Here is a 72089-nt window from a genome sequence, read left to right as displayed (position 1 = left end):
CTTTCAAAAAAATATAGTGTATAAATTCAAGAAGCAGGGGTGTTCCAAGATCCCAAATAGAGAAGATAGATGTGAAGACATTTTCAAAATTGAAAAAAAAAAAGCTTGTCAGGTAAGTTCCTAATCCTTGAAATAGGATGTCTTTTGGTATCAGGGTTGATTTATAAGACCTTTGGGCATAATCTCCTGAAATTCTTTCAAATAAAACTTTCAACTTCTTTGGACATGATTGTCAAGGAGCAATTTACTTTTCAAAGTCGTGGTGCCTCTGTTTAGAGGAGCAATTTACTTTCCAAAGTCGTGGTACCTCTGTTTAGAGGAGCAATTTACTTTCACAAAGTCGTGGTGCCTCTGTTAGAGGAGCAATTTACTTTTCCAAAGTCATGGTGCCTCAATTTAGAGGAGCAATTTACTTTTCAAAGTCGTGGTGCCTCTGTTTAGATGAGCAATTTATTTTTCCAAAGTCGTTGAGCCTCTGATTAGAGGAGCCATTTATGTTTCTCAAAGTCGTTGAGCCTCTGCTTATAGGAGCTTTGGTAAAAAAAAATAAAAAATAAAAATGTCGAGTTGAGTCTTGATTGGGTGTCTACGTCTTTGCACAATTTCTGTTTCACAGAAAATGTGCAAAGAGGGACAGCTGTAGACATCCAATTTGATCCAGGCTCAGATCAATTGGGCCTGGTCCAAATGGGTAAGCCCAATTTGACTTTTATTTTGTATTTTATATTATTTTTATTTTATTTTTTCCCTTTGTATTTTATGTATTTATTATTTATTTATTTATTATTACTATGTATTAATATATGTATATCTTTTTTTTTCTGTTAATATTTATATATATTTTTTATTTATCTAGTTATATATTTATTATTATATTATAATTTATTATTATTTTTTATTTATCTTGTAATATTTTTTATTTATCTTATTTTTATTTTTAATTATCTGTTAATTTTTTTATTTTTTATTCGTTTATCTGATTTCTTTTTTTTTTTTTTTGGGTTCAGATTGAAGGTTGAAGAATCCTACCGTGAATGAAGATTCAATTAGAATCCAGATTGGATTCAAAGATTGAATCCCCATCCAAAAAGGAATAGGGATTGATCAGAAACTCTTCTGATCAATCCCTATAAATAGGTACAGAACACAGAAGTAAAACACAGAGAAAAACAGTGAGCAAAAAGCTACTGATTGAGAGAAAAAGGCGTATAGAAGATTTTTGAAGGCTAAAAGAATGTTGAGAAGTGTTAGAATATCTGAGGGAATCGAAAAAAAAATTTTGGAGATTTTTGGCGAAAATTTTTTTTGGAAATTTCTGAAAAATTTTCTGATTTCGGTGATTTTTTTTACGAAGGTTGAATTTTTCGACAACAATTTCAGCCAACTTTGAAGTTTTTGATCAGCTGCCCAGCTTTCGGTGAAGAATCTCAGAAATCGACCAACTTTTCGACGAACTTCCAGCCAAAAAACCCAGATTTTAGCGAAAAATTTCAAAATTCGATGAATATTCAACCGGAGTTCTTCGATCATTTTAGAGAGAAGCGAGAGAAAAAAGAAGAAGAGAGAGAGAGAGGTAAGAAGGTTTCTGCTAAAAAATGAAGGGAAGAGCCTTATATACCCTCTCAAAATGACGCCATTTTTGCGTTAAATAACCCAGAGGATCCGCGCGTTTTGTCGAGATCCGACCCGACCCGAGCGTCAACCCGCATGTGTTCCACCTCTCTGAGCCGAACTAAGCCGAGCCGACGTCTCGAGCCGCTTTTTCGAGCCATTTTTCTTTCTTGAGCCGAGTCGAGCCGAGTCATTTTTTGAACCGCTCCAAGTTTTTTTTTTAATTAATTAATTAATTTTTATTTATTAGATTAGGTTTATTTAATGTTCTTTTATCTCTATTTTATTTTTACTTTTGTTTTACTTTATTTATTTATTATTTATTTATTTCTCACTTTTATTTTGTTTTATTATTTTATTTTCTTTAAACAAAATCCAAAAAAAATATTTTTGAGGAAAAGTTGAAAGTATCAATTTTTCTTAAAAATAAATTTTCAAAAAAAAGATTTTTGAGGAAAAGTTGAAAGTATCAATTTTTCTTGAAAATCAAAGTTTTCAAAAAATATTTTTGGAAAAAAGTTGAAAATATCAATTTTTCTTAAAAATAAATTTTCAAAAAAGGTTTTTGAGGAAAAGTTGAAAGTATCAATTTTCCTTAAAAAATAAATTTTCAAAAAAAAAAATTTTTTGAGGAAAAGTTAAAAGTATCAATTTTCCTTGAAAATAAAAGTTTCCAAAAAATATTTTTGAGAAAAAGTTGAAAGTATCAATTTTCCTTAAAAAATAAATTTTCAAAAAAATCAATTTTTGAGGAAAAGTTGAAAGTTTCAATTTTCCTCGAAATTAAAGTTTCAAAAGAATATTTTTAGGAAAAAGTTGAAAGTATCAATTTTTCTTGCACAAGAACAATCATTCTTTAAATAATCATTCTTTAAATAATCCGACGATGAAGCCTCTGTAAGTGAAACAATAGTTTTCTTGCATACTCTTGAGGTGAAGGAATTTTCTCAATTTTCTGCTAAAAGTATTAGAGTCAATTGAGAATAATTTTTAATAATTAATCACTTGGTAAATTTTTAAGGCTCATTGGATAACACAAATTTAAGTTGGTACCATCTTTTGATGGGCGTTGTGAGGGTGCTATAACCTTCCTCACACGTAATCGAACTCTCGAACCTTGTTCTGGTTAGTATACCTGAACCTATTCTTTTAGGAACCCTTAAATTTAGGTGTCCCCTGAAAGGATAGATTCCTTAGGTGGTTAATCGCACCTAGATAAAAAAGATTTGTGACGACTCCCTCAAGTCAATGTCTAGCGATAGATCCCCGGATTTAGACGTTATGACATATACCTATTGAAAATGACTTTGTTTTGACATTACTATTCCCAGAGGATCTGCACGTTTTAAATTGGGCGACTCGACCCGAGTGCCAACTCGGGTTTGACTAGCGTGTGACCTGAGTGCAAGCTATTTTCGAAGTCGAACCGAGCCCGAGCCGTCAAGCCGAGCTGTTCCAAGATTTTTTTTCTTTTTTCATTTATTTATTATTCTTTATTTATTTATTTATAATTATTATTATTATTTATTGATTAGATTATAATTATTTAGTATTTTTTATTTTATTTTATTTTATTTTATTTTATTTTCTTTAAATAAAATTTCAAAAAAAATATTTTTAAGAAAAAGTTGAAAGTATCAATTTTCCCTATGAATAAGTCTTCAAAAAAAATATTTTTGAGGAAAAGTTGAAAATAACAATTTTTCTTGAAAATAAGTTTTCTAAAAAATATTTTTGAGAAAAAGTTGAAAGTATCAATTTTTTTAAAAAATAATTTTTTAAAAAAAGGTTTTTTTGAGGAAAAGTTGAAAGTATGAATTTTTCTTGTACGAAAGCAATGAGTTTTTTTGAAGAGAAAAAGATTTATACCTAAAGCTGAATTTTTTTTCTTTTTTTTGTTTTATTTCTTTTCCTTTTTGTTTTCTTGAATTTTTTTAATATTAAATAATCCGACGATAGAGCATTTGCAAGTGAAACAATAATCTCCTTGCATACTCTTGAGGTGAGAGAATTTTTTTAATTTTTTGCTAAAAGTATTAGAGTCAATTGAGAATGATTTTTAATAGTTAATTACTTGGTAAATTTTTAAGGCTTATTGGATAACACAAAAATTAAGCTGGTATCATCTTTCGATGGGCGTTGTGAAAGTGCTATAACCTTTCTCACACGTAACCGAACTCTCGAGCCTTATTTTGGTTAGTAGACCTGAACATATTCTTTTAGGGACTCTTAAGCTTATGTGTTCTTTAAAAGGATAGATTTCGTAGGTGGTCAATCGCACCTAGATAAAAAAGATTGGTGATGACTCCTTAAGTCAATGTCTAACGATAGATCCCCGAATCTAGACGTTATGATAGTTTGGTGACTTTGCTAAGGAAGTCTGAGAGTCAGGCTGGCAAATAAATTTGTGTTATCTGAAAGCCTAATAAAATTGAACCTTTTTGTATATATATTTTTTATTCATTCATGTTTATTTACTTTATTAATTATGTCATTCATATACATATGTATAATATGAGCTCTATACCCAAGCCACATCCCTCTAGGAGGGAGTAAAGTACCTATTGCTTTCGTGAGGTTTAATGCCTCCGTAATGACTAGCGAAATACTCTCACTCAAATTGAAACTTTTTCGCTTGTAGCCTGTAATGGGTGAAGATTATGGTGCCTTACTAGTCTTGAGGGACAATGATGTAAGAAGCAATTTAAGAATCTTTAGACTTTAACCTCAAATCACATATAGTGAACCTTAAGAGTGCCTAACCTATAGATAGAGCCATCATCTTTCCCTTTTAGAATTGACTAGAAGCATAGGGTTCATTTCTCTTATTCTATGTGATGTTTTAATTTACTTAGTTATTTATTTATTCTTTTTTTTTCCTGGGCATACTAACATTTTCTCTCATTCTTTTGCATTGGTTCATGCTCATGTCATAAAGTTTCATAAAGAACATTTGCTTGAGAGATGGTCTTCAACAAAAATTTTCATGGACTCCACAAAATGACTAGTTTGTTCTTTATTTGTATTAACACCTTGCGAGTCACTCAACGAAGTAAGGGTCCAGTAAAAAAAGATTCAATTGAAGATGAGGGATTGTTTACCAATCTGATATGATTCTACCTTATCTCAAGAAACATCTATCCTCCTCAAACAAAATAATTTAGAAGATTTGGTTGATATATAGAAGAAGATGAGTCCGTCAAGACAAGAGTAGTTTTGCTAGAGACACGGGCACATAGCACACCTTCTTGCAGTAGTTATCGATGATCAACTAATTAGAGCTGCAGCGTAATTTTAGGATCCTACATACAAGTGTTTCATCTTCAATGAAGTTAATATGACAACAACCATTGAAGAATAGTCAATCTTATTGGGTTTGCACCTCAAGTCAGAATTTCATAAGGATTTGGCTCAACTCATGGGGATAGACAAAAAAGTTGTGAATTCTCATACAAAAAGGAAACAAGAACAAGTTTGCGTACCGTGGAAGTTCTTTCATGAGTTTCTAGTGCAACATGCCAACGAAGAACAGGGGTTAGATGTATTTGCCTTAGCCATATACGAAATGGTGATATTTCTAAAAGTTTTGGGTTACATTGAAATAGCAGTGATTGACTTCTTCGAGAGTGTGATCAACGGTTGTAATCTTTCAACAGTAATATTAGTAGAGACTATCAGATTTTTGAGTTACTGTTGTTGGAATGGAAGGCACTTTATAGGTTGTATACAGTTATTGTACTTATGGATGAAAAGCCATTTTAAATGGAGAAAAAGGTGCTTTCTCGAAGCTTTATGTCAGTAATCGAGCTCTGATCAAGAAATTTTATGAAAGTGGGTGGTCAGAACAAAAGTCTAAAAATGAGTGGATAGCTTTCCTATAAAAATTGACCAGTACCGAAATAAGATGGTTGGCCTCGTGGATGAATCACGAGCCTATGTTGTATCAATGTGAGGATAATACTATGGTCCCACTTTTAGAGTTATGGGGAGCAACAAATTATGCACCACTCCTAGTGAAAAGACAGTTTGGGGTAGAACAGTTCATTCCTATGAATGAGCTTCATTAGTTAGATTTCTCTTACAGTGAGCCAAAAATATTTCAGAGGATGAATGAGATTATTAAAGCATGGAAAAATCCCCGAAGAGTAAGTCCTGGACCATTTACTGATAAAGCCACTCTAGGGTATTTACCTTGAAGAGCAAGACAACGACAGGAAATGATATTCACTTATGAAAGCTTTCAACCGCTAATAGGAGAAAAGCTTGAAGAGACACCATCAGAATTAGAGCTTGCGACAAAAGAGTTTGAGTATGAAAAGGATAAGTTAAAGCAAAAAATCCAGAAGCTTCGAGAAGAAAAAGATCAGTGTAAAGATAGAGCTAAAAGTCATGAAGCCAGAGTTTACAAGATTGCTAGAGAACGTGATACAGCTGTTGAAGACTTAGCAGAGCTACACCAAGAACATAAGAGGTTATGTATGAGAGAAAGGGCCAAAGAGATAACCATTGTTGAGCTGACTGAAGAGAATGCAAGATTGAAACAAGAATATACTGAATTGGAAAAAAAAAGTACCCAAGTACAGACAGAGAATAACATGTTGAATAGCTATCTAAGCATGTTGAGATAAAAGTTGCATGAACAAGAAGACCATATTACTGCATTAGCTAGAGAGCATAGAGATTTATCATACCAAGTCTGGTGTGGTAAAAGAGAGAACTTAGAAAGATAAAAATACATTGAGCACCTAGAGACCCAAATTTGTAAAGGGATATGTAAGGCAAGAAAGATGGTAGAAGAGGTAGAGGCATTGAAACAAGTGGTAGCTCTAATAAGAAAACATGGGTAGCGTCTATTAAACTTCATCTAAAAAGCCAAGACCTAGTATGAGCAGATCAAATAATTTTATGGTTATAACTCTAGGATGATAAACTCAATGTAAATAAAAATTTTTTGAAATAAATGAAATCTTTAGTTAAATACCGTCTTTAAGGTAAATGTTCTTTGCATACATGCATTTTCATTCATTGTATTCTCACTCATTACACTTAACAAAGTAACCATGAGATAGTCATATAAATTTACTAATTCTAAGATATGGTATTCAAGGTTCAATGATAGTTTCATCTAGCGAGAACCCTGTCCATCGATATAACACAAGAGCCAGAGCCAGACAAATGAAGCAAAAAAATTCTCATAGATTTAAAAAATTGGAGAAAGCATAGGAAAAGATTAAGAATGAGTTGAACAAGATTCTAGATGCTCTCAATAAGCTAAACAAGAGAAAAGGTATAGAAGAAAACACAAGCCAACAAGGCCCTCCATCATAAGAAGTGATCGATCCTTTGTATCTTCTAGGTTTTGGTCCACCTCAAGTCCAATCTACACAAGAGGTTCCATCACAACACTTCACATATCTTACATATCTTGAAATGCCATTAGCCTCTAATCCAGGATATTACCATAGCTATGTAAATCTTATCTTTACTGAAAAGGCAGTAAAATCGATTCCTAATCTAGATGACTTAAAAAATAAAGAGAAAGAAAAAGCAAAAGTGGTAGAGTCTCAGAAAGATCCAAAGATTAGTACGCTTGAACAAAGGCTACGGGCTATAGAAAAGATTGGATTTTATGGTTCTATTGATGCTATTGGGCTGTGTTTAGTCTCGGATGTAGTCATTTCACCAAAGTTTAAAGTACTAAAATTTGATAAATATGATGGTACGAAGTACCTCAAAACTCATATCACCATGTATTATCGAAAGATGACAGCCCATGCTCATAATGAAAAATTATTAATGCATGTTTTTCAAGATAACCTTACAGGTTCTGCTGCCAGGTGGTATGTCCAGCTGGATAGAACCTACATTCATTCTTGGAACGATATGGCTTATGACTTCATCAGTCAATAACGACATATTATCGATCTGGCTCCTAATCGTTTGTCTTTACAGAACCTAGAAAAAAAAGTAAATGAGTCTTTTAAAGAATATGCCTAGAGATAGAGAGATGTAGCTTCTTAGGTACAATCTCCTCTGACTGAGAAAGAGACTATAGTGCTATTTGTCAACACTTTGAAATCTCTCTATTATGAGAAGATGATAAGGAATGCAACCAAAAATTTTATTGATATGATAATTTCGAGAGAAATTATCGACAGTACCATCAAGAATGGTAAGTTGGAATGAGGTAAAGCATCCAACAAAAGAGTCTCAAAGAAAAAAGAGACTGAAGCTCAGGTTGTGAGCTTTGATAGATAGCAATTTGGAGGTTATCAATCCTACTCACCATAAAGATACCTTATATATTATCCTGCTGTAAATAACACTTCCCTTTACCCATACCAACCATTCGTATAGTCATCTTATCCCCAAACATATCAACCTCCTCTTAGGCCTCAGAATATCACATATAGTCCTAGCACTCAACCTACCTCAAGACCCCAAACTCGTCCAGCTAGCCCAATGGGTGGTTCACAGGAGCAATGAACTACTCACGAAAAACCTATATTTGACCCAATCCCATTGACCTATACAAAATTATATTGTGAGCTTTACAACAGTCATCTGATTGTTCCTAGTAAATTAGAGCCCCTCAAGCAATCTTACCCTAAGTGGTATGATCCCACAGCCCATTGTGACTATCACTATGGGATTGCTGGTGACTCTACTGAAAATTACACCATCTTGAAACATAAAGTGCAATGGTTGATCAAGGATAGAATGATTAATTTTGATACAGAATGGGTGACTACATCAAATGTTAGTGGCAATCCTTTGCCTAATCATAATGTGAATGCTTTGAGTGAAGAACATGAGTGTCATTTAAAGAAAGAAGTGGCAGATATTAAGACACCTCTCAGTCAATTATTTGATGTTTTATGAAAAGCTGACATGATATAACTAATGAGTCCACACAGCTATCATGGAGTATATATAGTCGGTACTAGTTATAAATATCATAGTGGAACAATGGGTCACTCTATCGAAACTTATGAGTAGTTTCACCAACAGATGCAAAAGCTCTTGGATTCATACCAGATGGAGGTCTACGAAAGGGAGAAGACTTAGAAAGTGTTGAAGTGTCCATGACTTATAAGCTTGCAAAGTTGTTTTCAAAGTCGGTGACAATTTATTATGGGAACAAGCTAAAGTCAATCATAGACAAACTCATTTCCAGGCCGATAACTTTTAAAGTTCTGACTCCCTTCTCATATAAGGATGATAAAGTTGTACCTTAAAAATATGACTGCAATACAGTAGTTCAGGGGCAAGAATGGGATGTCTCTAAAATGGACGCCTCTAATATAACTGGTGTAGGAGACATTACCTGAAGTGAAAGCTGCTACACCCCAAAAATATTGGAGAAAACTAAAAAAGAGAAAGCCAAGAAAAGAGAAGGATGAAATAACCTGAAGTAGAACCTGAAAAAGATCGCCCAAAGTTGGTGTCAAAAAAAAAGACTTGTGAATTCTTAAAATTGATAAAATATAGTGAGTATTCAGTTGTTGAATAGTTAAACAAAATATCAGTACGAATCTCATTACTATCACTGTTATTAAATTTAGAGCCACACCAAAATGTCCTGCTGAAAGTATTAAACCGGGCATATATGGCACATAATGTATCTATTGAATATGTGAACTACCTGGCTAGAAATCTAGTCATGTTGAATTACATTTCATTTAGCGATGATAAGATTCCTTGGAGGAAAAAGAAAATGCCAAGGCTTTGCATATCACGGTTAAGTGCAAGAGCCATATCATAGCCAAGGTCCTTATTGATAATAGTTTCACTATCAATATCATGCTTATATCAACTTTGGTGAGCTACCCATTGACTACTCCCATATGAAAGGTAGTCAAATGATCGTGAGAGCTTTTGATAGGACTAGAAGAGAAGTCATGAGAGATATCGAGATACCCTTACAAATTGGGCCATGCACTTTTAGTGTGAAGTTTCAAGTGATAGATATCTCTTTATCTTATAGTTGTCTACTGGGAAGGTCATGGATTCACATGACAGGTGTTGTGCCCTCTACCTTGCACCAAAATATCAAATTTAATGTAAAAGGTCAATTGGTAGTGGTAGTTGAGGAGGAAGACATGCTAGTGACCCAACATTGAATGCTCCGTATGTAGAGGCTGCCAAAGAAGTAGTAGAATGCTCTTATCGATCTTTTGAATTAGTTAATTTTGTAGGTGAAAGACTTAAAAATTAATCTTTTTCAAGAATAGTGATGAGTCAAGTCATCAATAAGAGTTGATATCCAATATTAAGGCTGGGCAAAAACTTACAAGGAATAAGAGAACCCCCGACAGTAGTAGACAATAGTGAAAGGCTAGGCCTAAGTTTTGAAGTAGTAGAATGAGAGATCAAGAGAAGGTTAGTAGAAAAAATAACAAGACTAATGGTTATTCCACACCTGTACGAGACTTTCAGACCTGGAAGACTCATATACCCAGATACAAAAAAAAGTATGAAAGTGCTTTTAACCAGTTAACCATTCATGCTATTGAAGATGAAGTGGAGTTTAATCAAGAAAGATGGGTCCGTCTTTATCTGTCAGATTATGAACTGAATAATTAGAGTGCCATTGAAGTGCCTTTGACCTTTGAAACTAATTCAATGTAATTGTAACATCCTAATAGCTGTTGCCTAAGGCATTGGGGTGATATTTCTTGTTTGAATCATTTATCTTTTATTATTCTAATAAAGATTAGGAAGGATGCATTTTCATTCATTTCTTCTTGTGTCTTCATTATTGCCATTTTTCCAAACACATCTTGCCAACATATCCCATTTCATCCAATTTTAGGTCTTTAAATGAACATGAAGATAATTTTGATAACAATCAAGAGGTTAGTTTTGAGAATTCAATTAACACTGATGAACTTGGTAATGAAGAGAATTCTGAGGAATATATTATGCCTTCAGACCTAATGAGATTGATTGAACAAGAAAATAAGCCAATTGAGCCTCATCAGAAGACAGTTGACTTAGTGAATCTATAAAATGAAGAGAATAAGAAAGATGTAAGAATTGGCACTTCACTTTCATCTAGAGATAGGTGACATTTGGTAGATTTACTTCGAGAATTCATAGATATGTTTGTTTGGTCTTACCAGGATATGTCAGGACTAAGCACGAAGATAGTAGAGCACAGATTACTCCTAAAGTCAGAATATAAGCCAGTCTAACAGAAACTGAGACGAATGAAGCCTGAAATGCTACTAAAGATCAAAGAAGAGGTGAAAAAATAGTTTGATGTAGGTTTTCTACAAGTAGTTAAGTATCCAGAGTGGGTAGCCAATATAGTACCAGTTCTTAAGAAAGATGAAAATGTATGAATGTGTGTAGACTATCGTGATTTGAATAGGATTAGTCTAAATGATAACTTTCTTTTGCCTCATATCAACACACTGATAGATAACACGATTAAACATTCAATTTTTTCTTTTATAGATGGGTTCTCAGGGTATAATCAGATAAAAATGGTTGTAAATGATATGAAAAAAATCACTTTCATGACCATATGAGGAACTTTTTTTACAAAGTCATGCCTTTTGGGTTAAAAAATACTTGGGTAACATATCAAAGGGCCATGGTAACACTCTTCTATGACATGATGCATAAAGAAATTGAGGTGTATGTAGACGATATGATTACAAAATCTTGTGAGAATGAAGATCATGTCATCAGCTTTAAAAAGTTATTTAAGAGATTGAGAAGATTTTAGCTCAAGTTAAACCCAGCCAAGGGCACTTTTGAGGTAAAGTTAAGAAAGTTACTAGGCTTTGTGGTTAGTGAAAGAGGAATTGAAGTCGATTCAGACAAGATATAGGCCATTCAAAATTTATCACCTCCTAGTACACCAAAAGAAGTTTGAAGTTTTCTGGAAAGATTGAATTACATTTCTCTGTTTATTTCTCAGCTTACCTACAAATGCGATCCCATATTTAAGCTTCTCCGTAAGAATAATCCTAGAAAATAGAATGAGGAATGTCAAGTGACTTTTGATAAAATTAAGCAATACTTGTCAAACCCTCAAGTGTTGGTATCACCTGTTCCAGGAAAATCTTTAATTCTAACTTGACAGTGTGTGAAAATTCAATGGAATGTGTGCTGACGTAATAAGACGAGTCTAGCCGAAAAGAGAGAGCTATTTACTATCTGAGTAAAAAGTTCATAAAATATGAATCCAATTATTTCTTATTGGAGAAAATGTGTTGTGCATTAGCGTGGACTGTCAAAAGACTTAGATAGTATATGCTCTATCATACCACATGACTCATAGCAAAATTGAATCCAGTTAAATACATATTCGAGAAGCCTTATTTGTCTGGAAGAATTGTTAGATGACAAGTAATGCTCTCGAAATATTATATTATATATGTAAGCCAAAATGTAATAAAAATGGGCATTTTAGCAGAGTCCTCGTAGATCGTGCTACTGAAGAATATGAACCAATGAGGTTAAAATTTTTTGATGAAGATCTAATGACTATTTTCCAACTGGAAAAAGGGGAGCATGGAGAAAAGTGTTAGAGAATGTATTTTGATAGAGCTGTCAATGCCTTAAGACATTGAATTGATATAATTTTGATCTCTTCAGAAGAATAATACTGCCTTGTAATAGTAAAGTTAAATTTTAATTGCACAAATAACATTGCTAAATATGAGGCATGTGTCATGGGCTTACAAGCTGCTATAGATAGAAGAGTGAAAGCATTAAAAGTATTTGGGGACTCAGCTTTAGTTATATATCAGTTGAAAGGAAAATGAGAGGTGAGAGATTCAAAACTCGTTCCATATCATAAGTATATTTTAGAATTGATAAAACAATTTGAAGATATCCAGTTTGACCATTTACCTCAAGAAGAGAATCTGATTGTCGATGCATTGGCTATTTTGGCTGTAATAATTCGAATTAATGACAATATTGACATTCAGCTTATCAGGTTAGATGTTAAGGATATGCCAGCTCATTGCTCCAATGTAAAAGAAGAAAAAGATGGAAAGCCCTGGTATTATGATATCTTACAGTATATTAAGGATCAATAATACCTAGTTCAAGCAACAAAAAATAATAAAAGGGTCATCTGAAGATTGGCTATGACTTTTTCTTGGATGGGGGTGTTCTATATAAAAGAAGTCGTGATCAAGTATTACTAAGATGCGTAAGTAAAGCTGAAGCAAGAAAAATTATTGAAAAGGTACATGATGAAATATATGAGACACATGCTAGTAGACATATGATGGTGAGACAGATCATGAGAGCAGAATACTACTGGTTAATAATAGAGAGTGATTGCATTGACTATGCTCATAAGTGCCATAAATGCCAGATATATGCTGATAAGATCTATGCTCCACCATCTGCTTTACATGTTATGGACCACCTTGGCCATTCTTAATGTGGGGCATGGATGTCATTGGTCCTATCACCCCAAAGGCTTCTAACGGGCATAGATTTATTTTTATGATGACAGATTACTTTATAAAATGGGTGAAGGCAGCATCATATGTAAATGTAACACGACCTGTGGTTTGTAAGTTCATAAAGAAAGAGATTATCTATAGATATGAACTTTCTGAGAGAATTATTTCAGATAATATCAAGAATCTAAATAGTAAGATGATGCAAGCTCAATACAAGATCAAGCATCATAACTCGGTACCATACCGTTCGAAAATAAATGGGATAGTTGAGGCAACCAACAAGAATATAAAAATAATTTTTGAGAAGATGATCGAAACTTATAAAGATTGACATGAAAAGTTACCATTTGCACTGTATGTATATCGAACGTCAGTGCGCACCTCTATTGGGGCAACCCTATTTTCTTTGGCTTATGGGATGGAAGCTGTACTACCAGTGAAAGTGAAGATCTCATCCTTGAGGGTTCTAAAAAAAGTTGGATTGAAAGAAGCTGAATGGATTAGAGAACACTATGAACAGTTAAATTTCATAAAAGAAAAGATATTGACTGTACTGTGTCATGGTCAGTTATATCAAAGAAGAATGATAAGGGCTCATGATAAAAAGATTCAACCCTGTTGCTTTCAAGAAGAAGAGTTGATCTTGAAGAGAATCCTCTCAACCCAGTACGACAATAGAAGAAAATGGACTCCGAATTGGAAAAGGTCGTATGTGGTGAAATGGGTTTTCTCGGATGAAGCACTGATACTGACTCAGATGGATGGAAATGATTTACCCCATCTTATAAATTCTGATGCTGTAAGAAATATTATGCTTGAAAAAAAAAGAAGAGAAATAATGAAATAATGAAAAAGAAAAAAATGAAAAAAAAAGGTGAAAAGAAAAAAAAAGAAAAAAAAGTGAATGAAAAAGGAGGACTCAAGGCGAAAACCCTAAAAGGGCAGTTTGAGTCATAAAGGGGTTTATCTAATTTGAAAACTTAAAAAGGCAGCTTAGATAATGAGAATACAGCATCAAATTTGAAAATTTGTTGGCATGAAGACTAGTAAATTCGGAGGAGCTCTAAGTTGTTGAATGCATCAGATGGTTGGATTTTTAGAAAAACCTTGAGATGTATTATCATGATTGTTTGATTGTTCACTTTTGGGCTTTGTCTCACCATACTTATCCTTGTAATTCTTTCTTAGCCAAAGTTTGCCAATATTTTACTAATAAAAGATATTCTATTTCACTTTTTGTGTACCTTTTTTATTGACTGTTTCCCAACCATTCTTATTCTTTTCTTCTTAATACCCTATAATGGAAGAAATGTGCAAATGTATTCTTACTTTTTGAGTTTGAAATAATGATTGATAAATGAATAATGGCATGAAAGATTTTTACATTACATTGAAGAAGTCAAGAGTGATAAAGGCAAAATCGAGATGTTCAGTTTTTGATAAGGACATTGAATTTAGAAAGAGATTTCTTACAGAAAAATGTGAGAATTGAGTGGAATAGATGATTGAGAGCTACACTGGCTCGATCTTAGAAGAGCAGCGTAATTTGATCTTTGAAGAATCAAGGGTTTGGGGTTCAAGAAAATAGCTTGAGAAACTTAAGTATCACAATTGAATAGGAATCAATTAGCCAACATTTGCATAGCATGCATTGAATTTCACATGCATTGCATAGTATATACTACATTCAAGAAAATATAGCGCATAAATTTAAAAAGTAGGGGTATTCCAACATCCCACATAGAGAAGAAAGATGTGAAAACATTTTCAAATTTGAGAAAAAGCTTATTAGGTAAGTTTCTAATCCTTGAAATAGGATATTTCTCGGTATCAGGGTTGCTTTGTAAGACCTTTGGGCATAATCTCCTGAAATGCCTTCAAACACGATTTTTAACTCATTTGGACTTGATCATCAATGAGCTTTATTTATTTTTTCAAAGTCATGATGCCTCTATTTAGAGGAACAATTTATTTTTCAAAAGTCGTGGTGCCTCTGCTTAGAAGACCTTTGTTTTTATTTTTCAAAGTTGTTGAGCCTCTGATTAGAGGAGCTTTGTTTATTGTTTCTTAAAATCGTTGAACCTCTGTTTAGAAGAATTTTGATCAAAATTTTAACATAAAAAAACGAAAAAGGAAAAGGCGAGTAGAGTCTTGAATGGGTATCTACGTCTTTGCACAATTTCTGTTTCACAGAAAATGTGCAAAGAGGGGCAGCTGTAGACACCTAATTTGATCCAAGACCGGATCAATTAGGCCTGGTCGCCCATTTGCAATTTTTTTTATTTTTTATTTTTTTCAAATTTTATTTATTTATTATTACTATTATTATTTATTAATATATAATTATTTTTATTATTATTTATCTATTAACATATGTTATTATTTATCTGTTAATATATATTTATTATTATTTATCTATTATTATTATTATTATTATTTATCTATTAATATATTATCTTTATTTTATTTCTTTTCTTTTCTTTCTTTCTTTTTCTGCTTACTTTTATCTATTAATATATTATCTTTATTTTTTTTTTCTTTCTTTCTTTTTTTGCTTACCCGATTGGAATTCTGACGTGAATTTAGGGTTGGCAGAGTTGGGATTGGATTTAAAGATTGAATTTAAATCCCCAAAGGAATTGGGATTGATCAGAAACTCTTCTGATCAATCCCTATAAATAGGTGCTGGAATAGAATAGGAAAGACACTGACAGAGAAAATAAACACTGAGAGAGAGGGAAAGCAGAAGAGAAGAAAAACAAAAGTGTTCAGAAAGGTCAAAAGCAATTTCAAGAATTTTTTAAAAATTTTGGAGAATTTCAGGTGATTTTTTTCTGTAAATTTTTGAAAAATTTTCAGATTTCGATTGAATTTTTCGACGAAGTTTGAATTTTTTGATGAATTTTTTGACACCAGTTGAATTTTTCGGCCAGCTACCTAGTTTTCGGTAACTATTTTTAGAAATCGATCAACTTTTCAATGAACTTTCAGTGAAAAACTTAGATTTCGATGACATTTTCTAGAATCCGACGAGATTCAACCGGAGTTCTTCGTTTGGGTAGAGAAAGGGAGGAGGTTTGGCATTACTATTCCCAGAGAATCCACGCGTTTTGAAATCGGGTGACCCGACCCGAGCACCAACCCACGTTTGACCCGCGTGTGACCTGAGTGCGAACCGTTTTCGAAGTCGAGCCGAGTCGCATCTCCGAGTCGTTTTCTTCCTCAAACCGAGCTAAGCCAAGCCGTTCCAAGGTTTTTTTTTTTTCATTTATTTATTTATTTATTATTATTATTTATTTATTATATTAGAATTATTTAGTATTTTTATTTTATTTTATTTTATTCTATTTTTATCTTTATTTTTATTTTTATTTTATTTTTTTATTTTCTTTAAATAAAATTTCAAAAAATATATTTTTAAGAAAAAGTTGAAAGTATCAATTTTTCTTGAAAATAAGTCTTCAAAAAAAATATTTTTAAGGAAAAGTTGAAAGTATCAATTTTCCTTAAAAATAAGTTTTTCTAAAAAATATTTTTGAGAAAAAGTTGAAAGTATCAAATTTTCTTGTACGAAAGCAATGAGTTTTTTTGAAGAGAAAAATATTTATACCTAAAGCTAAATCAATTTTTTTTCTTTTTTTTTTCGTTTTATTTCTTTTCTTTTTTGTTTTCTTGAATTTTTTTAATGCTAAATAATTCGATGATAGAGCCTCAGCAAGTGAAACAATAGTCTCCTTGCATACTCTTGAGGTGAGGGAATTTTTTTAATTTTTTGCTAAAAGTATTAGAATCAATTGAGAATAATTTTCAATAGTTAATTACTTGGTAAATTTTTAAGGCTTATTGGATAACACAAAAATTAAGCTAGTACCATCTTTCAATGGGTGTTGTGATGGTGCTATAACCTTTCTCACACGTAACCGAACTCTTGAACCCTGTTCTGATTAGTAAACTTGGACCTATTCTTTTATGGACTCTTAAGCTTAGGTGTTCTTTAAAAGGATAGATTCATTAGGTGGTCAATCGTACCTAGATAAAAAAGATTAGTGGTGACTCCTTAAGTCAATGTCTAGCGATAGATCTCCAGATCTAGACTTTATGACATACTGTTTTGATAAAATTCAGAACTATTGTGGCTGTTTGTGATTCCTGCCAAACTCATTGCAAGATAGTGGAGTAACTCTTCGTACAATGGCTATCGGCCACTCCCATTTGTCTTCTTCCTTATTTATTTATTTATTTATTTTTATTTTGTAATTTTTAATTAATTTAATTAATTCTAATAAATAATAAATAAAATAAAATAAAATTAAGCTTTAAAACTAAATTTAGGCCTAAAATTGAAATTTGGACTTGAAATATTGATTTGAATTTCTATTAAGCTTATAAGCCAAGTAATTGAATTTTGACATAAAATTGAATCAAATTGGACTTTAAGATTTGAGCTTTAAATTGGAATAGATTTTAATCCATATAAAATGATTCCAAAAATAATTAATTCAATATAAATCCAAATGAGTTAATACAATTAAAATGCCTAAATTTACCCAAATCAAATTATTCAAATCAAATATAAAAGCAAACCGACTAAAATAAACTTGAAAAAAATTAGGTGTATCTGCTTGAATGATAATCATGTTGATTAAAATCCAAAAAAAATAGTTCGACATGTGTAATTAATACATTTTCACAATTAGCGCCGCTGAATTTGATAGTTTTCATTTCCCTCTAATTATGGTTGCTTTGGTGGGCCAGAATTTTATGTGATTTTACTTTTTATCGTTTGAAAATTGGTAAAGAAAGTTTTAGGCAACAAAGAGTGGAGGTAATGAATTGATCATAAAAAACAAAAGGTCCACAACTTTTAAAATTTTGTTAATTGTTGCATGATTTACATATTTTGCATGTGCTATTCTTTACAAAATTTTGACAATTACCACGTTCTACCTTTTTTTTTAGAAGAGAAATTTCAAATTGAACTTTTTAATTAAGCATTTGTATTTATCGATGAATCAAATATTCAAATATTAACATACATTATCTTTTTTATTAGAGTTTGAATTAAAATTTTAAATTTATTAAATGAATTATTTAGACTAAATCTTTAGTTTAACATACACTATGTTTAGACATTCACTTAAGTTAAATTATCTATCCATTTAAGCTTTTATTTTTTGCACATTGATTGATGTAGATATTTCTTGAATACAAATAGATTCGTGCACAAGTCACGCTACTCATAAACTTAATTTAATTTGAGTTAAGCTTTGAATAAAATTATTTAAATTTAAATTCAATTTAAGATAATATTTAATTAATAAAAATATTTTTTTAATTATAATTTAAAATATATTTATAATACTTTTAAAAAATAGTGTTTGAGTTTATTTAGATCCAATCAAATTGGATTTTAACAAAAAATTTCAAATGTCAATCAACTTATTTGACCCGACTTGATTTATAAATAATTCTAAATACAAACATGTACCGTTAATTAATCAAAACTCAAAAACAAGTTTGAGATTTGATGTAATAAAGTAATTAAAAAAAAACAATACAATGAGTAAAATATGTGAGAGGAAAAATAGTCAAAATCATTAAGGCATGCAAATTCATTCCCTTTGGAGCGACGTGGTGTCACTTTTTTTCTAATAAGAACAATTTTATTAAATTTTTATTGAAGAATATTATAAAAATCTTTAAGTTAGAAAATTATTTTAAAATTCGACAACATCCAGATAAAATTTAAAGATAACTCTTTTTTATTAAGATTTACCACAACATTTTTTAAAAACAAAAATAACATTTTTTATAGATGATAATTATGGGTGATTCTTCAACATCTAGAGAAAGTACTAAAAATTATTTACCTCAAAAATTTATTTTTATTTTATTTTAAAATTTTTATATTTTAAATAAGCCAATTGTACTATAATTACCTAGCAAATAATAATTAAAAGGTAAAAACATGTAAAATGAGTGCAAATAATAATAAATAGATGTATATATGTTAATGGATACTAAGCATGATGATGAGATACAAATTTGAAATTGGATCCTTAAATGTAATAAGACCATTCAGACTCTCTAACCTCTAAGTAGAGTTTATGTGTGATTATTTTATTTAGGATCCTATTTTTTTAGTTTTATTCTTTTATTTAAACTTATTATTATTTCGAGTTAAGGAATTGTACGAAAAAGTTAATAAAATAAAATTTTTTAAATATTCTATATTTTAGGCAGCATTCAGAAACAAATTACTTCATATGAGATTTTCATATAAATCTTTCAAATTTTGGTATGGCTTTGCATATGGATTTAGGTCAAGGTTTTTGGGGTTTGAATGATCTTTTTTTGTGATAATTTGAATTTACGAGTTGGATTTAGGGTTTTGGTAAAATTTAAGGTTTTCGTGGGTTTTTAGGGTTTAAGGTTTAGTTTTAAGGTTTTGAAGTTTAGGGTTTCATGGTTATAAGGTTTTAGAATTTCAAGATTTTAGGGTTTTAGGGTTTCAAGTTTTTTTTTTTTTTATGAGAAGAATAAATGTTATTGATAACCCAAACTTGCTTAATCATCTTTAACATCTAAGTAGATTTTCAAAGTAAGCTCGATTTTCATAATTTTTTTTAACAATTATATTTTTATTAATCTTTTGGAAAGACATTTTAAAAAGTGTAAATACTAAATAAAAATGCATGAATATAATTTAAGATGACATACAAATGGTAATTTATAATGCTAATACATGTAACAAGTTATTAAATAGGCAAAAAGTAAACCTAAACAATGATAAAAGAAATTATTATTTATTTAATTATTTTGTGAAAAAAAAATTTTCTTTAATTTTTTAATATTTAAGTAAAATTCAAAAAATTTGAGCTCGAAAAATTAATTTGAACTTCTATTGGACCTTCAAGTTAAGTAATTGAATTTTGACCAAAAATTGAATCCAATTAGATTTTAAAATTTGGGCTTTAAATTAGTATGAATTTTTTCATATGAAATGATTCTAAAAATAATTAATCCAATATAAACTCGAACGAATCAATTCAATTGCCTGAATCAAATAAATTAATTCAAATTAAATTATTCAAATCAAATATAAAATCAAATTGCTTTGAAAAAATTTGAATAAAAATAATTGTTTATGCTTTAATGATAACCTTATTGATTAAAATCCAAAAAATAGAGTTCAAACATGTGTTTCCAATTCCAAACGGCACGGTAAGTAATGCAATTTGACAATGAGCGCCGCTTAATTTGATAGTTTTCATGTTCCTTTAACTATGGTTGCTTTGGTGTGTCAGAATTTGATGTGAATTTACCTTTTATCCTTTGACAATTGGTGAAGAAAGTTTTAGGCAACAAATGGGGGAGGTAGTGAAGTGATCATAAGAAACAAAAAGATCCACATCTTTTAAAAATTTGTTAATTGTTGCACGAGCTATTCTTCATAAAAATTTGACAATTACCACATCCTGCTTTGTTTATCTAGAAGAGAAATTTCTAAGTCAGTTTTTTAATTGGGCATTTATATTTATCTTTCAATCAAATATTCAAATATTAACATACATTTATCTTTTTTATTAGAGTTTGAATTAAAATTTTAAATTTAGTAAATGAATTATTTAGACTAAATCTTTAGTTTAATATATATTATGTTTAGACAATCATTTAAGTTAAATTATCTATCCATTTTAATTTTAATTTTTTGTACATTAATTGATGTAGATATTTCTTGAACACAAATAGATTCATTCACAAGTCACGTTGCTCGCAGACATAATCTAAGTTTGGTTTTGGATAAATTTTTTTAAGTTTATATTCGATTTAAGTTCATATTTAATTAATCAAAATATTTTTAATTTTAATTTTAAAATATATTTAAAAATATTAATATAAAAAATATATTTTATAAGATTCTTAAAAAATAGTGTCTGAATTTATTTAGATATAATAGAATTGGATTTTGACAAAAAAATAAAATGTAAGTATTAGAAATTGAATAGCTCAGTTTTTGAATAAGAATTTTAGTATTTTTTTTCCTTTCCTTTTTTTATGTACTTGAAATAATATTAAAAAGCCCATAATAAAGAGAATTTTTATTTTGAGAAATTAATTAATAAAAAATAAGTATACAAATGTTTAGAATTGTAAGAAAAAAAGAAGTTTGCAAAATGCTGATCAAGGCCCATTAATAAACCTTCATATGAGCCTTCTTATTTTTCGTAAGCCTATGGTCCAGGCTCAACTGACCTCATCATGGTCGGCCAACCCAAGAAATAATCTTAATTGGGCTTTTTCAGATTCTAAAACCCCAAATATTAATTAGTTTATTATCAAGCTTTATTTTCTTAATTTCTAGCTCTTAAGCAAATATGAACTTTCTAACAAACTATTAGTCACAAAATTTATTCATACTAAACATGAAACATTTAGTTTTTTTATTTGAATTTGTAAAAATTTAAATGTTAATCATTAAAATTAAATGAATAGATGTTACAACTGTTTGACATCACACATGAAACACCTATAATATTAAAAATGAATTGAAGTAACTATAATTCAAATTAATTTTTTGAGAATTATGTCTAATATTCGTTTAAAATTTCCATCTAAAATATGTCACTAGGATTAGTTTAATCTATTGCTGTGAGGCATATAAGTATATAAATGATTTTTTTATTTATATGAAAAAAATTCATTATTATTTTTTTTACAAAAATATTCTTCATTAATTTACACTGTACTAATTGCATGTTTTTTATGTACTTGAAATATACAAAGAAATTTTATTTCCAAAATGAAAAATTTTGGTTTATGATAAAAATATCTTCCTTCTTTTGTGCTTTTTATATAAAAGTTTTTTTTTTTCTTTTATATTAGAAATGGAGGTCAGGATTATTTGAACTCAAATCCAAGCCTCCGAACATATCACAACTTTTCTTTTATATATATGCATGCATACATACATATATATATATATCTATATATATATATATAAAGTTATATATAATACATATATATATATATATAAAGTTAGTATTTAAGGGAATATATTAGCTTCATCAGGAGTTATTGTGCAATATTGGTGGCACTAAATTCATCAAGGATTCTTCTGTTTTTAATTGGTAATTGATTTTAATTTGAGCATGATAAAAAATTTCTGCTATATACAGGTATTGGCTTTATGCTGCTGAAAAACTTGGATGTCCGCTTGTGACAAATAATGAAATGCGGGATCACATTTTTGAACTCCTACGAAGCAGCTTCTTTCTCATGTGGAAAGAATGGCACTAGGTTTGTTCTGTCTGAAAACCTAATTGATGTATAACAACACTGTTCTTATCTTAATTGTGCTTTCATATTAATTACTGTTAAACTTCCTTGTTTCTGATAAATGTGGTAAAAAGTGCATTTGGCAATATTTTACAACTTACGATTTACATTATTATTTTATTATTCTACATAAGTTTTGCATCTAAATGCTATTTCTATCCCATGATTATATCATTTGTAACACACTGAAACTTGCAACTTAGCAGTTGGTTGAGCCACTTTATGACACTGTCTCAAACACACTCTTCTGGAAATGGCCCAATTCTGTCTTTGAACATGGATTTTAATGCATGATTTTCTGTTTAGACTTCTGTTTAAATTCATAAGGATGGTCCTATTTATTTATGATTAGTGTTAAATGGCATATCACTTTATAAATTAACTTCTGTTACACTTACAGGTTCAATATGCTTTTCTGAAAGGAACCCTGAAACTTCAGATGCCACCCTCATTTTCTGTTGTCATTCAGGTATCATCTGTTATTTGCGGTTGTAGTTTCATTTGATGGCATGTTCTACTTGACTGTTGTGATTTAGCCATTGTGTGACAACTTGTGCATAAACTCTTCTATGTTCCATTCGAATGTAAAGATATGAATCTTTATTTCAGGAATCAGGAAAAGGATCATGGCACGTGCCTATTGTATGTGACGACAATGAGGAGTCTTCTAGAACTTGACTCTGCATTACCAGGGCAGGTGCTTGTGAAGATCTAGGTAAAACTGCGGCCAACATTGAAACTTGTGAAAATGGTAATGGTCCCTGCTGCAAGTTACACACGTTGAACGCATGCGATTCCGAGATTCTCTCAACTGACGGTAAAAATCATGCTAGTCAGGATTCCTTTCAGAAGTCTGATGATAAACATCCATGACGGGTAGAAGGAAAGAGAGATCCCCATAATTCATACAGGTGCAGCTATTTATAAGTGGCAAGCTGAAGCTGCCTCTTTCATGCCCAGAGTTTTTTGCTCTTGTATTGTTTTCAGCCAATCGAAATAATCTTCCATATTTGCCTCCAATTTTTTATATGGAGTAACTTCATCCCTTGTAACTCCATTGTTTTACTCATTAATCATATTATATTTCTATCATTTCTTTCAAGGAAGCATAAAAGAATCATTAAGATCAATTTTGCATACTCACTTGAAATGTTTTAAAGAACATATCGCTATGTTATATACATAGGATGTGATGAGATGCAGATGCCGAACATCTTCATATGCTAAGATCGATTTCTATGAGCCCATTCGACCATATAATTGCTGCATTTTAGGACTATACTTTTTCATATAATTTTATAGAAAATAAACTTTTTTATTATTATAAAACATGTTGGAATTAGATTAAAAAACACATTATGTATGTTATAGCTAATATATAAAGTATTAAAGAACAAACTCAAATTAGCTTTCGATCAAAGCATAGAAACATAGGTATTGTTACGTTTTACAACGTGCCTTAGACGGCCGGGAAGGTTGATGTTCATAATGTAATCTTCCCAATCAATGCACTTAGGATCAAAGTTAAATGCATTCACATCCGCAACGCACTCTCTTGCTGCAATGTAAGTTTTCTGCATTTCTATCATCGAATCTGTTTTGGAAACTAAATTTATTTTGAGTTACAAAAGAAACAGAATCGTTGATGATAAATCGCCAAATGCAAGTATCCAAATACTTATATGTCATTAAAGAACACAAAATATTCATAAAGTTCTGCCATTCTTATCAACGAGTTTGTTTTATGAGCAAAATCCGTAAAAGCTTCTCCATAATTCAAATATTGTTCCTTCAAATTAAAAACAATAGGGAATTTAAAAATGAAAGTTTGAAAGATCTTCAAATGATAAAATAATATAATTTGATTTATGACAAACCTTTTGAGATAGTACTTAGTGAAAGGCCATATGTAGGATGAACACATTCATGCTGCTCAACAACGTTGTTTCTCCAACTTTTATAGGGTTTCCCTTCCTATCGATCAAAGGATTTTTCACGAAATAACGAATGGAATAATCGTTAACATTCAAGAATTTCAGAGGGTTTCTAAGGGAGGAGCCAATGTGGTAAACGATCTCGCAAGAATGATTTGTATGAGCCATCATCGCCACGATCATTGCATTTATAACCATGTCTGCTGGGATCTGCATGATTCATGATTCAGTTTTTTATTACTGCCCTTTAGTTTATTGGTGGTTCAAAGTCTAAAGTCTGAATTCCTGTCATTTTTTTATGTTTTTTATTGCAATAAAAAAATCATACGAAAAAGTGAGATTGAAGCAAAAATGGGTAGGTTTATGGGACAAGTTGGAAGGAAAAACAAAAAGCATACTAACTCACAAAATCAAGTACAGTGTTAGGATTGCCAGGAAAATAAGACATTTTTCACTTGCCTTGAGCTAGAGTGACAGGATTCACATTTCTGTAGCCACAAAATTTTTCTTTTGATCATTTGGAAGAGGTAAAACAGCATTGATTATATGGAAACATGAAAATTTTCAACTATAGACGTTGCATGGTTACCTCAAGCCTTCAACCCAACCAGGGAATGGCTCTTTGTAAGTATTGGTCACCATGGTCGGCCGTATATGGACAAGGGGCAGATCTGCTTTGAAGTGTCCTAAAAGCATCTCTCCCATCGCCTTTGTAAACAGGTAAGTGTTTGGCCATCCATACACTCTTGCCCTATATAATTGAGAGATTATATATATAGGTATTTGAGAAGAGCAGAGAAAAAAAAAAAACTATAAGCACCCCTATAGTAGGTTATATGTCTCAAATAGTTTGTATACATTGTTCATTACATCAATATGATCATATGTAAATCTAGCATTGAAATTAACCTTTTGATGCCAAAATTCTTCATTGCTAATGTAATTGCTTCTTCTGTGGCATTTTGCGATCGAAGTTGGTTTAATTTTTCCTTCACAATTTTCATCTCCTTATCAATATTTAACTCATACATTCCGTTGGAAATTTCACCCATATGATATGATTTCTTTATTATAATTCCTTCCTTTTCACCGCACACATAAGCTGAAAAAAGAACAAAAGTATATAAAAAAGAACAAATTTAAATTAATTTTATGAATATTTACAATATTAATATCAACAACTGCATGATCCATTGATAAAGTATTAAACTCTTAATTTCAGTATCTAAGATTTAATTATGACAATTTTAAATAAAAAAATTAAAAAAAAAAACTAAATGTGTTGAAGAATAATTAAATTGGATACATACTTACCGGTTGAGGTATGGAGGAACATCTCTATTCTATCACATTTCTTTGCAAAGTTCATAGCATTTAAAGCTCCAATAGTATTGGTGCTCAAAGCAACATCATACCTTAAAATTCAAGCAAAATTGAGCTCTTAATTTTATGGTTTTTTCAATTGCATCCTCTCATATCATATAATTGATGTTACGGAAAGCAAAATTCTTGATTGATTACCTTTCATCATAGTTAGTCATGGCAGCAAGATTTACTACAATATCAATTTCTCTCCACATTGCTTTTCTTATGTTGAAATCTTTCACTCCCAAATCCAAGGAAGTGGTATCACCAGGTACCATTGTCACCTTAGCCGATATAAAATCATAAAAATTCGAATTGTATATTTCTGGAAGAACACTAAACAATCCTGTCCTTACGGTCTGTTAACAAACATTACAAATATTATGTTAAATATAGACAATTTTTTTTTTCAATAGGAGACTGCAATTTGACAATGGAAGAAAAAATTATATGTGCTAAAATTTGAATATTAAATTAACTTGTTAAATTTTAATTTTGAAAGATAACTATATGAGTCAACTAGTTAAGCTTTTGATTTAATTATAAATAACTTTAATAATTCATATTTTTTGTTTAATTTGTAGTAAATGAAACAAGCAAAATTGATTATCTTAATTATCTTTTAAATTAACACAAAACTAAATTCAAAATTTAACTCAGTTGGTTCATACAATCATTTTAAAAAGTAATATTCAGCAAGCTTAAAATTTAAATTCCAAAACCTGAAACCTCTTTCCTTATTTCATGTTACGATCTCTTTTATAAAAAATAAATAAATAAATAAATAAATAAATAAATAAATAAAAATTTAATAAACTATATATATATATATATAATTACTTCATTATGCAATCGATGTGTTGTAGATTTAGTGTCTTCAACTCTTAAAAGCAGATAAAGCTTCTTTACGTTTGGTTGAGTTCTCAATATCTTTTCAATGAAAACTAACCCAAAGTTACAAAATTGTTAAAAACATATATAGATATCACACACATATATAAATAAATAAATAAAGAGAGATGAATATGTACAAATATATATACTTTTTGCCAAAAAACCAGTTGCACCAGTGACTAATATGGTCTTGTCTTGATGATATTTAGTGACACTTTCGAACTCCATCGATCTAAGAAAAAATGGAGGAGGAAATGAAGAAGAAAAGAAGCTGGTTCCAGGCTTTATTTGTCTATCATAAACTTGATAGTGTTGGGATTTGAGCTCCTTTGCGAAAGTGACAAGTTAAACTAAGAGTTAGGTAAATAATAGTGAAAATGAGACAAAAATTTATGTGGTTCATCAATTTGGCAACGTCAGGAGCAAGTATAGAAGGAATTTCACTATGAGAAATAATGTGGGAATACACCGCTCTCTATTTTATGGAGAAAACAATGATACTATCTCAAATACTAAAAGGAAACACCTCACAAAACTCTCTTTTTAATCTCACAAGATCACTAAAACTCTTGAATCTTTGGTTTGCATTCACCTTCTCAACTTAAGCCTATTTATAGACAAAATTTTAAGCATTTCACTGTAGCAGTACTATAGCGGTGGTGGTAGTACTGTAGCAGCAGTGGTGGTACTGTAACGGTGGCCGCAGTACTATAGCACAAGTCAAAAAACGCATTATAACATGGTGTAGCAGCATTGATGGTAGTGTAGCAGTGGCTGTAGTGCTATAGCATAAGTCAAAAAACGCATGTTCACATATTTGTAGTAACAGTTTTGGGAGCCATTAAGTAAAAATTAAAAAAAAAAAAAAAAAGAAGTTGCCATCCTTATTTTTGGTTATAAGTGATAGGTTATCTATTAAAATTTATATTTTTAATAAAATTTTAAAATAAATTATAATTTATTAAAAATATAATTTTTTAATCTATAAAAATAATTTAGATTTGAAAATACGATTACTCATAGGAAGGATTAGTACCCACAACACCTATTTTAAAAATAATATCTATTAATCACGTGTTATCTTTTAACATAGAGGAAAATTATCTTACTTTTGATATTTAAACCATAATCCCCTTAATTTTTCTTATTACAAAAAAATATTTTTTATTTTTTAATCTTTTGATTGAAAAATAAATAAGAAGTTTGTATATTGAAAAATTCTAAAAAATACTTCAAAACTTTGATAATATTAAAACGAATTTTCTCACATAAAAATTTATTAAAAATTGTCACTTGAACTTATCAAGAATCTCATTCTTAACAATTCATATTTATTTTTAAAATCAAAATTTATAATGTATATAATAAAATAATACTTATAATTAACCCATGTAATATTTTCTTTTTATAAAGATTCATTTCGTATTTTTTTAAGTAAATAAAAAATAAGAATTTTTATTGAAAATTATTCTAAATGCTTCAGGTGATATTTAAAAAAAAAAATTTCACCTAAAAATTTATAAAAAATCACTATTTGGATTTTTTAAAATCTCATTATCAAAAATTCATAAAATTTGTTAAAATTATTATTATTATTATTATTATTATTATTATTATATTTTTGCATAAATCTAAAGTGTATGAAAAATAAATTGTATCAAAAGCAAATTAAAGCATGAAAGACCAAATTGCATAAAAAATTAAAATAAGCATAGAAATTCAACTAACAAGGAAATTAAAAATACATGGAATTTAAATTGTAATAATATATATATATATTAAAATATACATAGTTACCTGATAGCATTTGCTAGCATGGACAACATTTTTTTTGATACGTATGATAATTTCTAAAATTTTTCATTATGATGACACATAAGATATTTATTAATTTTAAATTATTTATAAAAAATTTTTAAAAAAAATTTAAATTATCTAAATTTTTTAAAATTTAATAAAAAATTAATTTAAATTCTAATAAATTTTGTTTCTCCTGTACATCACCTCATTTTAATTTAAAAATAATTTTTAAGTATTTTTTTAATTTATTTACAATTGACATGATTATTTAAATTTATCATAATTTTTAAAAATATTATTTAATATCTTTAATATTTTTTATAAACAATCTTTGCATTACTTTCAACTTTTAAATGTATTAATTATAGATAAACATAACTTTGATAAACAATCCACCGGCTTTTAAAAATATTTTTCCTTTTTAAGATAGATAGATACATGTTTGGCAATTAATGCCCACCACTATTGCTTGATTGTGTATCCAACTTGTAAACTCATACTGCAAACAAGTGTGGCTGAACGGTTAATTAGTGTAGTAAATTGGGATTGAGTTTTTTTAATTCTTAATCTATGTTTGTTGAGTCTCCATTCCTTTAACCTGTCAACTCAATCGGGTAATTTTTTTATCTTTCAATTTTTTATTTATTCAAGGTATAAAATTCAGTACAAAAATTTCAAATATTTTTATTTATTTATGTTAGTTCATAATCAAATGTAATCATGTATAAACCTGTAAAAGAATTATCAAGAAGGGATTGCAAATTTTGGCTCATTAGTTTTTAAAGAAGTTGATATCTTTATTTAGAATTTCCATGGTACTTTTATCCCTTGTTTTTTTCTCTTGATTTTAGCTTTTGGGTATTCCTTCAACTTTTTAAAATTTTTAGCTTCTAGGCAAAGAGCTTAACAAGGGTTTAGTGCCAATGGTACTGCTACATGTTTTTTTTTTTTTTTTAGAATTAGAAGTTAAATATTTTATTGATAGATTACAATATTGTTTCCACTTTAAATACGAAAAAGAAGAAAATTAATGGAGATGCATGCAATGCAAGGATACAACCAAAAATTTTATATTGGTCCCAATAATTTTTGTTATCTTCCTTCAAAGAGACAGATGATTTTATTTGTACTATAAGTGAATTTTGTAGCAATGGAGAAGGCTAACTACATGGTATGTGTTACAAGAGCCACTGGTTTCATTGGCTCTTCACTAGTCAAGAAGCTCTTAGAGAAACGATATACCATCCACGTCACACTAAGAAATTTGAGTAAGTACATCATCTTTGTTCGATTTCTGCCAACGCGTTTGATTGTGTTTCTAATGCATTAAATTTTTGTTTATCTTATTAAATATATAACAAATCTATAATGCTTAAGCCTCCAATTATGAGTTTTATAAAAGTTGGATTAAAGTAGAAACACGATTTCAGATTGAGCCAAAAATTTTGAAAATTTATTATCTCAAATTTCAAATTGGATTAAATCCCTGGTATTTCAAATCTGTAATGTTATCTAATCATCTATTTCATTTGAAACTCAAATCTTTTTTTTATCAATTTTATCTCCTTTTTAAAAAAGAAATTAGATAACTGTTAAACTAGAAGTAAAGTAATGGTAATATAAACAAAAAGAAACCAGGTCTTGGATTTGGGCTACAAGCCGAACCTAAGCAAAACCATCACCATTTTAGCCCAAATTATTATGGGTTTTCTACAACTCAGACTTCAAATGGCCATATAATAATCAAATGTAATCGAATTCCAAATTGGAAATTAAAACAACCCAAACCAAAATAAGTGTCTATAAAGATTTTAATTGAATTTGCTACAAGCTTTGGTTCTATCCAGTCCCATTATCCATGAAAATTTCTTCCTTTTTACAGTCGTGAAAGCTTTGTTTAGGCCTGTTGTTTATTTTCCCTACATGTTTTTCTACTATTCTATTTTTCTGTAAAGTTTGTTCATGGATAATGGGATTGGAGTAGCAGTCCTTTAAAAATAAATGTTTCTAAATGTTTCCATTACATTCAACAAACCATCGGATAAACCTTCCATTTAGAAATAAATGTTTCCATTTTAAATAGTCTTCCACTTTCCAACACATTCAAAATGTCTTTCTACTATTCTATTTTTCTCGTCAAAATCAACAAACCATCGTATGAACCTTCCATTAAGAAATAAATATTTTCATTTTAAATAGTCCTCCACTTTTTGTCCTACTCCTAAGTCGTTTTAAAATGTTTTCAATTTCTCAAGCTAAATTCTCTTGCTTTGGGTGATTTGCAATGTAGCTATGCATCACGTTCGGCTACTTGCAATTGCATCATCCATGAGCAAACTTCACAGAAAAACATAGTAGGACAATCGGTCAACTTTCGTGTCAACAGAGCCTTAAAATAATCTTTTAAATACATATATTTGATAAATAATATGAAATTTGGATAACTAATAATTTTTTAAAAACATTTATTTGATAAGTAGTATAAAATTAAAAATTATTTATGTGTCATCATGAAGGTAATTTTTTTTACAACCATAAGTTATTTATGTTTACCTTATTTAATAGATAACAAATAACTAGATTAAATGATAAGTAGTTTTTAACTACTATTTATATTTAACTAATATTCTTAGGAATTAAGTTTTCCTTTTATCTCATTTTTATTCATGAATAAATTATTTATAAATAATACTAAAAAAGTAGTTGTTATCATGTGATCTTTTGTGCTTGCAATTAAATAATATTATAGGCACGTCATAAATCAATAAATCATTTTTTTATCAATGCATTGTAGAAAATCATGATAGTTATCATTAAGACTCCCATCGTTATGAGAACCAAGGTACATTTTTTGAAAGCCATAAGATTGATGAAGGAATTATCACAATATTTAATGGATCCGAATGATGATGATATTGTGAAACATGTTATCAAGATCAATTGCATGATTCATGAATTGATATGGTCTACATGTCTGCTCATTAAGAAAGATGAGAAGAAATATCAATTGTTGAAAGATACACTTTTAACCTTTTTACAAAAGAATCTTTTACATGAGATTTGGACGAGACATCCCAAATATGAAACATTGATTAATAAATTTGTGGAGGATTATGTGAGAATGGGAATAAGAAGGAGTGCAACCCTTTATATCTGCTTGAGCCTTTGTAATGGAAAAAACAAAATTTCTACATCTCTATGATAAGGAATGTAAATGTAAAACTATCAAAGAAATTTTTAGATTCCATTCCCAGTATTACATAAGTGATATGTACTAATTAGGAACAAAGCTTAATGAATATTTAGTATGATTTGTTACGAAATTTGCTTATGGATTTAGTATTAATATACCATGTTTTAAATATATGTATGATAAGTTTTGAATTTTTTTTCTCAAATATTGTTTATTTTATTTTATGAATTTTATCAAATATGATATATTTTTTTATCTTTTAAAATTAATTTTCTAATTATTTAGATAATATCCTTTTAAATTTTAAAATATCAATTATAGTTTTATCTTAATATATTTCATAATTTGTTTTTAACTTTAAGTTTTTTTTTCATATATTACAAAGTGTTAAGTTAAAATAACAATATTGTTATATTTTGTAGGTTTTGTACATAAGCCTTTCATTTTTGTCTTTGATATTGACTCAATCAAGTAATATTTTTTCTCTCAATTAATCTTTAACTTTTAATTTTTTTAATCATTGTAAATCTACCTATTACTCATCTATGATATTGTGTTTTTATTATGATTTAAAAATAATCTAGAAATTAATCTCAATAAATTTGTTTATCTTAAAAAATGGTAGGCCACTTGCTACTTCTAGTTACTGAAAGCAAACTGGGGTGAAATTATGTTCTCTTGCAACATCAACCTTTTTATTAGCCATAGGATGAGGTGCAGGAGGGAAAACTAATGTAAACCTAAAAGTTGTGAATATAATATATTAAGCCAATCAATCATGATAGGAGGAGTGGCACATGGATAAAACATCCTTGGATCCTAACTCCATTAAAATTTCAAAAAAATTAAGAAAAGAACTACATAAAAGAAAGAAAAGGTTTTCTGAGATAAAAATACCAACATCGAGAGGCTGCCCACTACACTCTTAAGGGAATATCTTAACGTTTAGACAATTCTTCAAGTGTTTCAAGTAATCTTTTAGAATATGATATTGGGTGTAGGCTTTTTCTATATATGTGTCTTCTTTGATTTGATATGTTTACTATCTGTTATATGGCAACGAAAAATGAAATCTTTTTTTTATATAGAAGCATGTATTTTTAAATTTTCATCAAAATATTTGGTTATGATTTTTTTACTAAATAAAAAAATATATTTATTCCATTGGTAGAAAATCACTAAAAGGATTAATATTTAAATAATTATACTAATATTAACTTTTTTTTTACAAATTTAATGAATAAGATGGATCGTAATATTTTAAAAAAGAAAATTTGTGACAAAAAGAATATTGAAGAGATATCATTAGAAGAAAAAAAAAAACTAGCAACCAAATGAGTTACTATCTTCAAAGGGAAAATTTATCCAAATTATACCTTTAAGCCAAGAAAAGTTCATGTTTTAAAGGCTTTTCACCATTTTGTGGACAAATTTAACCAAAACTTACAAAGGAAGAATTGGATAAATTGCACACTACTCTGAGTCCAAAAACCAAAACAATTATAATTAATGAGATTAAACATTATCCTTCAAAATAATAATGATAACAATGATTATGCAAGTGATGAAGATAATGTCAGCAACAAGTATAAGCCTTTTTAAGATAATATTTGGAATAATTGTATTCCATATTAAATTTATTTGTAATTTTCTTTTAATATTTATTTTATAAATCCCATAAATGTATAAAAATTATTGTCTTCATCACATGATGTTATGCATCATTTAGTTTATTTATATTGTTTGTAAATGAAAATTTATTTTTTTGTCATTATGTTATCCTCAAAATGTTAACAATATATATTTTTTCATTTACCTTTATTTTACAATCTACTTAATTGCTTATTTAAATGAATTAAAGATTAATTTCCTTCTTAGCCTAGTGGTCTTCCTACTTGCACGAATTGCCTTTTTTATGCTGTGTATTACTTTGATAAAATTCAAAACTGTTGTGGCTACTTGTGGCTCCTGCCAAACTGATTGCAAAGTAGTTATGTTGCTCTTCGTACACTGGATGCCAGCCACTCCCATTGTCCTCTTCCTTTTTCTTATTTTTTCTTATTTTTAATTAATTTAATTAATTCAAAAAATAATTAAAAAATAATAAAATTAGACTTTCAAATTAAAATTTGGCCTAAAATTGAAATTTGAGTTTAAAAAATTAATTTGAATTTCTATTAGACCTGCAAGTCAAATGATTGAATTTTGACTCAAAATTAAATCAAATTTAAATTTAAATTTTGGACTTTAAATTAGAATAAGTTTTAATTCATATAAAATGATTGCAAAAAGCAACTAATCCAATATAAATTTAAAGAATCAATTTAATTAAAATATTTAAATTAATCCAAATCGAATCATTCACATCTAAGTATAAAATCAAACAAATTAAAATAAACTCAAACAAAATTAATTGTCTACTTGAATGATAATCTTATTGATTAAAATCCAAAATAAATAGTTCAACATGTGTTCCCCATTCCAACCGGCACAATAATTGATGCATTTTGACAATTAGCACCCCTTAATTTGATAATTTTCATGTTCCTTTAACTATGGTTGCTTTGGTGTGTCAGAATTTGATGTGAATTCACATTTTATCCTTTGAAAATTGGAAAAGAAAGTTTTAGGCAGCAAAGGGTTGAGGTAGTGAAGTGATCATAAGACACAAAAAAGTCCACAACTTTTAAAAATATGTTAATTGTTGCACGATTTACAATCTTGCAAGTGCTATTCTTCACAAAATTTTGACAATTACCACAGTACTTTTTTTATTTAGAAGAAATTTTTTAAATTCAGCTTTTTAATTAGGCAATTATTCAAATATTAACATACATTATATTTTTTTTATTAGAGTTAGAATTAAAATTTCAACTTTGCTAAATGAATTATTTAGACTAAATCTTTAATTTAACATACATTATGTTTAGACATTTATTTAAGTTAAATTATCTATCCATTTTAGCTTTTATATTTCTTGAACACAAAGAGATTCGTTCACGCTACTCGTAGACCTAATCTAATTTAGAAAGTTTTATCCAATTAAGTGTGTTTTATTCCCACAATGCCACAAGCATCAATTCAAAAGCTTCAGAGTAGTTAGGTTGTTGGGCCAAAAATATTTCACTAAGATTTGATTTCATTTCTCTTCGTTTGGTTCTTATAAAATGGGCCTCATTGCATTTTTTTTACTCGGATATAATTCAGTTTGAGAGCCTTTTGCAAAACCCAACCTAGATTTAACTTAACCTAAATTCCCTATCTTCTCACGTCTGATCATAGCTCAAGCCCAACCTTTTGAAGCAACATTAATGAAACAAGTTTTGATTCCATTTGTTTTTTTTTTTTTTCCCCAATATTCATTCCTAAACCAAAGAAGAAAAATGTAATTAAAATGATTCATATAGCCACTTATATATAAGATGTAATACTCATCAAGTTGAGAATTCAATTTTTAATACTTATAACTTTTTCTTTTATATTCAAACTACGATTTTATATTAAAAAAAAAAAAAAGTAAGCTATGCATGATAACAAATTAAATGAAGATAGATTTGTTTTTTGGATAAATGAAATTATAGGTATTATATAAATGAACATAGAGACTATTCTCTTTCCACATCTTATTCCACAAACTTGAACATATATAATTTGATGATGTCTTTTTAACACTTTGATGATATTCATGAAGACAATATTTATTTGAAAGACACTACGATAAATACACTTTAATGATATTCTTTTAACACTTTTGTTGACAGCTATTTATAATTTCATGCTGTCTTGAATAACAAATGACGCCAAACTAAAGCATGATTTGAGGAAAGACAACCCCATATAGAATTAACATTCGCTGGTTTTTTATATCATTTGAAAATGTATTTTACGATGCCAGGATAATGAATGTTCATGAAGTAATCTTCCCAATCGATGCATTTGGGGTCGAAGTAGAACATATCGCTCTCCACCAGGCTTGATCTTGCTGCCATTCGCAACTTCTCGGTGTTTATATCATCAAAGCTGTACCCAAGATAAAAAAATAAAGTTAATGTCAAAAAAAATGTACATTAATTTGAATTTTTTTGTAAGATTGATAGCGTAATTAAATTTACAGATTCAACATAAGAATTTAGAAGAGACATACATGGCATCGAAGAACAAGTATGGTTTATAAATGTCTGCCAATCGCATAACAAAGCTGATCTTCCTGTTGAGATCGCTGTAAACACCTTGAAAGAATTGGCAAAATGCTGTATTTGCCAATTCCAATCCCTGCACAAGAAAAAAAAATGATCAATCAATTAATTAGTTCATTAAAGGATTAATTGGAGGACTTCTTGTTGGCCCTTCACACCTTCAAAAGCAGCAAGTATCGAAGTGCCATATATCTGTGGAAGCTAGCCATGCTGTCCATAACTCTAAGTTTGCCAACTATAACAGGCTTTCCATCCTTGTTGATCAAAGGTTTCTTGCTGAAGTAACGGAAGCCAAAGTCATGAAGATTGCGATATTTCATAGGGTTTCTCATTGATGAACCAACCTGATAGATGGCCTCGGATGGTTGGTGTGATGCATGAGCTATCATGGCTACAATCATGGCATTCACCACCATGTCAGCTGGTATCTGCCAAATTAAGACAACCCTCAAAATTTCATTCTTCCAAAGAAAATTCATCACATAAATGGAGAAATTAACAAAGCCCAAGATTTTGATCTGATTTTGACTCTTAGACTAGGCAAATACTTTGTATCAGATCAAAGTTAAGTAACCAAAGATTTTTACGTACGTAAGAAAAATGGAGAATAATTTTGAACTCACCAGATCAACAACTGACTCCAAATCTGCGAGGAAGATTGTCAATTTTCCTTTAGCATAACCAACTACAAGGCTATCGATGGTTCTAATGTAACCACAAAGAAGTAGAATTAGTTGTTGAGTCAATTTTCAATAATTTCAATTAAGCAAAACATGAATCTTTCGTTTCTTTTATCCTGATAATATTAATTACTGTAGCCTACCTGACTCCTTCAGTCCAACCAGGGAATGGCTCTTTGTAAGTGCTAGTTATGATGGTAGGCCGTATGATGACTGCCGGCATATTTCCTTTGAAAACCCCCACCAACATTTCTCCCATTGCCTTTGTAAATACATATGTGTTTGGCCATCCATAAAACCTTGCCCTGATTTAACTTAACTAATTGTTAGAACATCACTAGAAGTCAAAATTCTCCGCCATACTCTCAAAAAAAAAAAAAAAGTCAAATAATTATTATGATTTTTTTTTGTGGGTCTATCAGTAAGACATAAATAAGACCTGAAATCATGAGTTTCAAGAATGGCATAGTGTAGTTCTTTTAATGGTTAGATTTTAAAGTTTAACCTACTCAAGAGTACACGAAGGAAAAGGGTCTGAGGACATCATTCTATATATGCTTTTGTTTCATCAATTGGGGTGGTCTTATATTTGGTGGAGAGTCAGCTATCTTTGAAGGACCTAATTGCTATATTTCGTGGCAACAAATATTTTGAGGATACTACGTAAATTATCACAATTGTGGAGACCTAAGACCTTCGACGAAATGAATATGAATGATGCGACCTTTTTTTTTTTTTAATTTTTGGGAACATTTTTTTTATTGACAATGAAGATAGCGGTGGAAGCATGCTTTAGAGTAAGGTATCTATGAATTTTTTAAAAAAGTAAAAAATAAAAAAATTTTAAAAAAGTTATCTTTTGAACATTTAAAAAAAAATTTTATTAACATATCTTTTAAACAAAATTAATAAATTCGTCGATTTTTTTTATATTATAAATATGTACTCCATAAAAGTTTTAAATACGCTGCCGAATGAATGAAGAGATGGAAAAAACAAACAGGAAACATTTCATGAATGAGTATGGCCGACAGCAGCACGTAGAATCCTAAACAGAACAATCGCCTTTATTTGTGGTACACTAAACATAAAGCCTTAGCCTATGAATAGGGTGGACCTGTTTTTTTTGTTATTATCATGTGAACCTCATGCATGCGAATCTTATCCTCTTTATATAATGAAAATTTTACGTGAGTTGAGTCACTTAATTTACTGGCACCAGCAGATATTGCACTTGCATTTCATATCGAAGTTTGACCATTTTAGGGTTAAAATTTGTAGGGTAAAAGAAGTTGAAAATATGTATTTACTATTATGTTCATTTTAGCCTTACTTTTGATGTTCATATATATATATATATATATATATATTTGAAACGGTTAACAATTAAATTTTAATTATTAAAATTAATATTTTAATATTTTATCAATAAATTACATAATTGTTGATTATGTTGATATATTTAGGGCATAAAAGTAAAAAAAAAATCTCACAAATAAAAATTCATTAATTATTTAAGTTTGTAACATTTTATTATAATCAATGAAATCTTAAATTTTTATTTTGAATCAATTGATCAATCAAACCTTAAATTTTTTATTTCGAATCAATTGAACCATTAAATATCTATTTTTATCCACTTGAATCCTTATAAATATATATATTTATTTACTTAATTAAACTCTCGATTGAATAAAAATAATTATCATTTTTTCTAATGAAAATTTAATTGATGAAAATAGATATTTTGAGAATTTAATTGATTGCAAAAAAAAAAAAAACTTAAATGATTATTAAATTTTAATTTAAAGATTTTTTTTTTACCCTTTTACCTATATTTAAAGATCAAAGGATTCGATTTCACAAACCTCGCAATGCCCAAATCTTTCATGGCTTGAGTAGTTTCCTTCTCGGAAGCTCCTTGCAATCTTAGTTCATTTAATTTTTCCTCTATGACTTTCTTCTCAATGTTAATGTCTAAGCCAGATACACCGTTAAGTGTTTCTCCCATGCGGTATGAATTTTCTAGTATGAGTCCCGACCTTTCCCCTGACACGTAAGCTGTAAAAACAACAAAAACATTAGTATACTAGTAAACATTAAATAGAAATATTAATGGTTTTACAATTATATACATAAAACCATGCATATTAAAAAATATATATTTGGTTGAAAAGGAAGAGAAAATCTGAAAAATGATTGTCTTCACAACCTGTGGATACATGAAGCAAAACTTTTAGTTTGACACATTTGTTGGCAAAGTTTGCAACATATTTGGCTCCCAATGTGTTCAGGCCAAGTGCAACATCATATCTACATTAAAAAAAAACCCTCAAATTGTTAGATATATTACTATTTTATTTAAATGATTATTGGAAAACCGGTTTACTATTAATTATATATATATATATATCTATATATAGTACCTTTCATCAAAGTTGGTTGTTGCGGCAAGGTTAACCACAACATCCACTTCCTTCCACATCTCTTCTACCAAATTAGAATCTTTCACACCCAAATCCTCTTGGGAGATGTCTCCAGGGATTAGAGTAATTTTTTCTGATATAAATGAAATGAAATTTTTTCCACATTTTTCTTTCAGAACTTTGAACAGGTCCTTCCCTATAATCTGTAAAAGAAAAAAACCACTACTCACCACATGTTGCATAAAACTCTATGAAAAAAAACAACAATACATTCAGCGTGAGTAACAACAAATTTAACTGTTAAGCTATTCATACAAAAAGAAGGCAAGAACTTTTGTGCACCAGAAAGAGCAGAAATCAAGCATCATGGGCTGCAAGGACAAGAGCCATACCTCATGGTGCAAACGCTGAATGGCAGATTTATGGTCTGCTGCTCTTAAAAGAAGATATAACTTCTTCACATTGGGTTGAACTCTTAGTATTTTCTCCGCAAAAACTGCATTCAAAACAAAGCAAATTCATTGTGAAATAAGCCCTACTTGATTTACTCTGAGAAAGAGAGAGATGACACTCTTACTCTTTGCCAAAAACCCAGTGGCACCAGTGACTAAAATGGACTTGTTATCAAGAAACTGAAGAGCACTTTCAAATTCCATTGGAAGAATAGCAGGAGAGAAACGGAAAAAAGAAAAGATTGAGACAATATAATCCTTGAAGTGAGGTTAAAACACACAATTGCTTTAAGCTTTAAAGGAAATCTAATGGCCTTCCCCTTATATACTACCAAGGGGAGAAAGATACGGAGAAATTATAGGGGTAGAGTACACGCAAGTGGTTGGGACGATAATTGCCCTTGCTCTACTTCATTGATACTCAGGGGTTGTCCCATTTTTCTATATAACATTATAAAATTATAAGAGGAAGAAAACACACTTCATTATTTAATTCCTCTTTTAATAATGAAAATTTTCGAGCTATTACAACTTCTAACTACAACTTGAAAATTATTAGTGTTATAATGTCTAAATCCGTGAATTTATCATTAAATATTAATTTAAAAAGTCACCATCAATCTTTTTTATTTATGTGTAATTGTACATCTAATTAAATTTGTCCTTTTTTAAATAGAAATCATAAGTTTGACTTAAGTATCTTTAAAAAGTAACTAGAATTAGGTCCGAAAATATAATTACATGTGAAGAAGGTTTTAGCACCCCCCAACGCTCATCAAAAGATGGTACCAACTTAATTTTGTGTTATCCATTAAGCCATAAAAATCTTACTAGATAATTAATTATTAAAAATTATTTTTAATTGACTCCAATACTTTTAACAGAAAATTAAAAAAATTTCCTCACCTAAAAAATATACAAGAAAACTGTTGTTTTTCTTGCAGAGGTTCCGTCATCTGATTATTTAACATTTTAAAAGTTTTAAAGAAAAAATTAATACTTTAACTTTTTCCTAAGATTTTTTTTCTTATTTTATTTTTTAAAAAAATTAATGCTTTTGTTTAAGAAAAAATTAATACTTTCAACTTTTTTCCTAAATACATTTTTGGAAATTAGGAAGATATTTATTTAAGAAAAATTGATACTTTCAACTTTTTCCTAAATCGTTTATTTTGAAATATTTTTTTTGAATTTTATATTTTTTTATTTTTTTCAAAGAAAATTTATACTTTCATTTTTTTCCTAAAACTTTTTTTTTATTTAAGAAAAATTTATACTTTCAAATTTTCCTTAAAAATGTTTTTTGTGAAATTTATTTTTTGATAAAAAATTTATTTTCTAAGAAAAATTGATACTTTCAACTTTTTCTTAAAACCATTTTTTTTATTATTGAAGTTACTTATTTTTTTTTTTAATATTTTAACTTTTTTTTATTTTTTAAATTATTTTTTCTTAAAGAAAATTCATTAAAATATATATTAAATAAATGAGCAAAATAATAAAAAAAAACCCTAAAAGAATGAATTGACTCAACTTAATTAAAAATTTGACTTAACTTGGTGCATGACTAGAATAGTTAACGGCCCGATCTTTTTTTTATAATCCAAACCATTGCATTTGGGACAACATTAACCCTTCAAGCCTTTCTTATTTATTTTCTTCTACAATTTTCTTTTTGTCTTTTTTTATCTACAGAATTAACCATGAAACTCAAACTTTAAGAAAACCAATGGGTTTTTCTAGATTTTGATGCATCACTGAGACTGTCGATGCCACAGGTCATCATTACCACCCTCTTTTTTGTTTTTTGCTTCTTTTTTTCTTCAACTTCAAAATTTCAGTCAAGAATCCTACACTTGAAACCCTACTCTTTGATTGCCATTGCTCTGTCGATGTGAGTCACAACAAAATTCTACACCTGAAACCCTAATCTTTGATCATCATCACTTCACCGACATGAGTCACAACCACCACTACCTTCTTTGCTGCTTATTATAACTGATCTTAGGTTGATTGTAGTTTTTTGTATTTTGATTGTCTATTGAGTTTCGACTATTCTGGGTTTTGGGTCTTGACTAATTGATTTTTGGTAGTTGGTGATTTGAAAATTGTTTGCAGGATTATGTCTTTGGATTGTGTTGCTGAAGGTCTATTGTCAATGTTTCTTCTAGCTTTGAATGATGGTTTATGTAACCTAATGAAGATAGGATTTCAAATCAAAAAAATCAAGCATCTTATCACCTTTAATTTGAATTTTGATTTTAAGAAACAATTGAATTTCAAAAATTTAATCCACCAAATCTTATCACTTGTTTTATCTTTTTATTTATTTTTAGAATAATGATAAAAGTAACAATAAACAAGTAAAACAATAAAACAAATGGGCTTGCATTGAGTCCAAAATATAATATGAGCTTAATACTCAAATGATAAAGCCAAATCCAAATAGGTTAGGTCTAAAGTCCAATTCAAACTAACTTGAGATTCGATGATAACCCAATAAAAAATAGGGTGTCTACAGTTGCCTTTTTTTGCACAGTTTCTGTGAAACAGGAATTCACAAAAACATAGACACCCAAAATGTCCGAGTCTAACTTCATAATATTACAAAATTTCAAAACTTTAAAGGTTCACGATTTCAAGCATTCAAAAATTTCATAATCGAAAATTCACAATACAAGTAGAAACTCAAAGATTCACAATTTGAGTTCAAAAAAATCATAAATTTGAAATTCAACGATTCACAATTCAAAGATTCGTAAGATTCAAAGATTCGCAAGAATTTCAGATTCGCAAGAACACAAATTTGCAAGAATTGAATATTCACAAAAATTGAAAATTTGTAAGAATTGGAAATTCACAAGAATTTCAAATTCGTAAAAATTAAAGCTTCACAAGATTTGGAGATTTGTAAGAATTTCAAATTTTTAAAAATTAGAGATTAACAAGAATTTTAGATTCGTAAAATTTTTAGCTTTGCAAAAATGTTTGGTTCGCAAAAATTTTAAAATTTCGTAAGAACTTTCAGATTTGATCAAGAATTCTGATTTGTAAGATTTTAAAGGTTCACAAGATTTTTAGATTTTTAAAATTTTTAAATTTTTAACCTTTTAGATTCGTAAGAATTATAGGTTTGCAAGACTTCAGATTCTCAAGATTTTCGATTCGCAAGAATTAAATATTTGCAAAAACTCAAAAGTTTGCAAGAATTGAAGATTCGCAAGAACTCAAATTCGTAAAAATTGAAGATTTCAAGATTTTACGGTTTACAAGAATTGAAAATTCACAAAATTCAAAGATTTGTATTCGAAAAACTTCTAGGGATTAACGACCAAATTTTAAAGATTCTCATTCAAAAAACTTCAGCATTTCATATTCAATATTTTAAAGATTCTCATTCAAAAGTTTTAAGGTTTCATCTAAAATTGCAAAGATTCTAGTTCAAAAACTTTGAAGATTCACATAAAAATAAAAAAAAATTCAAGATTCTCATTTAAAACTCAAAGATTTTCATTTGAAAATTCTTAGAGATTATGTCTAGAGGTCTCACAAATCATTCTCAACATTGAAAATACTCTTTCAAAAGACTTCACAACTTTAAAATTTGGAATGTTTTCTTCATCAAAAAATCTCATCATGAAAAATTTTCTTTATTTGAGGTTTCAAAAGTTCAAAATTCTCCTACCAAAGTCAAATTTTGTATGATAATGATGCAAATGTTTTCTCAATGATGCAAATGCAACAACCCAGATTCTCACAATAACGCAGATGTCATACTCTAAACCATTATTCAAATATTTACTACATGATGTAAATGTATGACTAAACCATGATGCAAATGCAATCATCAAAATAAAAATTTGAATATTCATCGAATTATGTACATATATTATTCAAACAACAATGCAATGCAAATATCACTATAATCAACATCATGAAATTCTAATTGATTGTAGTAATACGGTTCTCAAGACTCCACCATCTCACATTTTTTTTTTAATTTTCCAGCACTAACATTTTTAGAATTAGTTCATTAATTGATCCATATTATTTCCAGCATTTGGTCACAACTTACATATTATATTGGTTGATCCATCACCATATTCACCACTTAGGTACTATATTTACCTTTTCAAATCATCTTTTTAGCTTTTTTTCATCTGTTTCATTTTTTTGCCCTTATCATCCTGAATTTCTTTTCAAAGAAATCCATGAATCTCTTATGGACATTGTCATTCATTCGTTATCATTTTCAATTTGTGATAGATATAATGCAATCATATTTTTTTTTATTTATTTTGAGGAAGCAAAAATGAGAGAGAGTAAAGTGAATTGAGAGAAAAGGTAATGATATAAGAATGAGTCTGGTACAAAAATAAATAGGTAAAGGAACAAATTCAAAGTATCTCACTAGGATAAGTATTTAAATGATATAAAAATGTCCAAACAATGAATATTCAGACAATTTTAACCTTAATCTAGAATTTTTTTTCTAAAACTTATTCAATTGATTTTCAGAATCATTTTGAGCTCCTTCAACTTTGCCCCAACTTCGGGGGATCTTCAGATGACATTGATCTTCTATATATTTAATTGTCTTTCTAGTTTTCAGCTCAAATTTTTTCTACCTAAATCGCCCTTTTGAATTTTCAATTTAAGTCTTCCTTTTGTCTCTTTTTTTTCATTTTTTCATATTTTTTTATTTTTTTTTACTTTTTTCATTTTTTTATTTCATCTATTATTAGTATCTTTCATACATCAATCTCTAAAATACAAAAACATAGATAATTCTATTATTCCATCACAAGCATGTCTTAGTCTAATATATGATCATTCAATTCGAACATTCATTTTTGATCAAAATGAACTTTTAAAAGTTGTAATGTAGGCTATGGTGAGAGATCATGAAAAAAATAGATAAAATATGCTCAAAATATATGTTTAAATGGTTCAAACCAAATGATCGTTTCTCATCATGTGATGTAACTTGGCATTTTATCCCATTCCACATCATTTCACTGGTTTTTTTTTCATTCATCTTATTTCTCACAAAAAGATTCTTATTATTTTGTCCTAAATCATTTGTGGCATTTATTTTTTTTCTTTTTTTGTAAAGGTCTTTTTTTTTACTCTCTATTTTTGAGGCTTTTGCGATCTTTTGTCTCTTTTTTTTTTTTTAAATAGGTTTTTCCTAAAATTTTATTCCCCAGTATGGAGGGTGATTCTTGGTTGGAGTCTTTTAGAAAAAAAATTATAATAAGCCTAAAAGATGTAGCAATGGATAATTTTATTTTTATGAATGGTAAAAAAAAAATGTCATTTTTCATCTCAAATGTGATGCTTTCTTTGAAGATCATATTTTGAACAAAGACAGACTGATAAATGCCTCCAAGACATGTCCATTTTTTCATGAATGATATCTTCTCAAAGATTACTTTTTTTGCTCATATAGTCTCTACAGATCAATATGAATGATTTTCAAAATTAAATCCTAGAATTATTATTTATCATTGTCCAAACATTCACCATTTGAAATTTGAGAATGCGAATAAAATGGATTGAAAAATAATAAAGCATAGAATAACAGCTTGAATGAAAGAGAAAATATAATGAAATGCATCAACTTTTCTTTTATTAAAATAATAAAAATAAATTTTATTACATAAAAGAAATCTTAGCATTACTCTAAGAGAAATCCAAGCAACTTTCATTCTTGTCTTTCCTAAAATTATGCCCATGTGTGATCAGATAAAGATTTTTATTGACATTTAATTCTCCTGATTTGTCAAAGCTCACTAAACCTTTTCAAATCAAACTTTGCACCTTGTGCTTGAAAATAGAGAAAGTTTTTATAGAATGATCCATGTTTCTATTATGATAATCACATGTGACATTAGCATCATTCCATTGAGGATAGGGTGATTTTAATGGTTCTAGAATAACTGAAGATACTAAATTATTTTTAATTAGTTCTATGAATAACTCAGTGTAAGTCAAAAAGATAGGATCAATGTAAGTCCTTTCTTGGTTATTTTGAGATCTCTTCAAATCACTCGCTTTGTTATTAGGCATTGAAGCTAGTGTAGTAATAGGATTGGGCCCATATGTAGGTGTTTGAAAAGCTAGTTGAAAAACTAGTTATGAAACAGAGTAAAAAGATACTGGTGCAACATATGATTAATAGTTGGATGATAAGTAAGGTATACTTACTGTGGGTATGGATGTAACTTCTCAATTGTTGTCTTTCAAAACTCACAGTTTGAACTTCATTTTTTTTTTTAGACATCCCACTTTTTTTTTTTTGTATTTGAGGTCTTTCATTCTTTAAGCTTGCTATTTTTAATGGTGCTCTTTATCATTTCCCCAAAGATCACTATATTGGTAAAATTCTTGGTGGCATTTCCAATCATTTTCTCATAATATAGAAACTTTAAAGTACTTATAAATAAAACGATTGTTTTTTTTTCAGTTAGAGGTGGTTGAATTTAAGTGATCATATCTATTCACCTTTGTGCATATTCTTTGAAGTTTTCAAAAGATTTTTTATCATACTTTATAGAGATAGATGATCTAGACCTAAGTCTATAATGTATCGGTATTGGGCAATGAATGCCTTGCTAACCCATCCCAAGAGTGTATATGAGCTTTGTCTAACTAGATGTACCACATCGTAGCTGAACTAATAAAGTTGTCTTGAAATACATGCATCAATTGTTTCTTATTTTGAGCATGAACAGCCATTTTACGATAATACAAGGTAAGATGAGTTACCAAGTATCTTGTCCTATCATATTTTTTAAATTAAAGACTTTAAATTTTGATAGAATGATCACATCTGGGACTAAATAGAGTTCAGCTACATCTATGAGCCAAAATAATCCATTCTTTCGATAACTTACACTCTTTCTTCTAAAAAATTCATTTGTTGCATGCTTGAATCCTCCATCATCTTAAAAATCATTATGGCCTTGATTTAGGCCAAATCCGAAAGAGTGTAGAGAATCTACAATATCTTGTTTCTCATTTGAATTAGAGATCTATTCTATTATCTTGGCTTTATCTAACCTCTTTAACATCTTCATCATCTTTGCTAACTCTTTTTTAACTCTTCTTGAGCTTTCTTGATTTCATCCGTACGACCATTTTGCTCATGTTCCATTTTGTTTATTCATGATTAAGTATTGTATGGATGACAAATGGGTGGTACATGAGTCTTTAACGGTTAAGCTATTTTTGAACCTTTGATTACCACAAATTAAGGTGCTTACATTATTACAAGCTTATGTCATGAAGGAATGATTATAAAAATAATATTAATATGCAACCACCAAGATTTCAAGTTAACACATGTGAAATGAATGTAAAAAATATATGCAGCCTAATGTTATCTTGTTTTAAATTAAACAAAAATAAATTGAAGGAAAAAACTTCAACTAACATGCACTTTTAATGATTTCAACTACCAAAATTTCAAGTTAAAACATACGAAATGAATGCAAAAATATATACAACCTAATGTTATCTTGTTTTAAACGAAAGAAAAATAGATGCAAGAGAAAAATTCAACTAACATGCACGTTATCATGACAATTCATACAACATGACATGCATAAAAGTTAACTTCCATACAAGAAAAATCAATCATTGCAAAAATGTAACTAATTGTTGGTTTTTTTTTTCTACAAAAGGGGAAGGTAAGGCTTTAACTATAGGTTTGGTTTCTTGTGGTCACTATATGTGGTTTAAGGTTAATAATATAAAAGTTTTCAAATTGTTCCTCATATCTTTGTCCATCATAGACTAGTAAGACACTCCAATTTTGCCTATTACAGGCTACAAGTAGAAAATGGTTCAATTTGAATGAGGTATTAAAACCCCATAATGCATAGGTACTTTACTCTTTTCTATAAGAAGGGAGCTCAGGTATAAAGCTCATGTTATGCACATGTATATGAATGACATAATAAGCAAAATAAATAAATAAGTATCTAAAAAATCAATTTTATTAGGCTTTTGGATAACACAAATTTAATTCTCGGCCTGACTCTCAGCTTATCCCCAGTGGAGTCGTCAAACTGTCATAATGTCTAGATCCGTAGACCTATCACTAGATATTGATTTAAAGAGTCGCCACCAATCTTTTTTATTTATGTGCAATTGGTCACCTAACTGAATTTGTCCCTTTATAAAGAAAAATCCTAAATTTGACTTAGATATCTTTAAAAGGTAGATTCAATGTCTACGAAATCATAACTAGATTTGAAAGTATGATTACGTGTGAAAAAAATTATAGCACCCCCACAACACCCATCAAAAGATGGTACCAGCTTAATTTCGTGTTATCCATTGAGCCTTAAAAATCTTATCAGATAATTAATTATTAAAAATTATTCTTAATTGACTCCAATACCTTTGGCAAGAAATTAACAAAATTCTCTCACCTCAAGGTATACAAGAAAACTGTTGTTTCTCTTACAGAAACTCCGTCGTTAGATTATTTAACATTTTAAAAGTTTTCAAGAAAAAATTAATATTTTAACTTTGTCCTAAGATTTTCTTTCTTATTTTATTTTTTTTTTTGGTAAAAATTAATACATTTGTTTAAGGAAAATTTGATACTTTTAACTTTTTTTCTAAATACATTTTTTGAAATTGAGAAGATTTTTATTTAAGGAAAATTGATACTTTCAATTTTTCCCTAAATCGTTTATTTTGAAATATATTTTTTGAATTTTATATATTTTTTTTTTAAAAAAAAAAAATTGATACTTTTAACTTTTTCTTACAAACGTTTTTTGTGAAATTTTTTTTTGATCTTTTTTATTATTGAAATTACTTATTTTTTGTTTTTAATATTTTAACTTTTCTTTATTTCTAAAATTATTTTTATTCTTAAAGAAAATTCATTCAAACATATATATATTAAATAAATGAGCAAAATAATAGAAAAAAAAAAACCCAAAAGAATGAATCAGCTCGACTTAATTAGAAATTCGACTCTGCTTGACGCAAGACTAAAATAGTTAGTTGCTCAGTCTTTTTCTGATAATCCAAAACATTGCGTTTGGGACAACATTAACCCTTCAAACCTTTCTTATATATTTTATTCTATAATTTCCTTTCTATCTATTTCTTTTTACATAATTAACCAAGAAACTTAAGCTTAAAGAAGACTAATAGGTTTTTCCAAATTTTGATGAAGATAGGATTTCAAATAAAAAAAATTCTAACATCTTATCACTTTCAATTTGAATTTTGATTTTAAGAAACAATTGAATTTCAAAAATTTAATCCATCAAATCTTATCATTTGTTTTATCTCTTTTTTTATCTTTTTATTTATTTTCATAATAATGATAAAAGTAACAATAAATAAGTAAAACAATAAAACAAATGAGCTTGCATTGAGTTTAAAATATAATATGAGCCTATAACTTAAATGATAAAACCAAATTTAAATAGGTTAGGTTTAAAGCGCAATTTGAACTAATTTAAGATTCGAGGATGAGTGTCTATTATTAGAAAAAAAAAATTAACTTAATGTTAAAGTGCATTTGAATTATCTTTTGTCTAATTTCAGTCTTTGATCGAATAAATTCAAATTTTGAAATGAAAGATTTACTTAGAGAGACAAAATTATATATTAAAACGTAAGTCATCTTTAAGAGTGATGTACCTTTTTTTTTTTTTTTTCATTTTTGGCTTATGATTTATTTTGTATCAAAAACTTAATCCAGCTTTTGTGTGAAAAAAATAATAAAAAAATATAAGTATATAATAGATATTTTGGCTTTTTTTGTTTTTTGGTTTAACACATGGGTGAAGAGGTAACCCACAAAAAAAAACAGTAAATGTAAGAAATGTGAAGAGCCGCCACAGAATTGGAAACAAAGGTGGTTCAGTTGAGTGGGGCTGATCACCTACCTTCTGTGGATATTTACACTTCCGTGCGATATTTGTCTTGATGCTCTCTTTGTATTGTTAGTATAGACTTATGCCGAATTTGTGGTACCATTCTTGTTGACAAAATTTGTTTCTTCTTGGCCTAACTTGTCTTAATTTGTTTCTATTTTGTTCTTCTAACATTGTTAAAAGCAAAAAAAAAGTGCATAAATCCACAGCAATTTTGGAGGTCAATGTAAAATTGTTCAAAATCACATTAATTGAAAAACTAACTTGGCAATTTTTCTTTCAAATAATCACAACGGGCTTAATATATATTTTTGGAGGTCAATAAATTTTTTATATGAAATATTTATTGTTACTAAAGGAGCACTGTTGCTTTCTCCGATAATATATAGTAATCAGTCATGGTTGGCTCAGTTGACAGTCAGACACAGTCTCACACTGAAAACAGTAAGATTGCAGCAGTGCCACCCCCCTCTCCCCCTACTACTGCAACTACTGTTCCAAGCCTTCTAATTCAGGGTTGAGTCATGAGTGCTTTATCATTGAAACTATAGATATACCAACTTGATATAGAAACAGGAAAGCTTTTTTTCACCCATTTTTTCCTATTATTCATACAAAGATGCTTGAATTTCAGAGAAGGAACATGAAAATTGCTATTTAGTGAGGAAAAGTTTAGACATATTTCAGGTGCTAGAGTTTGGTGCATGTAAGAGAAAGTGGCAATAGTTCATTACAAATTCAATTTTGTTTCATGGATAGATATGTAAAATTTTGATGGTAGCCATACTTCATTTTCCTTGAGATGTAAGGTTTCAAGTTCAATTCTACTTTCTCATCTTTTAAACATAGAAAAAAACTAATAAAAATTTCATGATCATTAGAGTATTATGAAATTAGTAAAAAATCATGTGATTTATTAACAGTCGATTCAAATTAAAAATATATATATTGAAATCAAAATAATGGCAAATGCTAGTTATCTTTGAAGTCTGCTCACTGCTCAGAGCATTACTTGTTTGTGGGTCAGGGACTAGCTAGTAGTGAATTTGGACAAATGGCTTTCCATTCTCTGTAAAAAATTATTAACCAAAGAGGAAATTAATCTTTTTAACTTTGAAATTCAAATTAAACTCAACTTGTTATTATTATTATTTTTGGAAATAGGATACCATCTTGGCTACATGGTTAGTTTACTACCCATTATGGTTGAAAAAAGAAGGAAAAAAATTTGATATTATGATTTATGAGAATGAAAAACAAATTAAAAAAAAATAGCACTCAAACAAATGAAGTAATCTCTCATGAGAGTACAATGGAGTATTTAGGACCACAATATTGAATCTCTATCTCAGAGAATTCATTTACGCTAAGACAATCATAAATGTCCTGTTTCCACAAAAATCACAAATTGGTACTGCCGTGTGAACAAAATAATAATTGTTTGGATGAGTTAAGCATTGTCAAAAATGCTGGTGGAAGTTGGAGGTATTTAATGGGAAAGCAAAATTGCTTTTAGAAGTTGGAGGTGTTTACTATATACTTCAACAATTTTTAATGTGATTGAAAACCTAGGAATTAGAATTATCAAATCCAAAGAAATTTAACTTGGGTTAAAAAAAAATATTTCTAATTAATTGTCCAAACCCATTTTATAATTTAAAACGACGTAGTTCAGTAAATTTTTTAACTGTTTTTTGCTTTTTTTTTTATTCCTTATAAGACTTCTTCTCTTTCTCTAAGAAATAAAAAAACAAAAAAAAAAAGAAAGAAAAGAGTCCTTGTCACATTGGATTGCCCATACGTTGGGGAAGAGGAAAAATAATAATAATAAAAGACAAATAGTCGTTGAAGGTCACCACTGGATAGGTATTGGTGGGTATAGTGTGTTAAGTTATGGGCATTCACCCAAACCATGTTATGGATATGGGTCGGCAAAAGTAGCTTTATGTGGTAGACTATAAATACTTGTATTTTTATTTTTATTGTCTTCTACAATCAATTCCAATATTCTATAGTAGTTGATGTAGAAATAAATTATACGTTAGTTATATATTTCTTTTTAATTTATTAAAAACTTCATTTTGAATTCAAATTTTACATTCCGTGAATATTTATCTCTCTTTTTTTTTATTGATTCGTTTAGTTGATTTATGGATTTGTTTATAAACTTCACTAATTATGTTAATTCTATATATGTATTTTTTTTTTTTCAAAAAAAATGAAAATTTTGTAAACGATTACAAAATTTAATGATTATAATATAATTCTTAACAAATTCAAATGTCAAAAAAAAAAAATTAACGAAATGTGGGCTATTAAGTATTTCCTTATTATTAAATTGATAGGAGTTGCATGTCTGATTAGAAGTTACATAATTTTCACATGACTTGACCAACTAAATTTAAATATCAATGTTATAATATTTTTTAAATGAAAATTTGCTTCCTTTGTCAATTAATACACCTCATCAAAATGGAGACAAACAAGTTCCCTATTGCTTTTCTTGCAATAGTTAAAAAGAAAATTGGACAAAGTGTAACCATGAAATGGTTTCAAAACATTTATTATGTTAATTTACGAAACCAAGAAGATAAAAAGATTTTGTTTGCCTCATTTTGACTTTGAAACTTTAATTTCTAGTAAGAATTAGGTGAGCAGTCACATGGTGTGGTGGGATACGATTCCCAGAATTTAGCTGGCAAATCATTAAAAGAAGAACATATGATAAAAATTCTATAAAGGGACAAAAGTTGATCTTAGAGGATCCATGCACCTTTTCTTCCAAATTAATGAACTTTTTGGTAAGATTAGGAAGGTTTGATATTCATTATGCATATGCATGCATGTGTTTGTTTTCTTAACCAAGTAAAGAACGGGAATATTTTTAAATTTCACCTTATTTTTAGAAAAAAAAAAGTTTATGCTATGATTCTTCTTTGACGTTAATCTTAAATATCAATCAAAACTATACTATAGTTCCGAAAAAAAAAAAAAAGAATGATGCATTTAATCACAATGATGGGTATATAATTTAATATATGTTTTGAATATAATAGATTAGATCATAATCTATAAACCAATCTTTGCCTTTGCTTTTGAGATTTTGTTGACAAGAGAAATGAACAAGAAAACTGGTGATCTTAGAAAAGACCAGGCAAGTCACCTATAACTTCCAATTTATCTGCACATGGCTGGAAATTGATTCATTATTAATAAATGAGTAAATAACCATGCTTTTTGTTGGTGAAAGATCATGTAATTGGTATTCAGTAATTGAGCCTTGAGGAAGCTCAATTTCAAATCAATTTCTTCCAACATAGGTCATAATTTATTAATGGAGAAAAAAACCATGCAAGAATCCCAACCTTTTTCCAGTGTTAAACAATGAATTTTTCTTCTTGTTTTCTTTGCAATGTTTAATTATTCGGATAAGGCGCAAATTTATCACTCTATTAATGTGAGTTGTTTAAATTTATTACTCATCTTTCAACTGATACAATTTTATCAGAATACTTTTAATTTTGGAGTAAATTTATTAGTATATTTCAAATTTTGGAGCAATTAAAAATATTCAGTAGAAAATTCTATTAGAAATTATTTTATAATTTAAAAATTTTGAAAAAAAAAAAAAGGAAAAAGATCAAGCTCAATTGGAAAAAGACAACATGATATTATATGTAGAAAATTCATGATAAAGCAAGAAAAAAATAAAATAAAAAATCCGAATTATGTGACATTATATTTAATAAAAGATATCATGATAAAAGAATAAAAAAAAAAATCTAATTTAAGCTTCATGGTTGGTTTTCCCTGGGGACCATCATTTTGAAAATTATTTTTTGAGCAATGAAATAGTTTCTAACAGATTTTTTTTTTTTTTTGTTGAATATGCTTTAATTGCTCCAAAAATTGCAATATGATAGTAAATATGTTCCAAAATTAAGCGTATTGTAATAAAATTACACAAATTAAAAGATTGATGGTAATTTTAAACTATTCCCATAGATAAATTTGCAGCTTATTAGTAATTATTTGAACCTTAGCTGATTTAACACTTGAATCCAGGCATGTTTTATGGCATCAATGGAGCAGTACATCCAACTTCTACAATCAAAAAATTTCAAAGTCAATGGGGACCAAGCTAGCTATTTAGCCATTGTCTTGGTTAACAAGTTTAGCTTATCCTTCCCATTGGTGAACAAATAATTGTACCATCAATTTGCTCCAATTCCTTGAAATTTTAGTCAAAATGCATCATTATAGAATAAATAAGTAATGGTTAAACAAGAAGAAATGATTGTACTTTAGAAATCAAAAGGAAACAAAAGTAAGTCAAAACATGAACCTAATTTGAAAAGCTATCAACAGTTGAAAAATAGCGATCAGATAATCAACAAACCTAACCTAATTAAATTGGAATTAGATATATATGTATATATATATTATATTTACAAATAAAAAATAAATATTAAAATTTAAATATTAAATTTATTGAATATCATTTTTTTAAAAATAATTTTATAAACCAATTGAATTAAATTTTAACATCCAAATATTATATTTTTAAGCCACGTCATCGGAAAAAAAAACAATAAATATATTATATTATTTAAAAATGATTTCTTTTGCGTTGGGCCAAGTTGGGCCAAGCTATTAAGTCCAATGACATTTGGGTGAGGGTTGGGTTTCTATTTTAAGGCTAAAAGCCCACCCCATGGAAAACGTCTAGTCTGTTATATAATGAAAGGTTATGTGCCCAACAAAGTGGAATGAATGATAATATGGGGAAGTGATAGCAATGCACTCAACAAATTAATCTTCCAATCACCAAACTACAGAATAGGAACACTTGAAGCACAAGATTCGATCATATTATGCTCAATTGTACAAGATAATGATTTCTATCAGTGGTAAGAGAAAACTAAATTCCTAACTAACAAAAGAGATTCTAAAGTTACATGCACAGAGAATACAACAGAAAAAAAAAAATAAATAAATAAAAAGATGCATCAGATGGTCCACCGAAATGAGAAGCTCTGCATACATACGAGGCTGCCCTTTAGAGAACCAAGCTGAAATGGCAAAATATTAACCAGCAAGTTAAGGGATATATACCTCTGCACTCCCCTATTCTAAGTCAAACACCATTAGTTAGTATGCAATATTAAAGATTTCATCATCATGAACCAGCATCTTCACTTTCTGGAGCTTGATGTCCTTGATCAGTTGATTGGATGCCTAAGTTTACTTGATCTGTTATCAATGAAGCAGAATCCTTTTGATCCATACCAAGGGAATGATTTTCCTTCTTATCTGTTGCCGGTAGAGAAGAATCCGTTTGACCTGTTGCAGATGGGTTAGAGTCCATCAGATCTATCTCTGGCTGAGATGTAGTTGGCGGAGATGGATTTTTCTGGTCAAGATTGTTTTCAACACTTCCGTATTCTGAGAGGAGATCCATGAACTCATTAAGTAAACGCTGGACTTTTCTATTGGATGCCATTGCAGGAAGAACGTCTTCTCTTAAAAGTTTGTGTTTTCTCATTCCCTGCAAAGATCCAGATAGGTTTAGAGATAAAGAAGTGATTCTCCTTGGATAGTCTAGGATATGATGGAAAAAGATGCTCTAAAATCAATGGAGTACGGTATTTATAAAAGGGTGGGATAAAAGACTTACAAGCACACAAGGATCCCAAGCAGGATTCTTGGAATCCGAAGCCATTCCAGTTGGTGGCCCGAGAAAACTTTCACAGATTTCTCGCAAACGAGACTCATCTGCTTCTCTGCAAACACAAGCATGCATAGTTTGTCAATGATTTATTTTTATACTTGCATCCCAATAAGTGAGAGAACATTATTCTGCAGAAATACATAGATTCCAGGTTCTATTACAATCTACTGAATACAAGCTTTGCACCACTATTATTCTGCATCCCAATAAGTGAGAGAGAACATTATTCTGCAGAAATACATAGATTCTAGGTTCCATTACAATGTACTGAATACAAAATTTGCACCACTAGTAACAAAAAAGTATAAGCCTGTACACCGACAGAGAGAACATTATTCTGCAGAAATACATAGATTCCAGGTTCTATTACAGTGTACTGAATACAAGCTTTGCACCACTAGTAACTAAAAAGTACAAGCTTGTACACTGACAAAGCTCCACAAGTTTTTTCTGCTATCATCACTCATAAATGCATTTGCTAGGGGAGAAAAACAAACCTTGCTAGGAAGCGTATGTAGGAAAGAAGGCTCTGGCGATATTCATTAGGGGATTTCAAAGCCAAAGACGATGCCAACTGAACTTCTAAATGAGCACGTGTCTGCACTCCATCATCAGTTACCCTGTGGCAAAACATGATGACAGGTGAAATTCTAGGATCAACACAATAAATAGAGCTTCTTAAAATAATTAAAAACTGGGATTTATTCAGAATTATTTCTTTAGCAGCTACTGTGTCAAAAGGAACTTTAGTAAGGGAAGAGGATAATTGAAATTCATGCCACCGACTGAGATAAGATGTCAAACAAATACTCGTATCAAAATTCTGATATGACTTCAGGATTTTAGGGCAAAAGAGTGTTAGCAACAAACCTACTCCAGCCTGGCTTTCTGGCCAAATATTTCCTGACATCCACCTGCAGTGCAGCTAGCTCACCAGCGTGAATTGAACCCAAATTCCAAGAACTAGAAAAATTTGATGCAGGGAAGCAGTCATCTGCAACCCTCAGCCAACACATGAGACTCATGTCAAACAGAAACGCATGCCGAGTAGCCAAAACAACAAGAGGAAAACCAGATTTTGATAACTTAGCAGATATAACTTTGATTGTGCCTGAAAATAGTTAAAAAAATGTTAGGAAATATGTGTAACATCCCACATGAGCAAGACACTATGAGTTGCCGGCCAAGTACTATGAAATAATAAGTCCTCTAAGATGATATGAAGGCTCAAATTATATTGAGTACATATACCTTTTGCAGACAAGCTAAGGTCCAAAGTGATTAGAGATGCTAATGAATCATGGAGGAGACAGTTCCTATTGAAGAGATCCCATAAATACAAAGATCCTTTCCTTGTGACCAGTAACAATTTCCAGCTTTCATCACAATCTATAAAGGTTGCTGCAGATCCCATCATCATGGTCGGCAATGCACGTCTTCCACACTTTGTATAAACCTTAAAAAACATAAGCAAAAAAGACTAAGGTACATTTGCCAAACAATTTATGAAATCTCATTGCAATAATTTGCCATGTATAATATCATAGAAGCACATGCAAGGCCCAAGTCTAAAGCCCACCCTTGAATTCAGCATGGTGAAATGCCTAGACAAAACCACAGTTACACCCCACCCCAGCAAAAATGAAAAAATAAAAAAAGGTGGGAAAAACCATGAATTTGATATAACGGAGCATGATACCTAACAAGAACATAAACAAATCATACAATTGTTGAATAGCAATTCCTATAGTTATTGTCCAATGACTGTCCAGAACAATTGCTAGAGGATAAAGAAATATAAATTCTGCCTAGCTAGGATCGAATGTTCTTTCTTACCAGTAGACACCCATCTTCACATCCAACAGCCCAGAAGTTTGCATTTCCAGCTAAAACAGAGACTTTTCCTGAGATACGATCAGACCAAAGTGTTTGAGACCCTCTTGTGCAAACAATGTCTGTTTCTTTCATCATACTTGCATTTCCCACACCCACACTGTCATTCAGAGCATGTTCCTGAGGACAAGCTTCCAAGCAAACTGGAGTCATATCCCCACCTTCTTTCTTGTCAAATACCCTAATTGAAAGAGATGTGGTAGAGCATACGGTAGAACCTGAAGGCATCATTCTTCCAGACTGTTCTACATTGATGCTATGATCTTGGCCAGCAGAGACTGGAACCTTCTCAACAACCAGGCTGTCACTAACAGTAGCCTTAGCAGTGACCCCTGAGCGATCCTTTAAGTCAGAGCTTCTGCCAATGGTTCCCCTGACAGAAACTTCTCTTGAACTAAAATCAGTAGGAACTATGCCATTATCATTTTTTCTAGGATCAGAAGATGCAACAGGGAAGTCTAATGCTTTATTCTCCTGCTGAATAGGCACACCTACTGCTTCAGGAATGATCCTCTTTCTACCATCAGCACGTCTGTATTCTCTTTGTTCCACAGGACTAGAAATCCGGGCAGAACTCAATGCTTTATTTAATCCGTTACTCGCAGCAAGCCCACTCTTCTTTCCATCATTATTCTGAGGCTCATAATTTTTGTTTGTGACCCCCAACTCAACAGAAGATTTTACAGATATCTGGTTCTGCTGAACATCCAACGCTACTTTTTTGCTAGTGGTTTGCTTGGCTGAAGCAGCTTCAAGCAATAACTGTGCTGGGCTCTCCACCAAATTCGCCTGTCGACCTCTGATGTCACCATAACGACCTCTCTTTAACTCATCCAGTTCAGCATCACTTAGCCTGCGGCCAAGTTCTTTCACTTCAAAATGGAAAGTAGCAACTGTCCCATCCAATGAACAGGCAAAGAGAGAATAGCCATCAGAGCTCCTGTTTATGGAAAGAGATTACTATTAAGAGATAAATTTAAAAATGGCATAAGGAAAAAAAGGCTAGCGCAACACAAACAAATGTGCACATCAATGACAGAAAAAAAAATCCTTCACTAAAATGAAAATTTTACCAGGATAAATCCACAACACTTTGACTAAAGAAATGTTTGGCTACAAAGAGTGGGCGAGGACTTGCAGTTGTCCACACAGTTATAGTGCGGTCCTGACTCCCAATTGCAATTACATTATATGGCTGTGATTCTTTCCCTCCAATCTTAGGAGCTCCATTTGCCCAGCCAACAGGTGTAGCTTTCGTTTCCTGTGAATTGGCAAAATTCCTTCTGAACATCGAGCGATTAAACTTCACTACAATAACCGGCGCATTGTGTCCTAAGAAGTCAAATGTGGCAGCCCATTCCCCTCTCTCTAGAACAGGTGCAGAATGCCTTGGCTTTTGGTAACCATGAGTGGTAGTTATGAAATGGCCACAAGGTGACCATCCAAGCCGCCTGAAAAATGTAGATCCCAACTGAAACGAACATGTTTCCATCAGAAAATGATACAGAATATAAGACCAAAGAAAATTCCATCTACACAGATAAACATACTGATTTCGCCCAGTGGCCCTCTGTTCTATGAGCAAGACTCCAGTCACTTGTTCGCCATATTATGACTGTCTTGTCATCAGATTGACTTGCTATGAAGGACCCAATGGGATCCCAGGCAACTCCTTTAACAAGACTAGAATGACCCCTCAGCACAGCTGTGCAGATGCCATTACTCATATTCCATATGTGAATGGTGTTGTCCAAACTTCCGCTAGCCAATATTGAGTCATCAGGAGACCAATTAAGATCCACCTACTTCAAGCGCAGAATAAAAGAAACTTCTCAGTTGGATAATATCCAGTGCTTATCGGAAAGCAATACCTTAAATTAAGGGGGCTGCGTATGACATAACAGTTGAGGATTTTGACCTTGTATTCTTTCTCCTTTACCTTCTTCCCAACCCTAAACCCCCAACCCCTCTTCCCTTCTTACCAAATCAAAATAAACACATACTTAAAAAGTGCAACCATTAGCAAATGTGTACTGAGAAAATGTTGCAAAAACTGAGTTTCAAAGTAAAATTAGATGCTTTTTCAAGAATGAAAAATCAATCAACATGCAGCACAACAAAACTAACTACAGGATCGAGAGAGTTGAGCTCTTTATCAGTGGCTATATGTCCCAACATACAAAACAATATCATTACCACATCTGCAGTGTGTCCCCTCAATGTCATTGCAACTTTCCAATTTTCAACATCTGGAGGCTCTCCGCTGCCGAACTCAGTAGTCCCAGAACCAGGCTTTCTCTCATGAATTAGAACCACTTGATCATCAGACCCAGATGCAACAAATCGACCATGCTTAGCCCACCTAACACAGTTAACAGACCCAAAATGATCACGCAAGGTTGCAAGAAGCCTCTGTGTAGATTCATCATTTTCCAAGTCCCTGCCAACAGATTTCATGTTCCATATTCGAACCTACATTTAAGGTGACACAAAAACAGTGATATTCAAGAACAAAAGATAATATACCAATTTACATATACACAAACAGATGATGCTGTTTGTCAGCAAAATTAGATAATCTCTGGTCATATCATTGTAGTCTTACGCATGCTATGCACAGAAAAAATCTGAAAATGCGGTCACCTCCACCAGTAGCAAACGTAAGCCAAAAGAGAATATAAAGAGTAGTAAGAAGGAAAGTTTTACCTTGTGGTCACCTCCACCAGTAGCAAACCTAAGACCACCAGGCTGAACATCAATGGAGAAAATCTGCATTCCCTCATGCCTAACCCAACTTGGCTTTTCAGCAATCATCTTCCTCTTCTTTTGCTACTTCACAGAACCCTTCCAAATTCTGCTTCTTTTTTCACTATGTTTGGTGAAAACTCAAACAAAGACTAGTAAAGTTCATAGCTTTTCAACAAGGAACAAGAAAAACCCAATCCACAACTTAGAATGGAAATTAAAGCTAAAAGTTCTTAGCACACAAAACCCAGTTGTCTAAAATGACCAAAAACCAAAAAAAAAAAAAAAAAGGAAACTTTACCTTGTTTTAAAAAAAACCAGGCTGGGAAAATATGGAAATTAAGGGTTTTTGAAGTGCTTAAAAGTGAAGAAGAAGCAAAGGTCGGAGTGTGGTTAATGGGAAGAGAAAACAGAGGTAAAATAATTATAAAAAAAAAAAAAACTTACTTATTTTTTCGGAGTGTGGTTAATGGGAAGAGAAAACAGAGGTAAAATAATTATATAAAAAAAAATTACTTATTTTTTCTTATTCTAAAACTCAACCAAAAAATGCTAATCAAGGGGTTTTTTCATTTTTTTTGTAAGAAGAAAAGCCCTAATCTCGATTACAAGGAAGGCAAAAAGGTTAACAAAAATTAAAAAAAAAAAAAAACACCCTAGAGGAGATCAAAAAGGAAAAAAGTTGGTCTCTTTCAACGGTCAAAATTCCTTCTTAGAAGATTGTGAGAAGTGTCATAGACACGAAAGACTGCGAAAGAAAAAGAGACTAAAATGATTATTTATAAATTTTAAAAGAAAAAGAAAAGAATATAAACAGGCTCCATTTACTATATATACACGGAAGGGACAGAAACAAAAAAAAAAAAGAAGAAAAAGACAGAAACAAAAGATAGATAAAAATGGTAAGATAAATACATAAGAAAAAAGAATTTGCTTTCTTCATATAAATGAGTTAAATTATAGAAGTTGGATGAATTGATAAAATTTAATGAAAGATAATATAAATTTTCACTAAAATAATATACTTTTGATTTCGTAAATTTAATACAAATTTTGGTCAAAATAAGATATTTGACTTTTAAAGTGAAACTCTCATAAATTTTTATGCACCACAAAAATACTAAAAGAAGCTACTAATACGACTTAAGAACATAAAAATTATCACATTTAAAAAATAATAATAATAATGAAACTTTGAATAAAAGCTTCATTCTAGTATTTTTTGTAAAGGAAGTACAAAATTACATCTGATTCAAGTGTCATGAAGTAAAAATATTAAAGAACTGACTAATGTCCTTTGTATTTTTGTATTCCAAAACAGCATTCATGATTAAGGAATTGAATATATCTTCCCTTGAAATATGTCAAAAGATGAGGCAAACTTGAGAGTTGCTACTCAAAGACATCATCAAGCATCAAGTAAACATTTCATACTAGTAGTGGTTGGTAATTGTAAGCATACACTTTCCCCTCCTATCTTTTCCCTCCATCCAACCATACCCCTAACAGTAGACAGCCATAGCAAATGCTCCAAATGATAACCAGATTTGGCAGAAAAAGGGCACAACTCATATTCATGCATTTTAAGCCAAATTTCTTAGCAATCTTCTTTACACCAAAAAAAAAAAAAAGTAATTCAAGTAAGTGTCAAACATTCGACCCATATGCATACAGGAAAAGGGAAGGCAAGTCACCTTCCCAGCTTGGCGAAGCTAAATAGAGAGAATTCTTTGGATGATCCAGCAGTTATTAATAAAATACAAATGACAGTAATTGCACCCCCAACTAATGTAGATCAATGTCACAATTTCATCAAATCCATCAACCTTCCTCTCCAAACTCCTTTGTAAATCTTTCATGGACCTCGAGATCGGCTTTGCTCACCGTTGGCCTCTGTCTTGCTAGCACCTTATCAAAATCTGATCTTGAAATAGGAGGTGGAAGGATCTGCAGGGCATTAATCAATGGAAAAGAAATTTTAATTACTTCAAATGTCACAATTGACTAAACAGGTACATTTATCGTATAACAGAAATATAAACCCATCTTAGATGTAGTAAATAACTAAATATACACTCCATACACTTTATCTCAATGCATTCTTCAGAAGCCAGAACAAATTCACACTAAAAAATCACAAAATAAAGGGATCTACAAATGTATACAGAAGCAGAGGGACACAAAGGTAAGAACTCAAACACTTTCTATCACAACCAACTCTATACCTGTGCCGCAAGTCCTTTGGCCGCCAATTCCTGCATGGTAATTTGGACAGCACCTGGTTGCTTTGGTCCACATGGTATCCACATATCATTAGGTGTCTTAAAGAAAAACATGGCATCTTGGGTTTTACGAACAGGTTCAAAAAGAACATCCTTAACCTGTCAAGATGTAAACAATTAAAAAAGCGCACAAGTGAACCACTCTATATTGGCCCTTCATAGTAAGACTCTGTCTTGAAGAAGAAGAGATAATGATCAAGCATCTCTCATATAGGTGTTGCACTTACACAAACAGATATGTCTGACCCTGAAAACCCCTCAGTCCGGCGAGCTAAGTTTTCAAAATCACTTTCAGTCAAGTTGTGAGGAGTATCACCTAAATGCACCTGTCGTAATTTATTTTACAGGCAGCCATGTCAAAAACAAAAGTGACTGAATGGTTCTATTGTGTAAAAGAAGACCAGACAACCAAGCATTTTCTTTCTCTTTTTTCTCAATACTTTGAAGGACAATATTAGGGATAAGGTCAAGTACTTTGAACATATGCTGCCGAGCCTTCAAATCTGGGAGAGGAATATAAATACGCTTGTCAAAACGACGACGGATGGCCTAAAAGGACAAATGATTAGTAAAGGATACCCATCTCTGCCGATCCAAGATGAATATATGAAAATTATAATCTGATATTCTCCTTTACCTGATCAAGTGCATAGGGAGTATTTGTTGCCGCAAGCACTAGGACTTTCTGATCATTATGTCCAACACCCTGAAGTAAAAAAGCACAAGGTATAAAATTCATTCATTAAGCTTGAAATCTTGGAAGGAATCGTATATTTATTTGTCACAATCTAGCACAAGCATCAAGTAAGATATGAGCACTGTCTAATATAAATACGGCAACATGGAAATTCTCAAAAATTTAGGATACAGATCTTAGCATGCTGCAGAATAGAGCAATAAAAAATATCTTACATAAATATATATTGAATAACCTCTAAATAATATACACTTAAAAGTCTTTCTCAGTATATATGATTTGGGCAAAGAAACTAATTTCTTGAAAAGCTTTGGGCAAAGAAATTTTAAAATTCTTCTTAGCACTTTCACCACACTGACAAATACCTGCATCTGCACAAGAAGTTCAGTTTTGATACGTCTTGATGCTTCACTCTCGTTGCCCTCACCACGCTGGCCACACAAAGAATCTATTTCATCAATGAATATGATAGAAGGAGCACTATCACGAGCCATCTGAAAAAGGTTTGAAACCAGCTTTTCACTTTCCCCCATCCACTTTGAGACAAGGTCCGACGAAGAAACGCTAGCAGAAAAAGGAGAAAAGGGATTAAGTTTTAAAAGAGAAACAAGCAGAAACCTAATAAACATGCACATAAACAGAGCAAATGTATATAGAAGATTAACTACCACAAAAATGTTTGAAAAGATAACCAACTGTGTGCCAGAAAGGCAAACTTATCATTATATATTAATATCAATAACTTTCACAAATGATAGCCTAGGTTTACAATCTCAAAAGAAGAGCAGGACACATAATTTTCATGTCTTTATGGGTGACAAAGATTACAAGATGATGAAACTTAAGACCAATTGTTACACATAATATAAACTGATAATCACAAGAGAGATATAGTTTGAGTGCATCAAACTAAATTGAGGAATGAAAAGCAAGCATGACCAGAATTGACAGGCAGTGGCTAAATGTCTAACTTCAATAACATGGAAGTTGTCAGCACAATTGCTAACTTATCTTCAAGATTACATTTGATTTCCCAACATCAATCCTTACTTCCCAGATATAATTTGTTTTAAAGCATATGCTTTAATATTACAGGAAGTCACAAATCCCATAATCCATCTTTCTGACTTATGCTAAAATATAACAATGAAATAGCAGGATGCAACCACAGACACATTTCTAAAACTCCCAGATGCTCTGCAATTACAAACTACACTTAGCAAAGTGCAACCTTAAATTATGTGCAAATGAAACCACAACAAAAGACCTTCACATCACTGGACATTATACATTGTATTGCTATAATAATTATACATGCCAAGGCTGATTCTACTACAAAATCCTTACAGTTGTTATTTCATTTAGTACTACTATTATTTCTGTAATTAACATAATTACTGTTACTACTTGATGTAGGAAAGATTTTGGGTAATCTGTCAATGTCATTATTTTGGGGGACTTGGGGTTTGCAATAAGGAAAACTACATTTCTAGAGTAGAAGGCAGTTAAGGTTAGAAGATGAAATAGAACTTTGATGTGATCAGGTGTTAGGGTAGAAGAGCAGCCAGAACTGATTAACCTGGTTGCTGAAATTCTCGATGGCAGCAAAATTAGGATTTACTTGCTTGTTTGAAAGCCTTAGCAGGAGGACTTGGAGTCAAAACACGCAAGATTTAGAGTTTAAAAAGTATAATAAACAGGATTTGATTATATTGCAACAGAGAACAAGAAACATGATAAAAGGATGTCGTTAACCATGGCATCAACACTAATCCAAAAGCAATGTAGTAATGGAGATGATGAAAAGACAAAGAAGATGACAAGAAAGGATAGCACAGTTGCCTTAGGCATCCATGCTTAGTAAACAAAATGCACATAATTACATAAATCATAAGCCTAGAGAAATATGCATATTAGATTGGTATTTAAAAATACTCCGAGATTATTTCTTAAATTCACTAGGACTTGGATTCATGACAAAACTACAAGCAAATAATCATCTTAGATTCCAAGAAACCAACCTAAAAGCTTAGAAACCCCTAGACTAATATAAACTCAACAAAGTAAAACAATAAACCCAGGTTTAAAGGAACTGTAAATTATAATTCTACTCCCGAATAAGAAAATCCCTAGAATTCATGATATACAATTGTAGATTGTGAAAATAGAATCACATAAAAGTGACGGAGCTCTGCAATGGCTGCATCACCATTATTTGGTGATAGATATCATAACACAATTCACACACAACTATTCAAGCAGCACCAGTAAATTTCACTTAACAGAACAACGTGGAACTGAGGTAAAGGTAGGACTTTGCACTACATAAAGCCAATAAATATTAACAGATCAAAGAATTTTTGTAGCAGATGTAAGCCATAACCACAATATGTGAACACCACCACCTATTTGCCAATGCAATCCTATATTGGAGTCTTTACTACCGCCACCCTCCCTTTTTCCAGATAAAAGGAAAGTGGTGGCTGCATCACAAAGGAAAGACTAACATGTTAATTTGACCTCGTTCCCTTTATTTTCATGATTCAATATGCATCTTCAAATTTAACAAAAGTGAAAAAGGCTTCAAACGTAGAAGATGATTATTAAATGTTTTCTTATGGGCAGATAAAGATGTCAAATATGTGCCAATCAATATATTACCTAAAAAATGTAGAGTCTGCTTCAGTTGCAACAGCCTTGGCCAAGTATGACTTCCCAGTCCCAGGTGGTCCATACAACAGAAAAGCTCTCCACGGCCTTCTCTTTCCTAAAAGAGAACAAGTAGGAATACTTTAACAAAATTAATCCAATTATATCCCTGCATGTGTAATGTTAAAATGAAAATGAATAGAACTGCTGAAAAAGCAGGTAAAAGGAGAGTACAGATTAGATTCAGTGAGTTTCTCTCCTCATCAGAACTCCATAATACAGTTCAAGCAAACATAAAACAAAAGTAGTTCAATCATAACAACTTTACCTTATAGCAAGGCCACGAGGATATCCAAAGACATATCATAGATTATACGAGGAAATTTTCAGAGAGACAACAATGAGCTGAGTATCGAGTTGAATTCAGCAAATCCTACTTGAAAATTATAACAGAATCTAAAATAAATTTTAAAATTTTTGACTTTAAAACCATATTAATTTTGTACCATGTGATTAAAATGATAATACTGACAGCTTCAATGGAGGTAGAATCTATGATGGTAAAAGCAAAAACTTCTAGCAAGCAATTGACACTGACAAAGGCAGCAAGCAAGTCTTAGGAAGGTGATATTAGAGGTTGTTTGTCACATTTACATGTTGCAAGAAGTTAAGAATTAAGGATGATCATGGTATTAGTATGCTGATGTCAGTTAACAACTACAATCATTAGACTAGCAACATAACAGAAAAATAAAATAAAATAAAATAAAGAAAGTGACTTCAGAGCCACTATATATTCCTAAATTAACTCCTTTACTATCACACAGTTCAGCAGAAAGGAAAATCTTGCTTTTATTGCAGGTACTATTATAGGAATCAATTCAAGCACTTCCAGGAAATGACAGCAAGGCACGCCAAAAGTAGCCATATAACAGATATATAACAGGACTACATTTTTTTTCATAAAAACAGCACAGAAAGCATGCAGTGTATCTCATAGGTATATAAAAAACCAAAATCTAACATCTGCAGTTCACATTTATGATTAACAATCTCAAGCAACAGAAAATCACAACAATTAGTTTATAATGCAACAAAAATAGGCACTCTCCACTACCACAATCAACTTCAACAAACAAAGGTGATTATTCAAACGATATCAAATATCAACACTAAAATCACATCCTTCTCATTAAAACTACTAACTAACCTCTTTTCTAAATAATATCACAGTCAAGAAAGAATAAATTTCTTAAGAGTTTCACAATCAACAATTAATCCATTTCACTATCCACAACCTATTGCCAAATTCAAGCAAAAGTCACTAGCTTTATAACTAAAAACAAGAATCAGCCTTAACAAAGCCTATCAAGAAAAACCCATAAAACCATAAATTCCTCGATAGTTTAACAATCAACAATTAACCCATTTCAGTATCCACTACCAATTACTAAAATCCAGCTCAAGCCACCAATTTTTAATCCGTAAACCCAAAACCACCCTCAGAAAACCAATAAAAAGCCCTAATAAAAAACTAACCAGTAAAAAACTGAGGAAACTTGACAGGTAAAATAACCGCCTCTTGCAAAGCCTGCTTAGCACTTTCTAACCCAGCCACATCATTCCATTTAACATTCGGCTTTTCCCTAATAATAGCAGAATTAAGCCCAGCTCTCAACTTAGCCTGTTCCGGATCCTCCCCATCACCGCCGTCTCCTCCGCCACTACCATCCTTGTGCTTACTTTTGGGACGCGTGGCAACAGCAGCATCCCCATTAGAAGCTGGTCCGGGCCCACCTTCATCGAGAACGGCACGGATCTCCTCGGCACGGCGTAAATACTCGGTGAATTTCTGGGTGATTGCTTCCCTTATTTTGGGGTTCTTCTCGTACTTCAAATGGGTCTTGAAATACTCGAGTGCGTTCATGTATAAAGGGAAGGCTTTGCTGTAGTTCCCTGCATTGTCTTCTTGTACCGCTTGCTTCACGTACTCTATCGCTTGTTCTTTGAAATTGCTATACATTTCTTTCTTTTTTTTCTGCGTATTTTATTTTTTCAATGGAATTGCATGAGATCGATCAAAGATTTAAACTTTTTCTTTTGTTTTCAAACCGAATTTTGGAGATTTTGAGATTTGGGGAGAGGGATCGATGGAGATAAGGGAAGAAGGGGAGAAAAAGATTGGTTTTTTGATCGTCAAGACTCGAGCCAAAGCGTGTGGAATATTAATTAGTGTAAAAGTTTCTTTTCGCTTTATTTTATTTATAGTGGCTTATTTGCCTTATGGGTCGGGAAAAGTTTAAATTGGTGCACCTTCAATATTTTAATATTATGTTGGAATCATTTTCCTTTTTTTTTTTTTTCTATTCTCTTTATCACAATATTTACTTTTACAAAAAATTGTTTGAAATTTTTAATTTTCAAAATATAGTACTTACAATTAAAATTAAGGTGGATAATTTAACTCATTTTCGACGAGTTTCAACCTATCTGAGCTTATAGAGTCAAATTTTTTTTTTTGAAAATTGAGTTTTTATTGAGTCGGATCAAGTAATGTTAAGAAGAGATCGAGATCAAGTCGAGTTTGAATTTTAAATAAACTCGATCTGATCTAATATTATATAAAAATAATTTTTTAATTTAATTTTATATTTATGTATATTTATATAATTATATATTTAAATATTTATATATAAAAAAATAATATTTTATATTTAAAAATAATATTTTATTAATTTTAGATCGAGATCAAATACGATTTATACACTATCGAATCAGAGTCGAATTTAACGGATATAAAATCAAGTCAGGTTCGAGGCGAACAAAAATTCACTTCAACTCGATCCGTTGTCAACTCTAATTAAAATTGCTCCCTCATTATTATTTATAGCTAGATTATTTTTACCTTAAAAATGATTTGAAGGATAATTTTGAAATCAAAAACAATATATTCAATCAATTAATTTTACTGTTCATTTAAGTGCCAAATCAACAAATATCTTAACCACATCAGTTTTGTTAATTAGCTAGTTGGCGTCTATCCTCTTTCAAAAAAAACAAAAAATTTAATTTTTAGTCCAAATTTGCGATGGCCATCAATAGATCCAGTCACACTCCATCAATGATAGCCGTCACAGTGCTGTGTCATATGGGAATTTAAATTATGATACGATTACATTTTCAGTCTAATTATATTTATTACGATTATAAATATAATAAATTAGATAATAATAATTGTATTTATCATAATCATAAATTTTTTTATACAACTAAGTAAATTATAATTATAGTAATAAAAATTTTTATTTTATAAAATTTAAAAGAATTTAGAATATTTTAATTTCTTTATTTATATGATAAAATAAATTATTAATATTTTTTATATTACAACTCAATAGTCAAATTAATGCATATATAAAAATTGTTCAAATATATTTATAAATGTCGTGAAGCATACTACCATAATTATATGAAGGTAACAAAATAATATCATACTAAGTAGTTTTTCGCGCATTGCTGTAATTTAGATTAAAATTAGCCATTAATTGAATTGATAGATAATATTAAGGTAAAAGTTCATGATATATTAAAAATATGATAAGCCATATATGTTAATCATATATAAAATCTGGTAATGTAAATTAAACACAATAACATATGTCCATTTGCTTAAATACTCAATCAAGTTGTTTTTTTTTTTTTTTTTTTTTTTGCTATAGCATCCTGCAAAGTTTTGAAATTAAATAACAAAAGTATTGAGTCATATGCAAGGGTTTTGAATTGAAATTAATGTGTTGTGTATGTTTTGTTTGTAAGTAATGTTCTTTCTTACCCATTACAACACCTTCATACTTTGGCTTTTTCTTTTCCTTTCCTGTTGATGTTTGTGAATAATATAATAAAAATTTCATGAGTTTGAGTTGTTAATTGAAGAACTTATACAAATTTCAACTTGTGAATAGTATATATGAAGTTAAGTGGATTTTACCTTTTTTTTTATTTCTTTGTTGGTGATTCTTCATCAAACAAATTTTTAGGGATGTTATTTTGTGTTGGTTACTGAGGTAATTTCTCATCAAACTCTTGTTCTTATTTATATGTGCTTGTATTTGCTGAAGTGGACATTAGCAGACTTTGTTTTGTTTCAATACCTTATAGAAGTAAGATCGTGTTGATGGAGCATTGAGGGTTTTGTTTTTCAATTAACTATTTGGTAATGGAAACTTGAAAATGCCTTTTCTCATTCTTTAAGTCTTTCAATGATTTTAGAAAGATGAAAGGGTTTTCATTTGTCATAGCAATAAGGCTCATAATAGATCTTTGGACCAACCGTTTGTCAGGGTTGCCAAAAAAACATGAATTATGCAATATCGGTGTGGTCTTCAACTATAATTGGCAATTTGCATTTGTATATTTTGTAAATTTTGGTCTATGAGAACATATTTATTCTTACTTTTCTGGTTTTTAGGTTTAAAAATAATACTTGGGAATGGGCAATTTTTCATGGTGTTTAGTACACCAGAATTTCTTATCAATGGGAATTAGTGTTCAAGTACATTCACTGCAACTATTGTAAAACTAGCCTTAGGATGCATCAAGTTCCAAAATTCTTGCTTTTGATGTGAATTTAGTGTTCTGTAAATATGAATGTAATATATGTTACTTGCAACCTACATTTATGATTATTTTTTACAATGTATCAAAATCATTGATATACCTTTACTTCATTTGGATTTTGTTTCAGCAGTTCTTCAATAGTTACTCTGTTCATCCTTTTTTCCTCTTCTACTAGACGTTTTGTTACAACATTAAATTCAAGGATTTCAACTTTTTTGCTATGCGTGAGACATCTGCATGCAATCATATAAGATAATTTATTGATATATTATTAGTTTTTTTATAAGAAAAGTTTCTTGTTTTTTAGATCTTCTAGTTTTGAAACATTTGGATTCATAATAATTCATGAAGCAGAGCATATAGATATCAAGAGTTAGTCTATTTAATTGATAAATCAGTCATGTTTATGATCAATATAAACATATTAACAGTTAGCATTCTGCATTTTTATAAGTTAAAGATAAGCATGTGTTTTTTACCTAAAAATTTTGTAACAGTCATTGATGCAAAGATAATCACAATGTTTTTTTCACTTCTAATCAATTGATTCTTATCTAGTTGTTGTGCAAAATCTCTCCAGAATGTTACTTAAATCAAATCATTCTTGCAATTATATTGTTACTAAGTATTGCTTTGAACTCTAATTGTTTTAAAATTTTATATTTCATAAAGAATACATACTCAGAAAATCTATATTTGTAGATTTTTTTTGTCACTTCTTATAAGCTCTCCCATAAGAAGGTAGCTGTAACTTTACTAATGTTGATCAAAATTTTAATGACATCTGTGAATGAAAATTTTTGTTTGTTTATTAAAGGTATATTGGGTGTGTTGTATAAAATAAAAGTTTGATTTTTAAAAGTTCTATAGAATTACCTGATAAAATCTCATTCTTCTTAATTCTATTTTAAGCTGTTGAAAGTTCAAAAAGTTGTAACGGTAGAAAAGGAAAGAATCAGGAACTTTTGTCGATTTAACAATTTTAGTTGTCTTCAAAAAATTTATTATGAAAGGATTTGGAACAACATTGTAGAATTTATTCCTTTCACTCACAAAAAAGTTCAAAATTAAATAAATCTCATTTTCATGAAGCATATCCTCATATGATACCATGTTTGTTGGCTTGATAATTTCTTGAATTGAATTATTCTATTTTTTAGTTTTGACAGCATGTAAGGAAATGTTGATGACACTAGTAATAAACTCATTTTTCAAACAATCAATATATAGTTATTGAACTATCTACAATACAAATGATGTTAGTAATCAACTCATTTTTCAAACAATCAATATGCATACTAACTTTCTAATAATGTTTTATAAGATTTTCTTAATGTTTTATAACCAAGATGCAACATTTGAACTGTACCAACATTATTCTAATTATTTAGGAAACTTACTTAAATGCTTTATGAATGTCATTTATTTCATATGAGTAAAGGAATTCAAACTATTGAAAATAACAATAAGAACAAAACTAAATGTTTGTAAGTAATCTAACTATTATGCTAATGTTTCCTAAGATTTTTAGCCTTCAAAAAGATGTCAAAATGTATTTTTAAATGTATATAGTATTAGCAGATAGATTGCGTGTAATTTACCTATTGATCAATAGCTAGGAAATCATAGCTGATGAGTTGATTGTCTACTCGCAGGTTGATGAATTTCCATATCCTCAAAATCTTGACTTCAATTATGCTTTTGTGGCTTTTGGTGTTCAACTCAAATAGCATTAGAATAGCCATTATTATCGAATCTGAAGTGGTTTTTTTATATGTTTTAGTATTATTCATAGAATATTTTTTAAATTATTCAAAAACTTAACATACATTTTCTTCAATGATGGAAAATTGTGGATCAAACATGGATTGAATTTAAAGTCAGTCTATTATAAAACAATAAAAAATTATTATTGTAAAGTTTAAGTAGTAATTTAATAATATAATTTTTCAAACTAAATTCGTAAGATTCATACATAGTCATAAGAAATTATTGTAAATAATGAGAATATAACAAAATAGTAAATAAATGTCTATAAGGAATTATTGTAAAATAATAGAAATATAACAAAATAGTAAATAATTGTATATCATACCTGCAACCAAATCTTCAAATATTTCATAGTAAACAACATTTTTTGCTTTGTTTCTTTTACAATCATGTTCATGATCTTTTAAAATTTTCAAACATTTGAAAGAAGTTACTTTTGATATAGCAACATAAAGTTGGCCATGGC

The 72089-nt window shown here is 30.0% G+C and overlaps 4 protein-coding genes across 5 annotated transcripts; all 4 read right to left on the bottom strand.

Moving 5' to 3' along the window:
* Positions 1-23803: 23803 nt before the first annotated feature.
* On the bottom strand, positions 23804-26809 carry LOC111302451 (alcohol-forming fatty acyl-CoA reductase-like). Its single transcript, XM_089744250.1, has 9 exons — positions 26731-26809; positions 26528-26631; positions 25844-26046; positions 25637-25737; positions 25232-25424; positions 24912-25073; positions 24807-24810; positions 24311-24532; positions 23804-23962 (listed from the first exon to the last, which is right to left on the bottom strand). Exons 1-9 carry the CDS (start codon positions 26807-26809, stop codon positions 23804-23806), a joined length of 1227 nt encoding a protein of 408 aa, XP_089600376.1.
* Positions 26810-35256: 8447 nt separating this feature from the next.
* LOC111301284 (alcohol-forming fatty acyl-CoA reductase-like) lies at positions 35257-39625 on the bottom strand. The gene is made up of 10 exons (XM_022896846.2): positions 39454-39625; positions 39269-39372; positions 38877-39079; positions 38663-38763; positions 38319-38511; positions 36594-36755; positions 36394-36475; positions 35929-36198; positions 35719-35846; positions 35257-35594 (listed from the first exon to the last, which is right to left on the bottom strand). Exons 1-10 carry the CDS (start codon positions 39530-39532, stop codon positions 35441-35443), a joined length of 1476 nt encoding a protein of 491 aa, XP_022752581.2. The 5' UTR covers positions 39533-39625; the 3' UTR covers positions 35257-35440.
* A 14413-nt stretch (positions 39626-54038) lies between these two features.
* Positions 54039-60348, bottom strand: LOC111301282 (protein HIRA-like). 2 transcript variants are annotated; one of them, XM_022896843.2, is made up of 10 exons: positions 59570-60348; positions 59060-59335; positions 58414-58665; positions 57937-58334; positions 56807-57803; positions 56222-56426; positions 55841-56081; positions 55468-55590; positions 54917-55022; positions 54039-54787 (listed from the first exon to the last, which is right to left on the bottom strand). In XM_022896843.2, the coding sequence occupies exons 1-10, from the start codon at positions 59675-59677 to the stop codon at positions 54419-54421; spliced, it is 3075 nt and encodes a 1024-aa protein (XP_022752578.2). In that variant the 5' UTR covers positions 59678-60348; the 3' UTR covers positions 54039-54418. The 2 variants fall into 2 exon arrangements, with proteins under 2 accessions (XP_022752578.2, XP_022752579.2); XM_022896844.2 differs by lacking the exon at positions 59570-60348 and having other exon boundaries at positions 58414-58668; positions 59060-59197.
* An 806-nt stretch (positions 60349-61154) lies between these two features.
* Positions 61155-67472, bottom strand: LOC111301283 (protein SUPPRESSOR OF K(+) TRANSPORT GROWTH DEFECT 1). The gene is made up of 8 exons (XM_022896845.2): positions 66776-67472; positions 65249-65354; positions 62953-63151; positions 62528-62596; positions 62365-62439; positions 62118-62216; positions 61834-61989; positions 61155-61555 (listed from the first exon to the last, which is right to left on the bottom strand). Exons 1-8 carry the CDS (start codon positions 67257-67259, stop codon positions 61430-61432), a joined length of 1314 nt encoding a protein of 437 aa, XP_022752580.1. The 5' UTR covers positions 67260-67472; the 3' UTR covers positions 61155-61429.
* Between the last annotated feature and the right edge of the window lie 4617 nt (positions 67473-72089).

Source organism: Durio zibethinus, chromosome 15 (genome assembly GCF_047325235.1).
Source record: "Durio zibethinus cultivar Kanyao isolate XHJ-2024 chromosome 15, ASM4732523v1, whole genome shotgun sequence".
NCBI classification, from domain to species: Eukaryota; Viridiplantae; Streptophyta; class Magnoliopsida; order Malvales; family Malvaceae; genus Durio; species Durio zibethinus.
The sequence above is the reverse complement of the archived record's forward strand: the minus strand, read 5'-3'. Positions and strand labels throughout refer to the sequence as shown.

Bases quoted from the DNA above. Each gene is read 5' to 3' on its own strand.
- LOC111301283 (XM_022896845.2), bottom strand. From the start codon at position 67,259: ATGTATAGCAATTTCAAAGAACAAGCGATAGAGTACGTGAAGCAAGCG. The intron at 65,355-66,775 runs GTTAGTTTTTTA...GTTCTCTTTTAG, and splicing joins GTTTCCTCAGTTTTTTACTG to GAAAGAGAAGGCCGTGGAGA. The intron at 62,217-62,364 runs GTACTTGACCTT...AAATTACGACAG, and splicing joins CTCGGCAGCATATGTTCAAA to GTGCATTTAGGTGATACTCC.
- LOC111302451 (XM_089744250.1), bottom strand. From the start codon at position 26,809: ATGGAGTTCGAAAGTGTCACTAAATATCATCAAGACAAGACCATATTA. The intron at 25,074-25,231 runs GTTAATTTCAAT...TCAATTATATAG, and splicing joins AAGAATTTTGGCATCAAAAG to GGCAAGAGTGTATGGATGGC. The intron at 23,963-24,310 runs GTGTTCATCCTA...ATAGAAATGCAG, and splicing joins CGTTGTTGAGCAGCATGAAT to AAAACTTACATTGCAGCAAG.
- LOC111301282 (XM_022896843.2), bottom strand. From the start codon at position 59,677: ATGATTGCTGAAAAGCCAAGTTGGGTTAGGCATGAGGGAATGCAGATT. The intron at 58,666-59,059 runs GTAATGATATTG...CGCTTGAAGTAG, and splicing joins GGGGACACACTGCAGATGTG to GTGGATCTTAATTGGTCTCC. The intron at 58,335-58,413 runs GTATGTTTATCT...TGTTCGTTTCAG, and splicing joins AGGGCCACTGGGCGAAATCA to TTGGGATCTACATTTTTCAG.
- LOC111301284 (XM_022896846.2), bottom strand. From the start codon at position 39,532: ATGGAATTTGAAAGTGCTCTTCAGTTTCTTGATAACAAGTCCATTTTA. The intron at 38,512-38,662 runs GTTGTGAAGACA...TTGTTTTTACAG, and splicing joins TTTGCTTCATGTATCCACAG to CTTACGTGTCAGGGGAAAGG. The intron at 35,847-35,928 runs GTGTGAAGGGCC...TTTCTTGTGCAG, and splicing joins GATACTTGCTGCTTTTGAAG to GGATTGGAATTGGCAAATAC.